Raw genomic sequence first — 72089 nt, forward strand, 5'->3', positions numbered from 1 at the left:
GTAAATACCCAGTAGTGCAATTGCTGGATCTTATGGTAGCTCTATTTTCAACTGTTTGAGGAACCTCCATACTGTTTTCCAGAGTGGCTGCACCGGATTGCATTCCAACCAACAGTGTAGGAGGGTTCCCATTTCTCCACATCCCCGCCAACATCTGTCATTTCCTGACTTGTTAATTATAGCCATTTTGACTGGTGTGAGGTGGTATCTCATTGAGGTTTTGATTTGGATTTCCCTGAGGCCGAGCGATGTTGAGCACTTTTTCATGTGTCTGTTGGCCATTTGGGTGTCTTCTTTGGAAAAATGTCTGTTCATGTCTTCTGCCCATTTCTTGATTGGATTATTTGTTCTTTGGGTATTGAATTTGATAGGTTTTTATAGATTTTTGGATACTAGCCCTTTATCTGATATGTCATTTGCAAATATTTTCTCCCATTCTGTTGGTTGTCTTTTGGTTTTGTGGACTGTTTCTTTGGCTGTGCAAAAGCTTTTTATCTTGATGAAATCCCAATAGTTCATTTTTGCCCTTCCTTCCCTTGCTTTTGGCGATGATTCTGGCAAGAATTTGCTGCAGCTGAGGTCGAAGAGGTTGTTCCCCTGTGTTCTCCTTTAGGATTTTGATGGACTCCTGTCTCACGTTTAGGCCTTTCAACCATTTGGAGTCTATTTTTGTGTGTGGTGTAAGGAAATGGTCCAGTTTCATTCTTCTGCATGTGGCTGTCCAATTATCCCAACACCATTTGTTGAAGATCCTGTCTTTTTCCCATTGGACATTCTTTCCCGCTTTGTCAAAGATACGTTGACCTTAGAGTTGAGGGTCCATTTCTGGGCTCTCGATTCTGTTCCATTGATCTATGTGTCTGTTTTTGTGCCAGTACCATACTGTCTTGATGATGACAGCTTGTAATAGAGCTTGAAGTCCGGAATTGTGATGCCGCCAGCTTTGCTTTTCTTTTTCAATATTCCTCTGGGTATTCGGGGTCTCTTCTGGATCCATACAAATTTTAGGATTATTTGTTCCATTTCTTTGAAAAAAGTGGATGGTATTTTGATGGGGATTGCATTGAATGTGTAGATTGCTCTCGGTAGCATTGACATCTTCACAATGCTGGTTTTCCCAAAACATGAGCATGGAATGTTTTTCCATTTCTTTGTGTCTTCTTTAATTACTTTCATGAGTATTTTATAGTCTTCTGAGTACAGCTCCTTTGCCTCTTTGGTTAAATTGATTCCTAGGTATCTTATCGTTTTGGGTGCAATTGTAAATGGGATCGGCTCCTTGATTTGTCTCTCTTCTGTCTTGTTGGTGTATAGGAATGCCACTGATTTCTTTGCATTGATTTTATATCCTGCTACTTGACTGAATTCCTGTATGAGTTCTAGCAGTTTTGGGGTGGAGTCTTTTGGGTTTTCCACATACAGTATCATATCATCTGCAAAGAGTGAGAGTTTGACTTCCTCTTTGCCGATTTGGATGCCTTTGATTACTTTTTGTTCTCTGATTGCTGTGGCTAGGACTTCTAATACTATGTTGAATAGCAGTGGTGATAGTGGACATCCCTGCCACGTTCCTGACCTTAGGGGAAAAGATCTCATCTTTTCCTCATTGAGAATGATATTCGCTCTAAGTTTTTCATAGATGGCTTTTATGATATTGAGGTATGTACCCTCTATCCCTATATTCTGAAGAGTTTTGATCAAGAAAGGATGCTGTACTTTGTCAAATGCTTTTTCAGCATTTATTGGGAGGATGATATGATTCTTGTTCTCTCTTTTGTTAATGTATTGTATCACATTGATTTATTTGCGGATGTTGAACCAGCCTTGCAGCCCAGGGATAAATCCCACTTGGTCGTGGTGAATAATCCTTTTAATGTACTGTTGGATCCTAATGGCTAGTATTTTGCTGAGAATTTTTGCGTTCCTGTTCATCAAGGATATTGGTCTCTAATTTTCCTTTTTGATGGGGTCTTTGTCTGGTTTTGGGATTAAGGTAATCCTGGCCTCATAAAAGGAGTTTCGAAGTTTTCCTTCCATTTCTATTTTTTGGAACAGTTTCAGGAGAATAGGTATTAATTCTTCTTTAAATGTCTGATAGAATTCCCCTGGGAAGCCATCTGGCCCTGGGCTTTTGTTTGTTGGGAGATTTTTGATGACTGCTTCAATTTCCTTAGTGTCTATAGGTCTGTTCAGGTTTTCTATTTCTTCCTGGTTCAATTTTGGTAGTTGATACATCTCTAGGAACGCACCCATTTCTTCCACGTTATCTAATTTGCTGGCATAGAGTTGCTCATAATATGTTCTTATAATCGTTTGTATTACTTTGGTGTTGGTTGTGATCTCTCCCCTTTCATTCATGATTTTGTTGATTCGGGTCATTTCTCTTTTCTTTTTGATAAGTCTGGCCAGGGGTTTATCAATCTTGTTAATTCTTTCAAAGAAAAACCTCATAGTTTCGTTGATCTGTTCTACTGTTCTTTTGGTTTCTACTTCATTGGTTTCTGCTCTGATCTTTATTATTTCTCTTCTCCTGCTGGGTTTAGGCTTTATTTGCTGTTCTTTCTCCAGCTCCTTTAGGTGTAGGGTTAGGTTGTGTATTTGAGACCTTTCTTGTTTCTTGACAAAGGCTTGTATTGCTATATACTTTCCTCTCAGGACTGCCTTTGCTCTATCCCAAACATTTTGAACAGTTGTGTTTTCATTTTCATTGGTTTCCATGAAGTTTTTAAATTCTTCTTTAATTTCCTGGTTGACCCATTCATTCTTTAGTAGGATGCTCTTTAGCCTCCACGTATTTGAGTTCTTTCCGACTTTCTTCTTGTGATTGAGTTCTAGTTTCAAAGCATTGTGGTCTGAAAATATGCAGGGAATAATCCCAATCTTTTGGTACCGGTTAAGACCTGTTTTGTGACCTAGGATTTGATCAATTCTGGAGATGTTCCACGGGCAGTAGAGAAGAATGTGTATTCCGTTTCTTTGGGATGGAATGTTCTGTATATATCTGTGAAGTCCTTTTGGTCCATTATGTCATTTAAAGTCTTTATTTCCTTGTTGATCTTTGCTTAGATGATCTGTCCATTTCAGTCAGGGGGGTGTTAAAGTCCCCCACTATTATTGTATTGTTGTCAATGTGTTTCTTCGCTTTTGTAATTAAATGCCTTATATAATTGGCTGCTCCCATGTTCGGGGCATAGATATTTACAATTGTTAGATCTTCTTGTTGGATAGACCCTTTAAGTAGGATATAGTGTCCTTCCTCATCTGTTATTACCGTCTTTGATTTAAAGACTAATGTTTCTGATAGAAGGATTGCCACCCCTGCTTTCTTTTGGTGTCCATTAGCATGGTAAATGGTTTTCCACCCCCTCACTTTCAATCTGTGGGTGTCTTTGGTTCTAAAATGAGTCTCTTGCAGACAGCATATCGATTGATCTTGTTTTTTAATCCAGTCTGATAGCCTGTTTCTTTTGATTGGGGCATTTAGCCCATTTACATTCAGGGTAAATAGTGAAAGGTATGAACTTAGTGCCATTGCATTGCCTGTAAAGTTACTGTTACTATATAATGTCTGTGTTCCTTTTTGATCTATGCTGCTTTTAGGCTCCCTCTTTGGTTAGAGGATCCCTTTCAATATTTCTTGGAGAGCTGGTTTCGTGTTTGCAAATTCCTTTAGTTTTTGTTTGTTCTGGAAGCTTTTTATCTCTCCTTCTATTTTCAATGATAGTCTGGCTGGATATAGTATTCTTGGCTGCATTTTTCTCATTTAGTGCTCTGAAGATATCTTGCCAGTCCTTTCTGGCCTGCCAGGTCTCTGTGGATAGGTCTGTTGCCAATCTAATGTTTCTACCATTGTAGGTTACATATCTCTTCTCCCGAGCTGCTTTCAGGATTTTCTGTTTGTCTCTGAGACTTGTAATTTTACTATTAGATGTCGGGCTGTTGACCTATTATTATTGATTTTGAGAGGGCTTTTCTGTGCCTCCTGTATTTTGTTCCCTGTTTCCTTCCTCACATTAGGGAAGTTCTCTGCTATGATTTGCTCCAATATACGTTCTGCCCCTCTCTCTCTTTCTTCTTCTTCTGGGATCCCAATTATTCTAATGTTGATTCCTCTTATCATATCCCTTAACTCTCGAATTCTGCCCTTGTAATCCTGTAGTTGTTCATCTCTCTTTTTCTCAGCCTCTTTATTTTCCATCATTTGGTCATCGATATCACTGATTCTGTCTTCTGCCTCATTTATCCTAGCAGTTAGTGCCCCCGTTTTTGATTGCACCTCATCAATAGCTTTTTTGATTTCTACTTGGTTAGATTTTAGTTCTTTTATTTCTCCATAAAGCGTTTCTCTAATAACTTCCACACTTTTTTCAAGCCCAGCTAGTATCTTTAAAGTCATGATTCTGAACTCTAGGTCCGATATCGTACTAATGTCCGTATTGAGGTCCAGGACCTCCCTGGCTGACGGTACTACCTCTTTTTCTTTTTGCTGAGGTGATTTTTTTCATCTCGTCATTTTGTCCAAAGGCAAGAGATGAATGAGATAACAAAATGCTAAGAGGTTAACAACGTCCCCAGCAAATATACTGTGTACAATTCAGAAAAGACCTGAAACCAGGGGAAAAGAAAGAGAAAGAAAGGAAAAAAGAAAGAGAAAAAAAAAGATAAAAACAAAAACAGAACAATACAAAAAAGAGCAGAATATGATCAAATATTATCAGGCTAGTGCATAGATCAGTGCCACACACTAGATTTTTGACGTATTTTGGTCTGTTAGTAAAAAGTGCCTCCTAAAATTTTAAGGAAGAAAGACATATATGTACAAATAAGGTCTGATACAATGAACGGATGGAAGATGACTGTAAAGATTAAAATTATAAAAGATTTTATAAAAGGAATTGATAAGTTGTTTGCAAAAAGAAAGAAGATTAAAAAAAGGGGGAGAATGTGATCAGGCAGGAGACTAGAACAAAGCAATACACTAGTGATTTAGGGTATATTTTGATCTGTGAAAAAAAACTGAATCTCAAAATTTTAAAGTGAGAACATATATATATATATATGCTAAAAATATGGGTAACTACTATGAAGGGATAAATATGACTCTAAAAATGAAAAATAAAAAATGTTTTTTTTAAAGGGATTGATAAGATATTCGTTGAAAAGGGGAAAAAGAAAAATTTAAAAAAAGCAGTTAGGGCGCCTGGGTGGCTCAGTTGGTTAAGCGACTGCCTTCGGCTCAGGTCATGATCCTGGGGTCCCGGGATCGAGTCCCGCATCAGGTTCCCTGCTCCGCGGGGGGTCTGCTTCTCCCTCTGACCCTCTTCCCTCTCGTGCTCTCTGTCTCTCTCTCTCTCTCAAATAAATAAATAAAATCTTTAAAAAAAAAGCAGTTAAAAAATTAACTTAGATGAACTAATGAATCATGGTTAAAAAAAAAAAAAGCCATGAATTTTATGTGCAGTATTCCCCTAGCTCTGGAGTTCTCTTGTTCTCCTTGATCGGTAAACTTGCTCTTGGCTTGCTGGCTGTTCGTGCTGATCTTCTGGGGGAGGTGCCTGTTGCTGTGGTTCCCAAATGTCTTTGCCGGAGGCTGAATTGCCCCGCCCTTGTGGGTCCGGGCTAAGCAAGCTGCTTGGGTTTGATCTCAGGAGATTTTGTTCCCTGCAAGCTCTCCGTACAGCTTTGGAGGACCAGGGTGAAAATGGTGGCCTCCCAATCTCCACCCAGAGGAGCTGAGAAGTCAGGGCTCCGCTCCTCAGTGCGCCCCCAGAGAAAAGCAGTCACTCCCGTCTCGCTGGTCTCCGGCCGCACTCCGTGCTCACCCGGCCTGTGACCGAGCTTTTGTATCTCTGGCACTCGACCCCCTGTGGAGTCTCCAAACCCAGCAGATCCCTGCAGTGCGTTCCCGCGCCGCTCCTCCTGGGGGAGAAAGGGGAGCCTCCCCAACTCTGCCGCTTGTGGGTCCCTGCTGGAGGAGCAGTGGCCTGACTGGGCCACGGATCACAGTTTATGGCAACCCCGAGCTGAGAGTCCATGCCTCGGCTCTGTCTCTGCAGCCGGCTTCCCTGCTCCGATACCTGGAAGCTCTGCCACACTCAGGCACCCTTGGTCCCTCTGTGACCCCGAGGGTCCTGAGACCACACTGTCCCACGAGGGTTCCACCCCCTGCTTAGACACTGGAGCAATGTCCCTCAGGGGAGCCGACTTCTAAAAGTTCTGATTTTGTGCTCTGAGGCTCTATCACTTGCCAGAAGCGGCCTACAGAGGCCCCCTCCACCACCGTCTATCTTCCTGAATATTGCCTCGGATTCACTTCTCCATACATCCTACCTTCCAGAAAGTGGTCGCTTTTCTTTTCAGAGAGTTGTTGCTATTCTTTTCTTCAGTCTCCTGTTGAGTTCATAGGTGTTCAGAATGGTTTGATCCCTATCTTGCAGAATTCCTGAAACCAGATGAAATCCAGGTCTCCTACTCCTCTGACATCTTGCTTTACTTCCATAACATGCATATTTTCAAAGCACAATGTTTAAAAACTTGAATTCACCAACAACAAAACATTTGTAATGACCACAAATTATAATATAATATAATATAATGTAATTAATATAAAATATATATAAATGTGTGTGTGTGTATATATATATTGCTCGGCATACTTCACTGATATTTTCTCAGAGCCACAGACATCCCTGCCCAGCATCAGGAAAATGTGATGACTCATAAGGGGCAGTAGTTACTGTGAGCCAGACTGTACATCACAATCACATGGGGATTGTTTCTCATAAATTACTCATTCAGAAATGATTATTTAAAATAGTCTATTTAATCTAATAATCAAATGCATACCATGCCCCCACTCCTGGAGATGACCACATTTTTCCAAGTTCCTCTTCTGTCATCTGGGGGTGGGTGCTCAGAACTCAACCTTGGGGCACCAAGTGGGAAGCAGAAACTTCCAGGAAGACCTTCATTTGAATGAAGAACCTCTTCACGTCATGGAGCTGAGCCTACCTCTCACTGCACTGCTTGGCCTCTTGTTTTAAGGTCTTCATCTCTCCCTCTAGGTTGGAGCACCTCTTGTGCAAGTGTGGGATGAATGACTCAGGGCTTAGGGCCTGGGCCTCCTTTACAATTTCCTCCCAGGCCCCTTCCTCATTTCATGCCTTGAGATTTAATACAAAGTCTTCAAACCACTAGTCTATTTTATTTTCTAGGGCATGGTGTCATTTTCTCCTGAGGAGGAAAACTCCTCACAAGATGAATAATTCACAAGGAGATGGCCACAAGGACCTCAGGCTGAAGTCAATCCCAGGTGAGAAGGGACTCAAATGCTCACTTCTCTGCAGATTTGGAAGGCAGCCATTCAGAGGGATTTAGATCAGGCTGTTGTCCCAGTGGCTTTTTAGGCCAATACTAAGCATGACTAGAAGGCTCTTGGTTTCAATGTTCCCAGGTGCCCAGGTGACCAGGGGACACATGGGTGTAGTGCTGAGCAGGTTTGGAGGTCTCATAGCCTGAGACCAACTGGCAATCCCAGTGTTTGAGTTCCCTGTGCTCTGGGGGGAAGGAACGATCCACATCCTAGAGCCTGTGGTGAGCCCGCTGTCCAGGTACCTGCTTGGCTTAGTGCAGAGCTGTGTTGTTGGTCTCCAGGTCCTAGAGCACATGGTGTGCCTGCTGTCGAGGTGCCCACAACATGCTGAGCTGGGTTGCTAGTCTCCAGATCGAAGGTCACATTGTAAGTCCTCTGTCCAGGTGTGTGCTTATCTTATCCCAGAGCTTACTTCTTGGTCTCTAAGTCGAAAGGCACATAGTGAGAATGCTGTCCAGTTGAGTCCTTTTCCCAATGCTTAGCTGGGATGCAAGACGTGTAGTTTCATGGCACTTGGCAAGCCTCGTGTTCTCTGGACGCACTTGCCTTGTGCCACACTGGCCTGACAAGTTTGTCGTGTGAGGGTCCTTGTCCACCCCATATCTATGTGTCTCACCTGCCCAGTGTCAAATGGGTTCTGACGGCTCCCAGGGTTGAGGTACCTGATGCTTTGTTTGGGGACTGAATTTCTTTAAGTTGCACTGTTTTTGAGGGTTTGTGGTCTACGGGATCCTGGTCAGCCAGGTGTCTTAGGGATTCGTTTGTCCCCTCGGAGCTCGGTCAGATAGCTCATTGTCTGAGGACCTGTGATACATGGACTCCAACTGTGTCCAATGATGTGGTGATTCCCTCAGGTTGTGGGCTCAGATTTGCTATGCAGAGCCCAGTTGTGACCCCAGAGGTGTGGGTCCCAGCTGGCTGAGAATCCACTGTACTCTGATTCCCAGTGTCCTTCTCCCACATGCCAATCCGAATGCATACGTGAGCAGTCAGGCCATCCTCATAGTGGGAAATGGGTCCAAGAGTCCCCAGGTATTGGTTCAAGGTTTCTCAGGACAACAAATGGGCACAAATATAAGGGCAAACATGAAGGTGGGGTGTAGAGTGCTGATGAGAGGCCCGGGGCAGGGGGACTGGGCAGGGCTTGCCATGGGTGGGAGCAGAGAACAGAGTAGAGACCTCAAGGAATAGCCGCAAGACCTGTAGCCGAAGTGCCATCTCTCTCCTCAGTTTAGCCTCGGGTGTTGCTATAGTTTTATAACAGCCCTGTGGCATCCCAAGTCCTTTTTGATATATCACCACCATGCCCTGGCCAATCACCATGATGCTATCAGGACGACCCCATTTTGTGGCCAATCACCATGCAGTTTGCCTGAGAAATGATGAATGGCTTTCTCAGTAACCCTTCTGACATCATTGCCTGGAAACCATCTTTTAAAGAAAACAGGTTATTTTTCCTTCAATATGAAAGAATATTATTTAGGATGTATTTATGGTGAAGTTCATGATGTCGCTGTAAAAACTCATTCAGTATAAAGATAAATGTGTCACACAGAGTCACCATTCACTGAAACAGTTACACCGATATTAATGAAGGCATGGACCATTAGACCCCATGAATGATCACACTTGAGGGGTAAGTTAGACAACATGGCACTAGAGCAAATGCTATTCTCAAGTCATCCATCAAAGCTTATATGTAAGTGTTGAAAATGGTAGATATATGTTTGGTACATCTTCCCACAATAAACATAAACCTGGAAAGGATGAAACTGTGTCACAAATCATTACCTACTTGACACAACGATATTCAGCTCTCATAGAAGTGGGGCAAGAAAATCCAGCCTGTCACCAGGTTCACAGTTTTCCTGTCAGGCATCCAATCAGAAAGTACTGAGGGGAAGAGTTAAGTTTGTCTCATCCCTAAAATACAACTACATACTTATCAAATCATTCTGAACACCCAAGAAATCAATCATAGATCTAAGAGTATAAATGCTGCAAGCCTACAAGTAGAAAAGGGACCACTGTTAGGAGGGGAGGAATTGTGGAGACTTGAATGTGCTGTGATATAGTTGAGAATACAGTGGAGATGAGGGAGTCTGCTTGAGGAAGCGACCGCAAAGTATTATCAGCAGCAGGGTGCAAATATAGATCTTTCACATGTCTGGATAAAGAAAATTTGTTACATATACACAATGGAATGATACTCAGCCACCAAGAAAAACAATACCTTGCGATTTGCAATGATGTGGATAGAACTAGAGGGTATTATGCTACTTGAAATTAGTCAGTCACTGATAGACACATACCATATGATTTCACTCATATTTGGAACTTAAGAAACAGAACCAATGAACATAGGGGAAGGGAAGACAAAATAAAATAAGATGTAAACAGAGAGGGAGCTAAACCATAAGAAACTCTTAACTATAGGGATGAAACACAGTTGATTGTGTGGACGTGGGTGTGGAGACGGTGTAATTAGGTGATGGGCATTATGAAGGGCACTGGGAATGAGTTTGGGTGTTACATGAATCTGATGCATCACTAAATTTTACCTCTGAAACTATGAAATATAAAAGGAATGTCTTCTGGAAGCTCCCATGTCTGTTCCCCACTGGCACACAGTAAGATCCCATTAATAACTTGTTGAAAAAGTGAGCTCAGATGGAGCTCTCTGGTCAGCAAGGAGATGCACAGCGTCTGGATCTGAGGGGAAAGAAGAGTAATAGGCAGGGAAGTGCTCTCTGAATCTGCGGGAACAGAAAGGCAGCTGGAACCAGATAGCATGGGTTCCTATCCTAAACCTTCTTGCCATACACTTGGCAAGCCCATGAAGACCCGTTCCTGTGTCAAGGAGAAGCTCAAGAAGAGACCTGTTTGATATGCTGGGGAGTAAACTTGAGTCCAAGGTGTAGATAGTTCTTGTCCATGAGATGGCCCTTCCCCTTGGGAGTTTGCAGACCCAAATCAGCTCTGCCTTCTCTGTCTCGTGTGCTGGTTCTGGAACCACACGTAATTGTCAAAATAAGATTCGATGGTCAGGCAACACTGGTGAACATGATTCATATTTTCTTTTTCCCTCACAGGTAAGGTCTCAGAGTGTTTTGAGTGGGCCATACCATAAATCTGGAAAAATGATCTCTACGGAAAGTCAGCCAAATATGTTGACCTGTTGGAATGTCCGAGGCCTTACCCTCCAATGGTACCAGTGTTCCACGAGTGAATAACTTGGAATGACGTCAAATGTCACGACATCCCAAGGAATGCACAAACAGGGACCAAACTTCTGAGCTCCCCAGCTGAGCATGGACATTGGCATACAGCGGCTTGAGCAGGATCGTATGCAAAACTTGACCCCAGGGAGAATGCAAAAGAAGCTCAAGCGTACCTGGTTCCTGGACTCTGGAATGTGTAACACTTGGTCCAGTCGTTCTCTGGTGGCGATGCCAGGGTACAGGTTCTACTGGAACAATGTTTGCAAAGCCACTTTCTGCATTGGCTTCAAAACAAGCTGCCTCCATCAGGATCCACATGGGAGTGGGCCTGTTGCAGGGAAAATGTTACCCTTATTAGGAAGGCTGTCATATGAATGCAAACTGGTGGTGTGGTCTCAAAACTTCACTTTATGCCTTGTTGACATCTTCTAAGCCTGGGGATTCCTGTGACTTGGCCACTCATGGATCCAAGTAAGTGGGTGCTCAATAGGACATAGGCAGTCCACGATCTGCCTATGGGAATGGATGTTAGGAAGGATCAAGCGAATACGAACGGCTATCAAGCCATGTGATGCCATGTCAACAAATTGTGGAGACACGGGGTGTGGGTTAGGGGGTGAAAGCACCTTAGAGGAAACAAAGAGATCTCAACTGCTCCTACGAAACTTCAAAGTAAACTCCATGAGGAGTTTTGTTGTTGTTCCATGTGGTGAAAGTTCTCTTTTTATAGATGACACCTGACATGGGTGCTGAATCTTGACCTGTTCTCTGCCACCTGAGATCTAGCATGCCTGTTTTCAAAAGAGGGACTCTTGGTGGGAATCCTGGCCACCCACTTCAGTTCTCATTCTGACGACATCCATATGGAAGCCTCTCTTTATCCCATTCTCCCAATCCTCCATAGATCACAGCTCTCCAGCAGTTGTGCAGGCAATTGGCATAGTCCGTTCTACGTTCCTGATCCCTGGGACGTTATTAGGGGTTTTGGGGAATGCAAGCAGGGAGCAGGAAATCTGTCGGAAATTAACTCCGTGATGTGGTGGTGGGAGCCACGCTGATGGTGTCCTTTGGGTTCCAGAATGCTGGCTGGTCGACTGGGCAGGACCTGGCACCACGGGATTATCAATGCCTGGGATGGCCCACCCTGGAGGGCCAAATCTCAATCATTCCATCAGCTTCCCATGGTAGCCGTGTCTTCAGTGGTTCAGACCTTTGGTGGAAGAGGTCTTCAGGAGGACATTGGGACCACTTGAGCCAAGTGCTTGCCCAGGGCCGGTGGACGTGCCCTACCGCCTCGCCTCTGGATGCAATGTGCCTTTACCTCTCCCACTAGCTTTTCTCCAGGATTACAGCCCTGACATCTAATCGTGCTGTTGAGACTCTGGGGATTCTTGGAAGACCGGACCCAGTAAAGGCCCCTCCACAATTGTTTCAGATCCCGGAATGTGGGTGTGGACCTCGAGTCACTTTTGGTGACCCAAGAAGGGCCTCCTAATGACGTTCTCTTGCATTGCAATACATTGTTTTCTATATTTCCTTTCTTTATTTATATTTAGTTTTTAATTATTGGAACTTTTGTCATTTTTCATTTGAGTGTTTTCATTTTTCCCGTTCATTTTTATATTTATTTTTTAGCGTTTTTTTTTTAATTTTGTTTTTGTAAGAGTCCTGGTATTTTCAATATTCCCCTCAACAAACGGGACAGGTTAGCCACTTAATTTGTTGTTTAAATGCCCTCCGCACGTGGGGAACCATTCTCCATTGACACCTGGGCAGCTCCAAGGCAGCTTGTGAAGCTACCCTTGTGGAGCCAGGCAGGAGACTGAAATTAGACAGCTTAGGTAGGAAGCATTTGAGAGGGAAATTGTGCATGGCCATTACCATGTATGTAGGGAGGGTTGGTGGACAATCTTATTTGCTTGTGGGCACATGGGAAGAAGAAACATGAAGGAAGAGAATGGGACCCGTGAACGTGCAGTGTTCCAGGAAAGTGGAGATGTTACCAGATCCTGGTGCAAAGGAAACAATGCTATCCACAGCCTGATACATATGCAGGCCTCCCTAGGTTTCCCAGTAATAGTCTGTGCTCTGTTGGAGTCCATCATTTTGGGTTTCCACTGGCTCCATCTGGTGTTCGTTGCTCTTGACTGCTCTGGGTAGAGTGTGTCAAGAGAACATTGAGCTCTCTATGGAGAGCACTACTTAATGACCTGGGAAAAGGAGATGACAGTTCCCGTAACATGAGAAGAAGATGAAGAAAATCATACAAATTCAAAACAAAATAGAAACCGGAGGGCCAAGTTGCATCTCATTCAAAGCTGGGGTTTCCTGTTATGATGGGAGGGTGGTAGTGGTGCTGTGTGTTTGCTTCCAAAGTCACAAAGCCCCCATCATTGTAAAAGTCCCTCGGGTGTTTGAAAGGAAGATCCATTGGAAAGGGCGATGAGTCAAGCGTTTCAGTGGACTCCCAGTGCAAGCCAGGTAGGAACCTGGGCAACCAAAACACAAGGCAAGCAAACAACCTACCAGTGAATCCAACAAAATGGCACACACAGACCCAAATTCCCTTCCTGTATCCTTTTGGCCACAGGTCTCTGAAAGGGCATCGGGTGTAATACAAGGGAGACAAGGGAACCCAGTAGAAATAGGTGGTGAAGGGACTCATTCTCCCAGGATTTGAAGGCAGTCCATTAGCAATCGCTAATTGCTGGGGTAATCGTGTGTGTGTCTGAGGGTTTGCTGGTGTGCACTTGTGTTTCAGTGACAGTGAAACCAGTGGCTTTAGGTCAAGGAAAGAGCGTCTACAGAAAGAGAGGGAACGCATCTACCGGAAGCCCCAGGGTTGCAGCCTTAACGGGGTGGTTGGTGGCTTTCCAATGTCCGATTCTGGCTGGCCTTGTCCAACGGGTGGCTTGTAGCATGAGAGTCGTTGGCAGAGGGCCTCCACAGAGGGTGCCATACAATGTGTGTCCTGTTCTTGATCCCTCGTTCCCAGGCCAGGTTGATCTGAGGGCGCGAGAATCATTTTGAGGGATCCCAGGGGAGGCACAGTTGTGTGAGGATGTCCTTGCAGATCAGAGCCCCTGGGGCCTTGGCCTCCAAGGCCATGAACAACAGCCTGCTAGCTGGTGGACTCCTGCCAGCTTCCACGTGGACACCTTCCCTGGCAGGCGATTTCCCAGAGTGGTGGCTCCGTGTTGCACACATGCCAGGTCCCTTAAAGCTCACCGATAAGAATGGAACAGGCCACCTGTTGACAGGGCAGGCTCCAGGGCTCAAGTACAGACTTGAGACTCCTCTGGACTGGCTGGCCTTGGACCCCAATGTGGCTGCAGCTCTGTTCTTCCCTCCATGTCCTATGTGCAGAAGTGGCAACCCCATGGCTCCAGAGACCTCCCAGACACTCTCAGATCAGGCCGCAGTCTTCTCACCACAGCAAGTGAGCCGTCCTTCCACGTGACATTTCTAGACAGAACAAAAGCCCAGTCTGTGGCAAGGCCAACCTGTCCAGCCACATTTCAGACAATCTAACCCTCTCTGTTCGGGGAGAGAGACAGACAATTCCACTCTCTCTACCGAAGCCACAAGTAGATGTGTCCATAGAACGAGCTGGAAGAATGACACACTAGGGCAAGAAACATGTGGAGGGCTTCTAGCACAAGCTATATGTATGGAGAGACAAACACGATCCACCCATGGGTCTGGACGCATGGAGACATGGAGATACAGATATATTTGTGCATATGTGAATGTGGATAGAGATAGAGATCTATTTGGATAGAAGGGACCACGATAGGAATTCTTTGGTTCCTTCCCCCTTGGAACACAGATGTGTCTTCTACATGGCGGGGGGTGGGGCACTCAAATGACCAAATCTACAATCTCTTCTCTCCCAGGGCATATGGCAAATAGGTAGGGGCAGATTAAAACCCCAAGGAAACAAACCCGCCAATGCCCACCTTATTCTTCCAAATGTTTTGACCCACAATCCTTTCTGGAGGTTCAGTGCCCATACTCTGAGTTGCATAAGCATGATGCTCTGACAGTGTGGACATCTGTGTGTGTCCACTTGTGAGAGAAAGTGTGATAAAGTGGGAGAAATAGACATGGAGAGACAGAGGTCTGAAGAAATAGAGAGAAGGAGAGGTGGGGGAGGCAAAGAGCAAGGGAGGGAGGGATATTCATTGCCAGCACAGTAGGATGAGCCTTAGGTATGAAGTTGGCCACTGCTGAGAACAGTGGGGACAAATTCAATGTGCATGGACTGTCTGCAACTTGGATTCAACTTACATCCCTTGATGAATGCTTGCTCATCAGACACAGTAAATCCAGGCGAAGCTTGATGACTGCCAGCCAGTGTTAGTGCTGCCCCATCAGGTTGTCTGTGCCCAAAGCTGTGAACTGGACTTGGGCATACCAATGGCTTCCACAGACTTTCCCAGGGCCAGGAATCTCTCACATCTCTGAAGACTGGCAGGCATGAGAGGACAGGAGGGAAATGGAACAAATCACAACCAAGAGATCACATTGCAGAGGCAAAAATGGGTTTATTGGACCAAAGGATTATCCCCTCAAGCTTGCGATTCCAGGATGGATTTCCTCCATGTTAGCCCTTGCAAGGGAAAGAGGTGACCCTGCCGTCAGAAGGCCACCGAGAGGCTGACTGGCAACATCTTCTTTCTTCCTGATAATTGAAGGAACTCTGTGGGTAGAGAGGCATGCTGATACATACCAACAAAAGAGAAAACAAATGATAAGTTTGAGGAATGAGCCACAGTGTTACCCTATCTACAATGCCTGCTGAGAGTGGCTGTGGCCGTTCCTGCTGCCATTTTGTGTTCTTTGAAAAGGCTTCCCCGGGACAACGATGCCAGGCAAAGGCCCCAGGGCATTCCAGACTTTGGCTGGGACAGGATCACTCAGAGATGGGAGACTGCAGTCGTCTCCTGTTTTGCTGGTACCCAGCCTATCCCAGCCAGGGTGGATTCGTGACCCTGGGCTCCCATGGTCAAGATGTGTAGTGTCCTGTCTTGGTCTACACGTTCAGCTCCTGGAGATGGGACTTTCTGACTGGGCAGGAGGAAAAGGCATGTGGAGGTGTCTTTCTTTGACCTCACCTCCTTGCTTGGATTTGCTACCAGGGCCAGATTTTCCCTGTCTACAGAGGAAAGGGTGATGGCAGGGAGGAGGCCACATTTGTGTCCTGACAGTGCTTTGTATCAATCAGATTTCGGGGATGGTGCCCATTGCCCGGCGCCCATGGTGCCTTTAGAGGCTTTGTGGAGCTTGGTGCTCATCGGGAAGGCAATGGAGTCCTGCCCACAGGGCAGAAAGGACATCTTTCTTCTGTCTTTCCAAGTGATGGATTCTGCTTTGGGCATCGGTCTTCCTCCAGTACATGCACAATGCTGTCTGTTTCGCCTCCTTGCTGACCCACTGGGACTGCATCTCAGGAAAGATCTGAATGAGTTTGGGGTGGGAAGGTGGAAGCCTCCCTGCTCCTAGGCCTGAGGCCATGTGGAGTCATGCAGCATGGCTAGTAGGGCATGAAACTCCTCCTCGCTGAGGGGTGCTTACAGGGGTCCCGGAGTGTCCACTTGCAGCAAACACCCACTGAGAAAAGATTGTGTGTCTTCTTCCATCTCTGCAGCTGAGAAAATTTCCTCTAAAAAATTTGAGGTTTCTACAGAGGGTTGGTGCTGTGGGTTGAGCGCAGCAGACAGCTCTGCAGTAGGATGTGCCTGCTGCTGCCAGCCAGGGGTCTCAGCATGTGCAGGCTGCAGAACTGCCCCATCCTGAGCCTGTCCTGTGCCCATGATAAGCTGGGACCCCTCTCCCAAGCACTGTGTAGTGCATTTGCTCCCAGGGTGCCCTGCCTCCTTCAAGCCTTGGCAAGGATTGTCAGCTAGATGCTGGGGTAGTCTTGGAAGGGCAGTTGTACCATACCAGGGTACTCGTGTTGCTGCTGGTATTCCCCATGGGATGAGGGGTAAAGAAGAGCATGTGGAATGGAGAGAAACCCTCCCAGAGTCAGTCCCATCAAGGAATGGCTCCTCAGGTCTTCAGCAGCAGGAAATTTGTCTCCTCCCTGCCCACCTTGGGTGGGCGGGACCATCATGGCCCCCAGGGCCTGGTTCACAAGGCCCCCACAGAAAACTGGAGGGGCAAAGCCCATGCAGTGAATGGGAGTTGTCCCTGCAGCAAGGGGCTGGGAGGAAGGAGGATATTCCCAAAGGAATGGACAGAGCCAGCGGAGGAGAGCTTACAGAGACACTGGCCAGGAGGCCTGGTTCCCCTGGGATTGTCACACAAGGACTGGGTTTGGGGTGTGCTTCCAGGTCCTTCACGGGGCCACTTCTGCTCTGCCCTGGGTGCCGAGCTCTTCTGTTCTGGAAACAGACCTGGGACAGAGAAGAGATGCCGTGGACAAGAGAAGAAGGGATAGATGTCAGCTCACTTTCCCCCTACCCCCATGTGGGATGTCTCACGGACAAGGCCAGGACTCTCGGTCTGAATCTCAAGGGAACTCTGTCCATAACTTTCACCTGGCCTTTGGACGCGAGGTGAACACCCAGGGAAATTGTGGACACCTGGCCTGGAGACCATCCCCCTTTGATAGGCTTAAATGACAGGCGCTCACCTCTGCTTGCTGTTCAGTCCCTACGTTGCCCAACTGGCCTCACATCCACATGATCGGTAAGTCTACAAGTACATCTCTTATGGGTCTAGAGGAAGGCATGGGCAGCCAGGAATCCACATCAACAACACTCACATTCAGATTTGGCTCTCCCTCTCCTCCATTTGCTACCTGGGAAGAAGAGTTTTCAGGAACAAGCCCGTTGAGCTTCCCCTGTGTCCAGAGACAAGACTTGTCAGAGTACAGGCCCATGAAGGCCTGCTAGAAGCAGGGTCACTGGCTGTTGTCCCAAAGGAGAGGCTTCCAGAGAGTTTGCCTCCATATACCATAAGGGCGTTTCACAACGCCTATACCAGGAACTACTCTCTGCGGAGCCTTCTCAACCAGAGCACATGGGACCTCTCACCCACCTGCCAATAATCCTTGGGACAATTATCCTGGATGATTAGGTTATCCAGAGATGGTGCGGTTTGAGGGTAGAATCCTTTCCTGACCTGGGGTCTCTACTCTGTTCTCTGCTCCTACGCATGGCAAGCCCCCTGCCCACTCCTCCCGCCCTGGACCTCTGACCAACCACTCTGCACACCACCTTCATGTTTGCCCTTATCTTTTTGTCCCTCTGTGGCCCTGAGATGCCCCAAACCTGCACCTGGATAATCCTGGATTCATTTCCCACTCTGAGGATGGCCTGGCTGCTCAGGTACACACTTTGATTTGGCATGTGGGAGTACGATACTGGGAATCAGTGTGCAGTGGATTCTCAGCAAGCTGGGCCCCACACTTCTGGGGTCCTCAAAGGTCTCAGCATAGGAAACCTGAGTCCACAAACTGACAGAATCACATTATTGGACCTCAGACAATGAGTTGTCTGACACACATCAGAGGGGAAAACCTAACCCCCAGAATCCTGGCTGATCAGGATCCCATAGACCACAAACCCTCAAAAACAGCAGAACATAAAGAAACTCTGCCCCCAAACAGAATACTAGGAACCTGAACCCTGGGACACCACTGAAACAATTTGTCACTGTGCAGGGGAGTCACATGGATATGGGGTGGAAAAGGAGCCCTCACACCACAAGCTGGCCAGGCCAGTGTGACACAAGGCAAGTGAGTCCAGAGAACACGAGGCTTGCCATGTGCCAAGAAACCACAAGTCTTTAATGCCAGCTGAGCATTGTGAAATTTACTCAACTGGACAGCAGGATCATCATGTGCCTTTTGACTTGCAGACCAAGAAAGGAGCTCTGGGATAGGCAAAGTAGACACCTGGACAGAGGGCTCGCTATGTGTCCTTGGACCTGGAGGCTAACAACCCAGGTTAGCACGTTGCTAACAATTCACTTAGACAATGTGATCACCATGTGCAGTTGGAACTGAGCCCTGTACCACTGCTCTGCATTCAGCCGAGAAGTTCCCTGGACAGTGGCCTCACCTCGTGTCCTTGGACCTGGAGACAAACATATCACTATGCTGGGAGAAGCAGATACCTGTACAGAAAACTCACCATGTGCCTTTGGACATGGAGAACAACAGTGCAGCTCTGTGTTATGCCAAGCAGACACCAGGTTAACAGGCCCCCAATGTGCCCTTGGACCTGGAGACAAACAACTCAGCTCTGGTCTAATCCAAGTAGGCAACTTGACAGCAGGCTCAAACTCTTCCCTTGGATCTGGAGACAAACAGTGCAGCATTGCTCTAGGCCAAGAAGTCACTTTCACAGTGGGCTCAATCTGTCCTTGGCCAACATGGAGAGGGGGCTCACCATGTGCTCTTAGACCTGGCGATCAACAACATATCTCTGTGCTATGGCAAGCAGGAATCTGAACAGAAGTCAGCTTCTCTGCTAGGCCAAACAAGCACCTGTTTTGAGGTCCCATAATGTGCCTTTGGACCTGAAGAGCAAGAACTCATATTTGTGCTGGGCCAAGCAACCAGGACTGAGGGATCATGATGTGTTCATGGACCTGCAGACCAACAATGGAGCTCTGTGCTAGGTGAAGCAGGCACCTTGACAGTGATATCACTATTTGCCCTTGTACCTGGAGACCAAAACTGAAGCTCTGTGCTAGGCCAAGCACACACCTGGACAGAGGGATCAATGTGTGCTCTTGGAACAGGAGACCACTAACTCATCTCTGTGCTAGGCCAAGCAGGCACCTGGACAGCGGGCTCACCATGTGCCCTAGAATGTGGATCCTTCCCCTCAGAGCACAGGGCACTCAAACCCTGGGATTTCCAGTTGGTCTCAGGCTATGAGACCTCCAAAGCTGCTCAGTACTACACCTGTGCCTCCACTGGTCCTTTGGCCACATAGGAGCTTTCAAACCAAGAGCCCTCCAGTCATGCTTAGTACTGCACTAAAAGACACTGGGACAATAGCCTGATCCAACATCCTCTGATTGGGTGCCTTCCAACTGTGCCAAAAAGTGAGCATTCAAGTCAATTCTCACCTGGGATTTGCTCCAGGGAAATGAGTTTTAAGCTCAGGTGATGTGCAAATCCCAGTGAGCTGGTGCCCACAGCTGATTACCTCTGTGCTGGAATGGGAAGGGCCTAGATCTGTGGCTCCTGGGCTGAGCTCAGTCAAGGCAGTGTGCTCATAACACCTGGGCATAAATGGATGGAATCAGGAGGAAGCTCCTTTGGGGGTGAGAAGTGAACTTCAGGGGCTTGAGAAATGGGCGGCTTGCATCCTTAAGATAGATGGTGCCTCAGGTGATTTGAGGGTGCTGTTTTCAGGAGCCAGTGTGGAGGCTGGTAGAGTGCAGTTCACTTAGATGTAAGGGGGCAGTGGGTCGCTTATGTGATCCCAACACTTAGAATCTCCTGTGCTTAGCTGCTCAGACCCTGCTCACAATACCTTGGTTACACAAACATGAGGCTCCTGGGAGGGCTGGCACCCAGAGCTGCTCACCCCTTGAATCCTTATTCCTTCATTTGTAAAATGGGGGTAACTTTTTTGGGAGGTGGTTGTGTGAGCAGGAGGCAGGAGATGGCAGATTTGGGGAGGGGATCTACAAGGGCAGGTGACAGATGCCGCCCAGAGGAGAGAGGGAAGAAGGGCGGGTGAGACTGTGAGCGTGGTCGTTGTCCTGGCCTTTCCCGCCCAAAGGCAAAACATCAGCTTTGGGAGGACCCCAGTGTGGGAGTTGCCTCTGTCCCATACCTGGCCTTCTCCGCCCCTAAGGATCACAGGGCATCATAGCCCAGCACCTGCCGAGTCACAGACCAGCACCAGATCCCTCCTGCCTCCTTCACTGCTGCTTGACACCCACAGGCAGGGTTCTGGGGTCTTTAGGGAAGCTTGGAACTCCAGCGACCAGGGTGGGACTGCTAGTTTGAGGGACTATTCCGAGATGTGCTGACAGGCAGAGAACAACTACAGGTAGGTATGGAGGTAGAGCGTTAGACTTATACAGATTCACAGGAAGCCATAAGGTAGTTCAGAAAGGTCCCTTCACAGAGCCACCATTCACTCCTTCTGATTGTTTCCAATCATTCAGCAATTACAAATAAACCCGCAGTGAAAATCGTGCTCTCATTACCTGGGACCCCAGTAACACAGATATGATTTCTCTTTATGGAATCATTCACTTCTCCAAGTATCCCTTTATGACCTAAAACATTTCTTTCTCTCTTCTTCTCAGCCCTCTATTTTCCATCATTTCTTCTTCTATAGCACTGATTTGTTCTTCTGCATCATTCTACACTTTGTGTAGCTTCCACTTGGACTGTACCTGAGTAATAGCATTTTTAATGTTGGCCTGAGTAGATTTTACTTCTTTTATGTCTACAGTAAGGGATTCTCTAGTGCCTTCTATGCTAGTTTCAAGCCCAGCTAGAATCTGTGTAATCATTGTTTTCAATTCTAGTTCAGACATCCTACTTATGCCCATATTAATTATATACCTGGTAGTGAATACTACATCCTGTTCTTTCTTTTGGAATGAATTTCTCCATCTCGTCATTTTCTCCAGGAAGAAAAGAAGTGAAAAAGACAGAAAAAATAACAATAACAATAATAGCAGAGAAAAACAACAACAACCAAAAAGAGAAACAATTAATCTAACAAAATAAAGTATGCCCTTGTTGTGTTTTGATCAGCTTTCCAAAGAATTTAGATGCCAAAATAAGAAAATGTATAAAAGTTTGAAAGGAAATATACATGATTTACATTAAAATAGACATTAAAAAGAATTAAAAAGAATTGAAAAATAGGAAAATAACTGAAAAATAATAAAATATATGAATAAAAATGCAAAGAATGCCATATACTGTTTTCCCCAAGAGCTGACGCTTTGCAGCCCTCTTTGATCAGTTAACTTGGTGTGAGCGAGTTGTTTGTGGGAAACTTCTGGGCGAGGAGCTCGTTGAATTGATTCTCAAGTGGACTTGTCCTAGGGGAATAGCTCTCCTAGAGTGCACATGGAGGCATGGCTGGGTGTATGCTCCCCCAGCCTCCAGTAGGTGGCACTGTTTTGCTCCCTGCAGGGTTTCAGAGCTGATGGGTAGGATGAATGTGGCAGTGCCCCCCTTTCTAGCCCTGGAGCTGAAAATTCCGTCCCCCCACTCTTCAGTGAACCCTCTCATGACAGCAATGAATCAGTCTTCCCTTCCTGGTTTCCATCAGAACTCTGTGTTCACCTGCCTGTGGCTGAGCATTTTAACTCAGGCATGTGACAGAGTTTCAAAACTCCAAATGTTCAACATGGACCCCAACAATTCTCCCTGTTCAGGATCTCCTGTGCTGCTGCTATTTGCCACCCTATCCCAGGAAAGTGACCACGTTACCATGCAGCGTTCGCAGTTTATGGCAACACAGAGCAGAAAACCGGCACCTAGTCTGACTGTTCTCAGCCTGCTTTCCCGTTCCTACAGTTGGGTCATTAGGTAGCTCTATTATTAAATTTTTGATGTCTGGGAACTCTGCCACAATCAGGCACCGCCCATTCTTCTCGGAACCGTGGGGATCCTGGGACCACTCTGTCACACCTGGGATCCTTCCTGGCCTCCACCTGAGCACATTGAAGCCAGGCACATCCCCCACTGTATCAGACTTCTAAAAGTTACGACTTTGTGCTCTGATGCATAAAATACTTCACAGAAGCCTCTTCAAGCAGGATCCCTCCCTTCCACCATGTCCTCGGCTATATCACACAGGATGCAAACTTTCCAGCTGCTACGTTCCAAAGCTTCGCATCTTTTCTACTTGTGGACTTGCACCATTTGTTTTCTCACATCTCTGATTTCTTAGGTGTTGAGAATGATTTGATAACATCATAGTTGTATCCGAGGGACAAGACAAATTTAGGCACCCCCTGTGTCCCCACCATCTTAACTTAGTCACATACACCTGAAGGACCAGATTTCTGATTCTGATTGGCTGGATAAGATTTAGGCCTGGTACAGAGGACTCCTTGTCCCCAAGGCATCCCTCCCTCACACATGCCCAGCAGATGAGCAGAAGTGCCCCACAAGCTCAGGATGCTCTCCTATCTTGAACCCACACATCACCTGCTCCAGTACCCTGCTGGGCCCACAGATACTGAGGTGCCTGAACTTGATGCCTGCCAGGGGCAAGGCTCAACAGCACCCCATTGTTTGCTCAGCATCCCTAACACTGACAGGCTCTCTCTAGTTGTGTGTTGGAATACAAGATTCAGGAACAGAGAGGGGCTGGATTTTTGCAACATACTGATTTCTAACTTACGTTTCCTATTGGTTTCTAATCTAATTGTTTTTTAGGTGTAATCGGACTAGATCTAAATATGGCCACATGAAAAGTTGGAATGTTTTAATTATACCTAGACCGAACTTTGAAAACCAAATGAAAGCAGTGTCACTGTCCTGTGTAATGGGCTCCATTTGTGACAGGTGTTTTCCTGCATTGAAAAGTCAGCTGTAACGCTTTCTTTCCTGTTCATTTGTTTAAGTAGATTTAACATACAGTGTCATATTAATTTCAGTGGTATAATACAGTGAATCGACAAATCTGTACTTTACTCAGTGCTCATCATGATAACCACGCTCTTCATCCCTTTTTCTCTTCCTCCCATCCCCCACCCACCTGCCCGCTGGGAACCATCTATTTGTTCTCTAGTTAAGTCTGTTCCTTCGTTCGTCTCTCTTTTTTCTTTGATTGCTTGTTTTGTTCCTTAATATTCCACATAAGAGTGAAATTATAGGGTATCTGTCTTTCTTAGACTTATTTGGCTTAGGGTTATACTCTCCAGCTCTATGCATATCATTGCAAATGGCAAGATTTTTTCCTCCTTGATCACTGAGTAATATTCCCTTGTGTGTATATACCACATCTGCTTTATCCATTCATCAGTCAATGGACACAGAACTGCTTCCATAATTTGCTGATTGTAGATAATGGTGCTAAAAACTAGGGGTGCATGTAATCCTTTGATTGAGTGTTTTTGTATTTTGGAGGTAAATACCCAGTAGTGCGATTGCTGGGTTATATGGTAGTTCTACTATTAACTTTTTGAGGAACCTCCTTAACGTTTTCCACATTGGCTTCACCAGCTTGCAATCCCACCAACAGTGTAAGAGTGTTCCCCTTTCCCTGCATCCTTGACAACATCTGTTGTTTCCCAAGTGGAAACACTCCTTCCAGACACCTGGTGTTACAGAGCAAAGAGTTGTGTAACACCTGGTGTTACAGAGGCCTTCTGCCTCACTTTTGATGAGATTATTTGATTTTGAGGTGTTGAATTGTATAAATTCTTTATATATTCTAGGTACTAACCCTTACAATAATTTAGAGATGGAAAGTGAATTAAATAAATTCTCAAAATGATTTATAAGCTTCTTTTGTTGTTGTTGACTGACATCTTTAGCAACTTATTCTGAGGAAAATTTGGAAAAATTTAATGGCCATGCAACTGGACATGTACATTCCTGAATGTGTTCCTTCACTTATGATATAACAGTGAGAATTTTCATCAATGCTGACATGTTCCTTCCAATTTAAAAAAAAAAAAAGGACTCTCTCTGTCTTCTTTCATGCCATTAGCCAAGATTGGTCACATAAACTACATGGAAATAACACAACCCTGAACACATCAGTCATCTCTACAAGGGGTTGATTAAAACCTGGCATTTCTTTGCTCTGTAACACCAGGTGTCTGGAAGGAGTGGTATATAATCTAGCTGACAATGACTAGAGCTTGTTATGGGTAAGTCAGCAGTAAGTCGGTCCTGAATTGTGTGTCCCTCCACAGTTGGCATCTCAGTACCATCCATGGAGCAGAACAATAATACTTCTCAGTTATGGGCTTACTAAAATATTTTCACTCCCCCTAATCATTAGAAGCATGGTCACTCCCTTGTCCACATAGGCACTGATTTTATTCAAGCCTCTCTTGCAGCACCTGAGGGCCCACTCAACAGCACACACTGTCCCCTCCCAGAATCATTGTGGCCATTTTCCCAGACTAAAAGGACAGAGAACCCAGTGCCAACACCTGGCATGCCACAGGTACTCAAAAATATTGTGACATGAAGCATACATGATAAATCAAGGCATCATCTCTACTTTGATATACACAGACCTCAGATTTGAATCTTTGTCCCTGGGTGTGAAGTTCCTGTGAGCAGAGCCAGCATATCATCCTCTGGAGCCTTGTCCTATCCCTTACCGTCAAAGCCACTACAACCTTGGCCAAAGTAGACACGATTAAATAAATGCATATGGAATGATGGAGCATAGTCTTACATTTCTGGCTTCATAATTCCCAACTGTGCAAGGATACCAAGGATTGACTATCAGTCAAATTTTATCAGAGATACCAGCCTCCTTCTGCTTCTGTGCTCAGATTTACAGCCTCTCCAGCAGTGGCTCTCAGGTCTCCCTCTTTTTCACAGTAATAACTGTAGAGCTTTCCACCTGCAAATTTCCTTCACAATCAGAGTGATCTTCCTGCCTGCGTTTTCATCACCCCATGCCTCTCTGCTCAGCAGCTGCCTGCTCCCACAGGGACTCAGCCCTGCCAGTATCTTCTGACCATTCTCTTAACCAACTGTCAAGAACCATGTCAGGCACCAAAGGTTTATTGTCATTGGGGGTGAAAAGCTACAACCACAGGGCAAAACTATTGTGAATGAAAAGGGAACCCCGGACCTGCTTCTGCCCTTAACATATGTGATTTAAAGAAGAAGCTAAGTTGTGAAAAAATGTGTAAAACTGGTTTCATGAGGACTGCAGTCAGTGGTCACTATGGTTAATCATATTTTATTGTATATTTGAAGGTTGCTAGGACAAAATTCTTAAATGTTCTTTTCACAAGAAAACATGAAACTGTGGGGAGAGATGCTAACCAGAATGAAGTGGTGATTATTTCACAATATATACAGATATCACTCTGTCATATACCCAAAAGGAATATAATAATACCTGTTAATTATACCTCAATTATTACAAATAAATGAATAAAACAGGAATTGGCAAGATGTAAAGTCAGTGAAACAAAAAATAACTGCTTTTACTCATGCAATTGTAGGTGAACCAGGAAAAGTGGAAGTCAATGAAAAGAACTCTGGATGTGAAAATCAGGGAAGACTTCACAGAGGAGGAATTCCACCAGATTAAGAACAGAGGCTATCCGGTTTGAGAAGGTAGGACCTGGTGGGAGTGTATGTACACCTACATGTCTCAATCTGGACACTGCAAATAATCTTCCTTCATTTTAAACAAAACATAATCATCCCTTGAGAGGGATGAAAGCCCCTTCTCCCTTCCTAGGCTTCCAGGCTCTTCTTTCTTCCAGTCAATTTCTGCAAAATCCCCTCCTCAATACAGCCCAGGACCCATCTCTCTGTGTGTTCTCTTCTGGTCAATCCACACCCCTGACTACTGACTGCGTCACACGGCTGGCATTTTAGTGTAGACTGTTGTAGTCTCCAACCCCATTTATTATTTCCTTGTCACATCATGTTCTTCGGATCGCTTTGCTCACTTTCTCTCCCTAATGAACTGAATCCTCAAGTTTTTAGTGGTTTGTCTAGGAAGGTATGAATATGCACGGTACATTTTTTATTAAACAAATGACAAATTTTTAACAATGTAAAGATGAATTACAAGTATAATTTAAACTACAAATCACACAGGTCTTACAATGAAATCCTTAGGGGGTAGGGCTCACCTAGGATTCTTACCATGAAGTACAAAATACACTTATTTATCCTTAAAGTGAAAATTAAGGCATTATTCAAATTTCCTTCATTGTGTCTTCACCAGATAATCTTCCCAACGATAACCTTTCTAAGAAAACTGATAGAGAGCTCATTGCCAATTTAGAGCAATATTGTCAAGCAACATGTTCGCATTTCCACCATTAAGGGCTGCATGCATTACAAGCTCTCGAATGTACCTCAAATCTGATAGAAAACTCAATAGCAGGGTTTTGTTAATTTTTTAATTAAATTCAATTTATTAAACACATATAGCATTTTTACTTTCAGAAGTATTCAGTGATTCATCAGTGGCATATAACACCTAGTGCTCATCCCATCAAGTGCCCTCATTAATGCACATCATGCAATTACCCCATCTCCCTACCAGCCCTCCAGGAACCATCAATCTGTTCCCTACAGTGAAGAATCTCTTGTGATTTCCCTCCCTCTCAAATTTTCTCTTATTTTACTTTTCCTTCCATTCCCATATGTACATCTGTTTGGTTTCTTAAATTCCACATATGAGTGAGATCATATGATATTTTTCTTCCTCTGACTGACTTATTTCACTTAGCGTAATACCCTCTAGTTCCATGCATGGCATTGCAAATGGCAAGATTCATTCTTTTTGATGGTGGAGTAATATTCCATTGAGTATATACAAATGGCCAAAGACACCTGAGAAGATGCTCTACATCAGTCAGCATTAAAGAAATACAAATAAAAACCACAATGAGAGACCACCTCACACTGGTAAGAATGGCTAAAATTAACAAGAAAGGAAACAACAAATGTTGGTGAGAATTGCAGAGAAACGAGAACCCCTAACAATGTTGGTGGGAATGCAAGCTGGTACAGCCACTCTGGAAACAGTTTTGGACGTTCCTCAAAAAGTTAAAAATAGAACTACCTGGGTCATCCGGGTGGCTCAGTCGATTAAGCATCTGCCTTTAGCTTAAGTCACGGTCCCAGGGTTGGGATCGAGCCCCACAATAGGAGCCCTGCTCAGCGGGGAATCTGCTTTCACTCTGCCCCCACCTGATGCTTGCTCTCTCAAATAAATCTTACCAATCTCAAAAAATATATATATATCTACATTATGACCCAGCAACTGCAATACTCGGTATTTATCCAAAGGATAGAAACATTATGATTCAAAGAGGCACTGGTATCCCCAAAGATTATAGCAGAAATGTCCACAATAGCCAATATATGGAAAGAGCCGAGGTGTCCATGGGCACATGAATGGAGAGAGAAGATGTGGTATATATCAATTTTATATATAGCAATTTTAAGCTCATCTCTTTTAATTAACAGTTGACTCCACCCAAGTACAACAGAATATCTACTCTTTCAACCCTTTCTTCTGATTCTAGGGTAACAGGAGAAACGATTGAAGTTGGCATTTTTAGCCTCTGGTGAAGGGGCTAAATGCATTCATAGTCTGTATTACCAAGACCCAAGGAAAAAAATCCACCCACCACCTGTTTCCCCCTTAACATATTTTAAGTTAAGGGAGAACTAGAAAACACTATCAGAGCCCCCTACCCCCCCTCCACCACGCCACTTATCTCAGCTAAAGATTCAAACTGGAGCCGGCCTCCAGTCCTTTCTTCAACAGCTCCAACCAGAAGAAAGTGGCAAACCTAGTGGAGAACAAACAACCCTGAAGTGTGAGTCCTGGGCATGGAAGTGGTCCTTTCTCCTGCACTGACCGGGTGACTGCATCTGGTTATGACAGCCAGTAGTCTCAGCAGTAACCTTTTATCAGATCTACCTTTTATCCAGTTTCCCCCTGAGGTCCTAAACAGTAAGAATGTCTGCAGTGGATAAAGGCATCGATAGGGGAAAGAACATTCCATGAACTTTAATCAATGACTAGGGCTGTAAAAGGAAGAGGATGACCCCAGGAGAGTTTTCCCACCTCTAGCAAAGGCTTTCACCAATCAGGCAGTTAACTGTGGTGCTAGCCTCCTTGTACCCAGGTCCTGTGCCCTCTTGTTTTGCCCATCTCTCCAGAGGACAGGAAGGGAGGCTTCAGTTAGTGCATGTCAAGTGCAGTTCCTGGTGGGGATGAGCTGGTGAACCCCCCACAGATCCTGGGAGGACCCCCAAACCTTGAGCACTTCCTCTGCTCAGGTCTGGGTACTGGTCAGAACATGGGAAGCTGGACCAGGGAGGAAGAGGGGGTGAGGTGAGGAAGTGCTCCTGAGGGTATTGGCAGGAGCCCTGTCCTGGCTCAAAGGCCAGCTGTCCCCATGGGGAGAGGCAGGCACACAGGAGACACCTGCCCTGACAGGAAACAAAAGCCAAGTGCCCACCATCAGCGCTGGTGCCCTGAGAGCCATTTGGGACCCCCAGGAATCCAGTGCCCGCTGCTCTCCCTCTGCCCAATAACTCATGCCCATTGGTGCCCTCTGTGCTGCTTCCCAGCAGGGCTGATGGACTTGAATGTGGGAGGGAGGTGGCTGTAGCTCTCCTATTTTTTTCATGGTCACAAGTATATTTATTTAGGAATGCATTGCTTTTATAGTCTAAAAGTTACAGTAAAATACTAAATCTCAATGTTTTGTTTGTGATTTGTGTGTGTGTGTGTTTAATTATGTTCAATTAGCCAACATGTGGCTCTTTTTTCAAGGGCATCTCTCTCTTTATTTGTTCCCTGGGTATGAATTCCAGGACTCTTGGCTACTTCCTGCCAGAACCCTCCCCACTCCCACAGTGCTGTCCAAGCTGAGGGATCGCCTTCCGTCTGCTCTTCTCTGCAATCCTCTCTGCCCTGATTCCTCTTCTGTTTCTGCAACTTCCCCTGTGGTGCCCTTTTCTGGTTCTTGAGTTTGCTACTTGCCCATCCTCAGGTACCATTTGAAAATAAAGAAAATATAGGGCACCTGGTTGGCTCAATCATTAAGTGTCTGCCTTCCGCTCAGGTCATGATTCCAGGGTCCTGGGATCGAGACCCACATTGGTCTCCCTACTCGGCAGGAAGTCTGCTTCTCCCGCTCCCTCTCCCCCTGCTTGTGTTCCTGCTCTCGCTATCTGTCTCTCTGTCAAATAAATAAATAAAATCTTTTAAAAAATAAAGAAAGAAAATATAAATAAAATACCTATATACAAATACATACTAAGTCTTTCCCAGCTGGGAGAACCAATGTCTGCTGACCTGCTCTAGCTGCTAGAGATTGAGTCGTAAGAAACACCTACTGAGCTCCTGCCCTCACGGAATTCCCAGTCTTCCTGTTTCATGTTAGGCTTTCACAAATCTTTGTCCCCATGTTGCAGATGCACTGATGAAGTCACTTAGTTTGATTTGCAATTAAAAGTAGCTGGTAGGGCGCCTGGGTGGCTCAGTCGATGGAGCGACTGCCTTCAGCTCGGGTCATGATCCTGGAGTCCCGAGTCGGGCTCCCTGCTCGGCGGGGAGTCTGCTTCTCCCTCTGACCATCCCCCGTCTCATGTGCTCTCTTTCTCTCTCATTCTCTCTCTCTTTCAAATAAATAAATAAATAAATCTTTCTTTAAAAAGTAGCTGGTAATTGAAGATTGTGAATTTTCAATTTTATTTACTTTTATGGAATTGTCTTATGTATAAATTCAAGTCTGCATTAACCAAGAAATGAATCGGTTTTATTTCTCAGGTTAGACCACTTCTTTAGTAGAAGCATACATTGGTGCTAATATCAGAGAGAAATAGAAAACACTTTGCTGAAGCCATGATCATAGAAACATATAAAACCAAACCACACAACCTGTGTCAGATGCTCTAATCAGTTAGGGACAGTGATGTGGGTCAAAGAGAAAAAGAAAGGGAAGCAGGAGGAATCCACAACAAGAGAACATTTAAACACATCAAAGGAAGTGGTGCATTTAGTTTCATCTCATTTATACATGTTTATGCTCAAGATGCTACAGCTTGTGGAGTGTTTCAACAGCACACCTCAGGGGATCCCTTGGCATGCCTGCCCCCAAAGGTATGAAATTCGATTGGGACCCGGTGGGTGCATGAGAACTCCCCTCCCTGTACTTCCCTGAGCAGAGATACAATTTCTGGTGAAGGACAAGTGCTTCAGTCACTGCCCTGTAACCCCAGTCCTGTCCAGTGCTGCTCATCATGAAAGACTCTCAGTCTCAGTGACTAAACTTCAACGTGTTCCCAACATGGAAAGAGTGAAGGACATTTCTAGTTTCATCAGGCCCCTTAAACAATCACTATTAAAAGGATTCAAAATCAAAGAGAGCTGGATTGAAAGCCAAATAGTGTGAATTTATATCACCTTCTTGGCACTTTTTTTTTGAAACAGTGTTATAATCATAACATTGTTATTGAATGTATCAGTACATGGTTATTGAATATGTGGAAACAGAAACACAGGTTTCCTGGACTAGGTTTAACTAAAGGAAGTGTTGTACAAATAGAACAGGAGACCAGACCATGGAACCTCATCCTGTATTACTTAAATGAAAATCTATAGGTGCATAATGCTGATAACAGCATATGATTTTATGCAAAAGAACTGGCATCTCTTTTAAATGAGAGGTTTTTTTTTTTGCATTACATATGGGAATATAAGCATTTGTACACTTCATTTTTTTTTTTGTTTTGTTTTTTAGAGTGTTAGGGGGAGGGGAAGAAGGAAAGGGAGAGAGAATTTTAAATAGATTCCACACTCAGCTTTGATCCCAATGTGGGGCTCCATGTTACAACACCTGAGCCAAAATCAAGAGTGAGACACTTAAACAACTGAGCTACCCAGGCTCCCAGAGCCTTGGTACACTTATAAAAAATGTTAGAAACTTTGTTGTACCAAATGTCTTTTACCCGAATGGGTATACATTAAATGAAGTACATTTCAAACAATGGGTTTTAGAACTCTGATGGTTACTAGGCATGTTCTATGTATAATTCAATTGAATCAGACAAGCTCTAAGCAGGAAAGTTGAAGATATCCAGGCAAAAAGAATGATTATTTTTTAGGATAGGAACCACTGGTGGCGTGGAGAACAGAGAAGAACCCCTTTCTGAAGTTCATCAAAACTTAACAGCCACGAAAGTTCTGTGACATGTCTGTCTACTGTGGGTGGAAATGAAATCTCACAAACCTTATCTAAGATAAAGATTGGAATTAATCCAGGAATTTTCTCCTTTCAAATGTGCTAAGTTTATGTTTCTTTATGCATCATTGTTTTGCATTTTATATTTGTATGTTATATATGTTTGTGTTATATGTATGGATATATATGATAATTTTTCCAAGGAGAATTCAGTTATATTGCTTTATTAATTAATCAACAGCAGGATTGCTCATTGATACAGATTAAAAAACAACAACAACTCATAATTGTTTCCAAACAGGTACACTGAGAACCATTTCCATAAATGCAAAGTGAAAAGAGATGTCCAGTTTTCCCAGCACCATTTATTGAAGAGACTGTCTTTTTTCCATTGCATATTTTTACCTACTTTATCAAAGATTATTTAACCATAGTGTTGAGGGTCCACATCTGGGCTCTCTATTCTGGTCCATTGGTCTATATATCTGTTTTTGTGCCAGTACCATGCTGTCTTGGTGATCACTGCTTTGTAATATAGTTTGAAATCAGGCAACGCGATGCCCCCAGCTTTACTTTCATTTTCAATATTTCCTTGCAGATTTGGGATCTTTTCTGATTCCATACAAATTGTAGGATTGTTTGTTCCAGCACTTTAAAAAATGTCATTGGAATTTTGATTGGGATGGTTAGAAAGTATAGATTGCTCTGGGCAGTGTAGATATTTTAACAATATTTATTCTTCTGATCCAAGAACATGGAATGTTTTTCCATCTTTTTGTGTCTTCTTCAATTTCTTTCATGAGTGTTCTGTAGTTACTAGAGTGTAGAACTTTTACCTCTTTGGTTAGGTTTATTCCGAGGTATCTTATGATTTTTGGTGCTATTGTAAATGGAATAGGTCCTCTAATTTCTCATTCTACAGTTACACTGCTAGTGTATAATAAAGCAACTGATTTCTGTGCATTGAGTTTGTATCCTGCCATATTACTGAATTGCTATATGGGTTCTAGTAATTTGGGGATGGAGTCCTTTGGTTTTCGCATATAAAGTATCATGTCATCTGCAAAAAGAGAGAGTTTGACTTATTTTCCCAATTTGAATACATTTTATTTCTTATTGTTGTCTGACTTCTGTTGCTAGGACTTCAAGTACTATGTTGAACAATAGTGGCGAGAGTGGGCATTCTTCACATGTTCCTGATCTTAAGGGAAATGTTCTCAGCTTTTCCCCATTGAGGATGATATTCAATGTGAGTTTTTCATAGACGGATTTTATGAACTTGAGGAATGTCCCCCTATCCTTATACTCTGAAGACTGTTAATCAGGAAAGGATGCTGTATTTTGTCAAATGCTTTTTCTGCATCAATTGAGAGGACCATATGGTTCTTCTCTCTCCTGTTTAATGTGTTCTATCACATTGATTGATTTGCGAATGTTGAACCACCCTTGCATCCGGGGACAAGTCCCACTTGTTCATGGTGGGTGATCCATTTAATGTATTGTTGGATCCTATTAGCTATGATTTTTCTTGAGAATTTTGGAACCCATATTCATCAGGGATATCCGTCTGAAATTCTCCTTTTTGATGGGGTCTTTCCCTGGTTTGCACATTAAGGTAATGCTGGCCTCATAGAATGAGTCTGGAAGCTTTCCTTCTGTTTCTATTTCCTAAAACAGCTTCAGGAGGACAGGTATTATTTCTTCCATGAATGTTTGGTAGAATTCCCCAGGGTATCCATCAGGACCTGGACTCTTGTTTTTTTGGGGAGGTTTTTAGTCACTGCTTACCTCAAAAAATTAAAAACAGAACTACCCTATGACCCAACAATTGCACAACTGGTTATTTACCCCAAAGACACAGATGTAGTGAAAAGAACAGCCATATGGACCCCAATGTTCATAGCAGCAATGTCTGCAATAGCCAAACTGTGGAAAGAGCTGAGATCCCCTTCAACAGATGAATGGATAAAGAAGATGTGGTCCCTATATACAATGGAATATTACTCAGCCATCAGAAAGCATGAATACCCAACTTTTACATCAGCATGGATGGGACTGGAGGACATTATGCTAAGTGAAATAAGTCAAGCAGAGAAATCCGATTATCATACGGTTTGACTTATTTATGGAACATAAGGAAGAGCATGGAGGATATTAGTGGGTGGAATGGAAAAATGAAGGGGAGGGAATTGGGGGAAGTGCCTGACCATGAGAGACTATGGACTCTGAGAAATAAACTGAGGGTTCTAGAGGGGAGGGTGTGGGGGGATGGGTTATCCCGGTGGTGGGTATTAAGGAGGGCACGTACTGCATGGAGCACTGGGTGTTATACGAAAACAATGGATCATGGATCACTACATCAAAAACTAATGATGTACTGTTTGGTGACTAACATAATATAATAACATAAATTAAATAACAAAAAATTAACACAAAGTGAATTCTCTTAGACAGTTCAGTATCCAATAAGGGAGATATATTAAAAATATTCTATGTTTGCTACACAAACAAATTGTCCTTTGCAGCTAAAATTAGATCCTTTGTCACCACTTAAGGTTTTCCTTTTTTAAGATTTTATTTTAATTCCAGTTAGTTAATGTACAGCGGAATATTAGTTTCAGGTATACAATATGGTGATTCAACACCACATACAGGGGCGCGTGGGTGGCTCAGTCTTAAGCGTCTCCCTTCGGTTCAAGTCATGGACCCAGAGTCGTGGAATCGGGCCCTGCATCGGGCTCCCTGCTCCGCGGGGAGCCTGCTTCTCCCTCTCCCACTCCCCCTGCTTTGTTCCGTCTCTCACTGTGTCTCTCTTTGTCAAATAAATAAATAAAATCTTAAAAAAAAAACACTTCAATACAACACCTGGTGCTCATCGCAAGTGCACTCCTTAATTCCTATCTCTATTTAAAAAATCCCCCACACCGTGCCCTCCTGACCATCAGCTTTTTCTCGAGACTTAAGGGTTTTTTATTGGTTTGCCTCTCTCATTTTTCCCCTTTGCTCTCAAGTGTCTTAAATTTACATGTGAGTTAAATCATTTGGTATTTATCTTTCTCTGACTGATTTATTTCACTTAGCTTAATACTTTTAGCTAAATTCATGTCATTACAAATGCTAAGAGATTATTCCGTTTTTATGGGCAAGTAATATTAATGTATTAGTACATATATTTTTTCATTAATATAAATGTGAATCTATTTCTGTGTTCTTTATTCTGTTCCATTAATCTATGTGTCCGTTTTTATGACTGTACCATATTACATTGATTATTACACATTTGTAATATAACCTGAAGACTGGAATCGTGATGCCTCCCATTTTGTTTTTAAAATTTATTTTTATTTTATTTTATTTATATATTATGTTCAATCAGCTAACATGTAGTACATCATTATTTTTTGATGTAGTATTCAATGAATCATTGGTTTCTTATAATGCCAAGGGCTCATCACAATACATGTCCTGGTTGTTTTTCTTTTTCAAGATTTCTTTGGCTATTAGGGATCTTTTGTGATTCCATACAAAATTTTGGATTCCTCGCTCTAGCTCTGAGAAAAGTGCTGTTGGTATTTTGATAGAGATTTCATTAAATGTGTGGATTGCTTTGAGTACTATAGACATTTTCACAATATTAATTCTTCCATCCATGAACATAGAATGTCTTTCCATTTATTCATGTCATCTTCAATTTCTTTCACTCCATGTTTCGTAGTTTTCATAGTACAGGTCTTTCACCTCTCTAGTTAGTTTTATTCTTGGGTATCTTATTATTTTATGTTCAATTGCAAATAACAGTGTTTCCTTACTTTTTCTTTCTGCTGCTTCATTTTCAGTATATAGAAGTGTAACAGAGATCTGCACATTCATTTTGTATCCTGTGATTTTACTAAACTAAATGATAGTTTTTGTGTGGGATCTTTAGGGTTTTCTGTATAGAGTATGATGTCATCTACAAATTGTGAAAATTTTACTTCCTTCTACCCAATTTTGACCTCTTTATTTGTTTTTTTGTGATCAACTGATTTTTTAATTTTTTATTGTTATGTTAATCACCATACATTACATCATTAGATTTTGATGTAGTTTTCCATGATTCATTGTTTGTGCATAACACCCAGTGGTTCACGCAGAAGGTGCCCTCTTTAATATCCATCACCAGGCTAAGGCATCCTCCCACCCCCTCCCTTCTAGAACCCTCCGTTTGTTTATCAGAGTCCACTGTGTGAGACCAGAGGAAATCCAGGTCTCCTACTCCTCCATCATCTTGCTCTGCCCCCTCTTTTATTTCTTTTTGTTGTTTAACTGTGGGAGAGCCATAAGGGAGTCCAGTCTCCCGGAGCCCTCTGAGCAACCACCTCCAACCGAGCTTGGCACTAGACAAACATGTCATCTGGACAGAGGGGTGACCAGGTGCCTTAGGACCACAAGCACTACATCTCAGCTTTGTACCAGGCAAAGGAATCACAAAGTCTTAAGAACACAAGCCCTCCATCTCAGCTTTGTACCAGGCCAAGGAATCACAAAGTCACTGGGCCAAGTGCAAGCCTTCCAATGCAACAGAGAAGAGTGCAATTGAGTCCCCAGAACCCCAGGCCTCCTGGGAACATTGAGAATATGAAACCTCCAACCGTGCTCTGCACTGTGCAACTAAGGACCATGGACAGAGGGCTGAGGGACAGTCCTCTGAACAGGAGCCCTCCCTTCTGCTGTTCTTGTGCAGGAGAACACAAATACAGTCAAATCCAAAGAACACCATGCTTGCGAGGAGCCTCCAGACCATGAACCCTCCAGCCCAGCTTGGCACTGGTAAAGGAGACCCCTGGACACCGGACTGAGTGGAAGTCTTCTAAATGGGAGCTCTCTAACCCAGAAGAACACAATAAAATTGAATCCTAACAACAGCAGACTAAGCAGGGGCTCCTCCAACACCCAGCTGGGCACATGGTAAAGGAGTCACCTGACTGACTGAGATTATGAGCCATTCATCCAAACAGAGCACAGGGCCATAGGGTCCCCAGAACAGGAGATCACTGGGAGTCCTCAAGCCACACCCTGTCCAATATTGCTCAGCATTAGCTACAAGAATCCTCTGAACACCAGGCTGACTGGGAGCCCTCAGACCACAAGTGTGGCACATGTCAATCAGGTCCCCAGAAAACCAGGCCATCTCAGGCTAGGAGCCCTTCAATCCAGGTTGCCACTGGGCAAAAAAAAATCACCTGGACCGTAGTCTGAGCAGGAACACTCCGATGATGAGCTATGTAACCCAGCAGAGCATAAAGCAATCAGGTTTTCAGGACACCAGGATTTCCAGGAGCCCTCTGACCAAAAACCCTCCAACCAGTCCTGGAAGTGGACAAATGCATTATCTGAACAGTTGGCCAAACAGGAGCCTTCATACAAGCACTCCAACCCAACCCTTCACCAAGAAAATGATTCACCTGGACACTGGGGCAAAGGGGGGAGTCTTCTAAGGTAGCAGAGAGCACAGCAAAAATTTCTCTGGTACACCAGGCCCACTGGATGCCCTGAGACCATGACGCCTCCAACACAACTGCACACGGTGGAAAGCAGTCCCCTGCACACTGGGTTGATTAAGAATACTCTAACTAGGAGCTCTTCATCACAACAAAGCATAGGGCAATTGAGTCTTCACAGTACTGGGCCACTCAGGAACCTTCAGACCCCAAGCCACCCAACTCAGCTTGACAGTAGACAAAGGACTCACTTGGACGCCAGGATGACTGAACGTCCTATGAATGGAGGCCCATCTACCGAGCAGAACACTCCAATTGAGTCCCTAGAGCACCAGGCCCACTGTGACCCTGGAACCCCAGGCTTCTGTTTGAACTTGGCGCTGAGCCCAGTCTCTCAGACACCAGGCTGACCAGGAGACCTCTGACTGAAAGTCCTCCAAACCAGTAGAGCACAGGAAAATGGGGTTCCCAGAACACAGGTTGACTGGGAGCCATCTGGTTATGACTCCTCCAACCCAGCTCTGCAATGGGCCAACAAGTCCCTTGAACACTGTGCTGACTGGAAGGCCTTTAACTAAGGTGACACTAGGGAAATTAAGTCTTCACTGGCCTGGGATGGATTTCAGACTAAGGTCCTTCTGTCTTGTGACCAGGTTAGCTTTCTATTTTGGGGAGTTCTCCTCAGGAGAAAAGGATATCATGCCCAAAAAGAGGAGCCAGAACAAAAGTTTGAAAAGTTTGAAATAGAATGCATGGCAGAAGATCATTTGGGGGTCTGGGACGAAGCTGTGGAAGAGACCCTAGGCCCTGAGTACAGAGGAGTCATTGACTAAGTAAGGACTTCCAGAAGAAGGAGAGGTGCTCCAGCCTGGAAGGAGAAGTGGAGACTTTAGGAAAACAACCTGAATAGTGGGGTGAGAGACAGGCTCAGATTCATAAGGTGGGGAGACACTTTGGGTACATGAAGGTCTTGCTGGAAGCTTTTGCCTTCCAGGCAATGTTGTCCAAAGGGTCTCTAGGAGTGGATTTGTGGCAAGTTTTAATATTTGTCAGGGGACTAAATAAATCATTTAAAACCATCAATTCAGATAGACTAATCCACAAGAAACGACTCCTGAGTGATTGTGATTTGCAGCCTGGCTTAAAGTCATTACCACACCGTATGAATCATCACCTTCTCCTAATGGTGGGCAGGGGTCTCCATGGCTCTGAGAAAGTGTCGGTGAAGCATGCAGAGATGACCTTGAGCACAACCTTCCTCACACCATCAACACTATCAGACATACTGATTTCTAGAACCCAAGATCAGCTGATGAGTTCAGCCCCATTTTAATAGGAAGAAAAGGATAAGCTTTTGTCCATACAGATCTATTTCTGTAAAATCGATTTTGCCCCTAGACTTACCATTCAGGCTGTGGCAAATTTGAGTCTGGACCCAGGTGTGAAGGTTCCAAACTCTGGCCTCCACAGCAAGCATTTCTTGACTACATGTTCCTATGTGATGCAGAAGTTTGAAGAGCAAATGTGACAAGAAGATGAGGGAACCAGGGAAGATGGAGGCCAGTTATCATATGGTTTCACGTATTTTTGAAACATAAGGAATAGTATGGATGATATTAGGAGAAGGAAGGGAAAAACGAAGCGGGGGAAATCAGAGGGGGAGACGAACCATGAGAGACTATGGACCAAGTAACAAAATGAGGGTTTCAGAGGGGAGCAGGGTGGGGAATGGGGTAGCCGAGGGATGGGCATTTAGGAGGGTATGTGTTGTAATGTGCACTGGGAGTTTTATGCAAATAATGAATCACTGAACACCATTACATCAAAAACTAATGATGATTTTATACACAAACAATGCAACATGGAACAGTACATTAAGTAATGATGTACTGTATGTTGACTAACATAACATACTAAAAAATAAATAAAAAAAACTAATGATGTTCTGTGTCGTGACTAACATATTAAAAGATAAAAAAATTAAAAATGAAGGTTTATATAAGGGGGAAAAAAGAATGTAAAAAATGCATGTTCAATAAGAAAAATGGACTTCTGAGGATTGTAAGGTTAAATAGGTTAGAGAAAGAAAGGAAAAACTGATTCATTATTCGATATTTCAGAAAATTAAATGAAGGCAGTAATCTGCATTAGAGAATAATTTTTCCTATAGTATTTCATTCACAAATATAGCAAGAGGACTTAAACATTATATACAAGAAGAATTTTATAATATATGGGATAACTATCAAAAAGCCTCTAAATTAGCGCAAGAAACTATAAACCAGTTTCACCTGACATGCATGGGTTGATAATCTGACAACTCTTATACACAGAAAGAGAAAAAGTGAAGGTACCAGTGAGAGTTTAAATTTTCATCCAGCCACAAGAGGAGAGAGTGACAAATCCAAATGCATGTGTTGTTGATTAGGAACATCTGGAAGCCCGAGGCTTCCCCTTGGCCCAAGAGAGATGTGCCAGTAGAGATACCAGGTGAATGTGAGGCTTGGAGGAAAAGGTCCAAAGGCTCTAAATCAGGGGAGCTGGTTTGCCACACACACACGTGTGCAAGCCCACAAGCAACTCAGATTCTCGACCAATCTTCCCCACATACATGGCGATGGTCAACTCCGCACTTTCCCTCTCACGTGCCTCCTATCTAAGCCAACTGATTTCAGTGTTCTGCCTGGCTCCACAAATATGACTTCACTAACTGCTTGGAAGCTGTCATGATGTCATCAGAATCGGGTTCCCCAGATGCGGAGAGCATCTAGACACCAAACTAAGTGTGTAACCAGTCACGATTTGTGGGGGGTTGGTTGAAAATGCCAGGGCATACACACACACATAAATAAATAAATGAATGAATGAATGAATGAATAAAGATTTTATTTATTTGACAGAGAGAGACACAGCAAGAGAGGGAACACAAGCAGGGGATTGGGAGAGAGAGAAGCAGGGTTCCCACTGAGAAGAGAGCCCGATGTGGGACTCGATTCTATGATCCTTTTGTCATACCTGAGCCAAAGGCAGATGCGTAATGACTGAGCCACCCAGGGCCCCACAAAATCAAAATTAAAAAATACATGTAGTACCAAAAAAATAAAAATATAAATGAACGGGAAAAATGAGAACAGTCAAATGAAAACTGACAAAAGTTCCAATAAACAAAATAAATATAAACAAAGAAAAGAAAGATAGAAAACAATGTAGTTAAATACAAAGGATCTTAATTAGGTGGCTCTTCTTTGGTGGCCAAAGTTGACTCGAGTTCCATATCCACATGACAGAATCTGAAGTGATTTGGAAGGGTCTTTACTGGATCCAGTCCTACAGAGGGTCCCCGGAGTCTCAACACCATGATTTGATGTCTGGGCTGTAATCCTGGAGAGAAGCTAGTGGGAGTAGGAAAGGCACATTCATCCAGAGGAGAGCGGGTGGGGCACGTCCACCTGCCCAGGGCAAGCACTTGGCTCAAGTGGTCCCGATGTCCTCCTGAGGACCTCTTCCAACAAAGGTCTGAACAAGTAAAGACAGGGTTACCACAGGAAACTGTCAAAATAATTGGGAGTGGGCAATCCAGGGGTGGGCCATATCAGGCACTGATAACGCACGGAATGCCGGGTACTGCCCAGTCGACCAGCCAGTGCTCTGGGACCCAAGTGACTCCATCAGCATGGCTCCCACCAGCACAACAAAGAGTTAGTTTCTGTCAGATGCCCTGCTCCCTGCTTGAATTCCCCAAAGACGCTGATAACGTTCCAGGGATTGTGAAAGTAGAAGGGACCACCCGGATTGCCGGCACACATGCTGTAGGGATGTGATCCATGGAGGATTGGGGGAAGGGGAAAGAGAGAGGCTTGCATATGGCTGCTGTCAGAATGAAAACCGAATTTGGTGGCCAGCATTCCCACCAAGAATCCCTCTTTTGAAATAAGCAAGCTAGATGTCAGGTGGCAGAGACCGAGTCAAGATTCATCACTTATTTCAGATGTCATTTGGAAAAATATAGCATATACCTTGTGGATCTGCACTTAGGATGCATTTTTGGAGTTTACCTTGAAGTTTCTTAGGAACAGTGGGATTCTCTTTCTTTCTCCTAAAGTGCTTTCACCCCCTCACTCCCACTGCGCGTCTCAACTCATTGGCATGCCATCACATGGCTTGACAGCGGTTGGAAATTCCCTAGATCCTTGTCTATCACCCGTTCCGAGAGGCAGGTGGAGGATTGCCTGTGTCCCATTGAGAAGCCCCTTAGGTGGATCCATGAGCGGCAATGGCACAGGAACCCCCAGACTGGGAAGGAGTCCACAGGGCAGAAAGTGAAGACCAGAGACCGCACCACCAGTTTGCATTCATGAGAAGCCTTCCTTATAGGGTTGCCATTTTCCCTGCAACAGGTCCACTCCCACCCAGATCCCAATGGAGATAGCTTGTTTTGAAGCCGATGCTGCAAGGTGCTCTGAAAGCATTGTTCCAGCAGAACCCATAAATTGGCATCAACACCAGAGAATGATTAACCCGAGAACTAGACATTCAAGAACAAGAATCCAAGTAGGCTTCAAATTCTCTTTCATTTTTTCCTGGGGGACAAGGTGTGGACACAATCCAGCCCAAGGCACTGCATGTCAATCACCATGCTCACCTTGGGAGCACAGAAGCTTTGGCCCCTCTATGTGTATCCCTGTTGAGCACGTGACCTTAATAGTCTTTCCAAGTCATTAACTCGTGGGACACAGGCACGCAAGGCCTGGGACATTCCAAAAGGTCAACATATCTTTGTTGTAAATCCCTAGAGGTCATTTGTCCAGAGTTATAGAATGGCCCACACAATACACTCTGAAACCTTAGGTATGAGAAAAAATATATATATACATAGTTCATGTCTACAGGTTTTGCCTGATCATCGGTTCTTCTTTTGCTACTTAGATGTGGCCCCAGAACTGGTGCACGAGACAGCTAAATCAGTGCCAATTGGCGTCTGCAAATTCCCACGTGGAAGGTCCATCGCGTGGACAGGACAGCCTCCGGCTTGGACTCAAGGTGACTCACAAGCATACCAAAGAGTTCAATTCTTGAAATTTGCCTTGACACAGGAAAGGGTCAGCATGCGGTTGCCAAGTGCATGTCAAGAAGGCTTGTTACGAACCCATGCTATCTGGTTCCAGCCACATTTCTGTTCCCTCAGATTCAGAGAGCACCTCTCTGCCTATTACTCTTCTCTTTCCCTGAGTTCCAGACCCTGTGCACCTGCTTGCTGACCAGACAGCTCCATCTGTGCTCACCTTTGAAATAAGGAATTAACGGGAGCTTCCTGTGTGCAAGTGGGGAACAAACATGGGAGCTTCCAGATCACATCCTTTTTTTTTTTTTTTGTAGTTTTAGAGGTAGAATTTAGTGATGCATCAGTTGCATATAACACCCAATGTTCATTCCTAGTGCCCTCCCTAATGCCCATTACCTAATTACCCCTTCTCCACACCCACCTCCACTCAAGGGACCCTCACTTTCATTCCTATAGTTAAGAGTTTCTTATGGTTTACCTCCGTATCTGTTTTCATCTTATTTTATTTTGTCTTCCCTTCCTCTATATTTATCGGTTTTGTTTCTTAAGTTCCAAATATGAGTGAAATCATATGGTACTTGTCTATCTGTGACTGACTAATTTCAAGTAGCATTATACCCTCTTTTTTCATCCACATCATTGCAAATGGCAAGGTTTCGTTTTTCTTGGTGGCTGAGTATCATTCCATTGTGTATATATAATAAATCTTCTTTATCCAGACTTCAAAAAGATCTGTATTTGCACCCTGCTGCTGATAATACTTTGCAGTCGCTTCCTCAAGTAGACTCCCTCATCTCCACTGCATCCTCAGCTATATCACAGCACATTCACGTCTCCACACTTGCTCCCTTCCAAAGGGTGGTCCCTTGTCTATATGTAGACTTGCAGCATTTGTATTCTTAGATCTCTGATTGATTTCTTGGGTTTTCAGAATGATTTGATAAGTATGTAGTTGTATTTGAGGGATGAGACAAACTTAACTCTTCCCGTCAGTTCTTTCTGATTGGATGCTGGACATGAAGACTGTGTACCTGGTGACAGACTGTCTTTTGTTGCCCCACTTCAATGAGAGCTGAATGTGCTTTTGGCAAGTAGGTAATGATTTGTGACACAGCTTCATCCTTTCCAGGTTTATGTTCAATGTGGGAAGATGTACCCAACATATATCTACCATTTTCAACACTTTTATACAAGCTTTGATGAATGACTTGAGAATAGCATTTGTTCTAGTGCCATATTATACAACTTACCCCAAGGAAGAGTGACCTTCCATGAGATCTATTGGCCCATGTCCTCATTAATAACGGTGTCAGTGTTTCAGTGAATCGTGACTCTGTGTGATACATTTAGCTTAGTACTGGTTGAGTCTTTCAGGCTCACCTTGACCTTCACTATATATATATCCTAAATAATATTTTTTCATCTTGAAGGAAACTTAACCCGTTTTCTATAAAAGATGGTTTCCAGGCAATGATGTCAAAAAGGTTACTGAGAAAGCCGTTGGTCAATGGCCAGCCAAACTGCATCATAATTGGCCATCCAAATGGGATCAACCTGATAGTGTCATGGTGATTGGCCAGGGTATGGTTATGACATCACAAGAGGCCTTGTGATGCCCCAGAGATGTTAAGAAAGCACAGCAACAGCCCAGGCTGCACTGAGGAGCATTGGCACTTCAGCCATAGCTCTTCCTGCACTTCCTTGAGTTCTCTAATCTATTCTCTGCCCCTGCCCATGGCAATACCCCTGCCCATTCCTCCTGCTGGGGGCCTCTCACCAACTTTCTGCAGACCACCTTTATGTGTGTTCCTGTCTTTGTGCACCTCTGTGGTCCTGAGAGTCCATGAACCCAGCTACTCCTCGACACATTTTCCTCTGTGAGGATGGACTGGCTGCTCAGGTATGCATTCTGATTTGGACCCTGGGAATCCGAGTAAAGTGGATTCTCAGCCAGCTAGAACCCATACCTCTGGGGTCACAACCGGGCTCAACAAAGGAAAGCTGAGTCCACAACATGAGGGAATCACCACATCATTGGACACAGAGGGAGTTCTTGGACCACAGGTCCTCAGACAATATGCTGTCTGAACCAGCTCAGAGGTGACAAACTAATCCACCATATACCTGGTTGACAATGATCCCATAAACCACAAACCATCCAAAACAGCAGAATATAAAGAATTTCAGTCCCTAAACAGAGCACCAGGAACCTGAAGCCTGGGAGCTCTCTGATCCTATTTGACACTGAGCAGGTGATTCACATAGATATGGGGTGGACAAGGAGCCCTCACACCACAAGCTGGCCAGGCCAGTGTGACACCAGGCAAGTGAGTCCAAAGAATACGAGGCTTGCCAAGTGCTAAGAAACCACAAGTCTTGCATCCCAGCTCAGCATTGAGAATAAACTCAACTGAACTGCAGGCTCACCATGTGGCTTTTCCCTTGGAGACCAAGAAAGGATCTCTGAGGTAGGCTAAGCAGAGCCCTGGACAGAGGGAGCGCTATGTACCCTTGGACCTGAGACTGTCAACCCAGCTCAGGATGTTGCCAAGAACTCACCTAGAAAATGTGATCACCATGTGCAGGTGGACCTAAGCCCTGTTCCACTGCTCTGCATTCAGCCAGAAGTTACCTGGACAGTGGCCTCTCCTCGTGCCCTTGGGCCTGGAGACCAACATCTCAACTCTATGCTGGGCTAAGCAGACACCTGCGCAGAGAACTCACCATGTGACAGTGGACCTCAAGTACAACAAAGCAGCTCTGTGCTACGCCAAGCAGGCACCTAAACAGCAGGCTCACCATGTGCTCTAGGACCTGCAGTCCAAAAATACATCTCTGTGTTATGCCAAGCAGGCACCTGGGCAGACGTCTCACAATGTGCCTTTGGACCTGGAGACCAAAACACAGCTCCGCATCTGGCCATGGAGACACCTAGACGAAGGGATCACCATGTGCCCTTAGCCATGGAGACCAACAACACATCTCTGCTAGGCCAAGCAGTCACCTGGACAGAGGTCTCATAATATATTTTGGACCTGGAGACCAGGAAGTTCAGACCTGTGCTAGGCCAAGCAACCTGGACAGAGGTATTACAATGTGTTCATGGACCTGTAGACCAACAACTCAGCTCTGTGCTAGGCGAAGCAGGCACCAACATATCACTCTTGTACCTAGAGACCAAAATCCAAGCTCTGTGCTAAGCCGAGGACACACCTAGACAAGGGATCAACGTGTGCTCTTGGAACAGGAGACCAACAACTCAGCTTTCTGCTAGGCCAAACAGGCACCTGGACAGTGGTCTCGCCACGTGCCCTAGGATGTAGATCCTTCCTTCCCCATGAATATTGGGGACCAGGTGCCCCTTCTTTTCACTACATCTGTATCTTTGGGGTAAATATCCAGAATTGCAATTGCTGGGTTTAAAGGTTAGATCTATATTTTTTATTATGTTCATTCAGCCAAATATAGTACATCATTTGTTTTTGATGTAGTGTTTAAGGGTTCATAAGTTGCATATAATACCCAGTGTTCAAAATAACACATGCCCTCCTTAAAACCTATCACCTGGCTACAACATCCCCCACCCTCTTCCTCTGTGTAACCCTCAGTTTGTTTCCCAGAGTCCAGAATATCATGGTTCATCTCCCTCCCTGATTTCTTCCCCTTCAGGTTTCCTTCTCTTCCCCTATGTTCCTCTGTGCTATTCCTTAGGTTGCACCTATGAGTGAAAACATATAATAATTGTCTTACTCTGTTGTCTTATTTCATTTAGCCTAACCTCCTCCAGTTACATCCTTGTAGATGCAAATGGTCGGTAATCATCCATTCTGATACCTGAATAATATCCTGTTGTATATATGGCCCACATCTTCTATATCCATTCATCGGTTGAAGGGCATCTTGGCTCCTTTTACATTTTGGCTCCTGGGGACATTGCTGTTATGAATATTGAGATGCATATGCCTCTTCTTTTCACTACCTATGTATCTTTGGGGTAAATACCTAATATTACAAATGCTAGGTCATAGGTTAGGTCTCTTTTTTTTAAGATTTCTTATTCATTTGAGACATAGAGATACAGAGAGAGAGCATGAACAGGAGGAGAGGCAGAGGGAGAAGGAGAAGCAGGCTCCCCGCTGAGCCAGGAGCCTGATGCGTGGCTCGATCCCAGGACCCTGGGATCACAACCCAACCGAAAGCAGATGCTTAACCATCTGAGCCACCCACGTGCCCCAGTTAGCTCTATTGTTAATGCCTTTAGGAATCTCCATATAGTTTTCCAGAGTTGCTGTTCCAGCTTGCGTTCCCACCAACAATGTAAGCGGGGTTCCCCTTTTCCACATCCTCACCAACATTGTTTGTTTCCTATGTTGCCAGTTTTTGCCGTCCTAACTGGTGTAAGGTGGTATCTCATTGTTGGATTTGATATGAATTTCTCCCATGGCTAGGGATTTTGAACATTTTTTTCATGTGTCTGTTAGCCATTTGTACATCTTCTTTGGAGAAGTGTCTGTTCATGTCTTCTGGCCATTTGTTGACTGGATTATTTGTTTTTTGGGTGTTGAGTTTGAGAAGTTCTTTATAGATCTTAGATACTCGCCCTTTATCCATAATGTCATTTGTAAATATCTGTCCCATTCTGTTGGTTGCCTCTCAATTTTGTTGATTGTTTCCTTTGCTGTGCAGAAGCTTTTTATCTTAATCAAGTCCCAAAAGTTCAATTTTTGCTTTTGTTCTCCTTGCCTTTAGAGAAGTGTCTTGAAATTAGTTGCTGTGGCTGTTATTGAAGAAGTTACTACCTACGTTCTCCTCAAGAATTTTGATGGAATCCTGTCTCAAATTGAGGTCTTTCATCCATTTTGATTTATCTTTGTGTATGATATAAGAAAATGGTCCAGTTTCAGTCTTCTGCACGTGACTGCACAATTTTTCCAGTGCCAATTATTGAGGAGACTGTCTTTTTTTTTTTTTCCACTGGCTATTTTCTGTTTTTTTGAAGATTAGTTGACCTTAGAGTTGAGGGTTCATTTTCGGGCTCTGTTCTGTTCCATTGATCTATGTGTCTATTTTTGTGCTAGTACCATGCTGTCTTGGTATCACAGGCTTTCAGTGTAGCCTGAAGTCAGGGAACATGATACCCCAAGCTTTGATTTTCATTTTCAAAAATCCCCTGGTGAATTGAAATCTTTTCCGGTTCTATACAAATTTTAGGATATTTGTTTGAGCTCTGTGAAAAATGCCAATTATATTTCCATAGGGATTATTTGAATGTGTAGACTTCTCTGGGCAACACAGATATTTTAATCATGTTTATTTTTCCAATCCATAATCATGGAATATTTTTCCATTTATTTGTGTCTTCCATTATTTCTTTCATAAGTGTCCCATATTTTCTAGAGTATAGATCCTTTAACACTTTGCTTAGGTTTATTCCTAAGGGTCTAATGTTTTTTTGTGCTATTGTAAATGGACTTGATTCCTTAATTCCTATTTCTTCAGTCACATCGTTTGTGTCTAGAAATCCAACTGATCTCTATGCAATGACTTTGAATCTTGCCAGATTTCTGAATTGCTGGTTGAGTTCTAGCCATGTTGGGGTTGAGTCTTTTGGATTTTCCACACAAATGATCATGTCATATGCAAAGAGAAAGCATTTGACTTAATTTTTGCCAATTTGAATGTCTTTCATTTCTTCTTCTCTGATGGCTGAATTTAGGATTTCTAGTAGTATGTTGAACAATAGCGGTGAGAGTAGACATTTTTCTCACATTCCTCACCTTTAGGAAAATCTCTCAGTTTTCCTCGTTGACAATGATATGTGCTTGGGGATTTCATAGATGGCTTTTATAATGTTTAGTTATGTTCCCACTATGCTTATAATTTGAAGAATTTTAATCAGGAAAGGATGCTGTATTTTGTCAAATGCTTTTTCTGCATCAATACACAGGTTCATAGGGTTCTTGTCATTTCGTTTTTCATGGGCTCCATCACTTGGATTGCTTTCTGAATGTTTAACCGCCCTTGCATTCCAGGAATAAATCCCACATGGTCGTGGTAAATAATCCTTTTAGTGTACTGTTGGATTATATTGGCTAGGATCTTGTTGAGAACTTTGGCATCCTTGTTCATCAAGGATAATGGTCTGTAAGTCTCGTTTTGATGAGGCCTTTGGATTTGTGATCAAGGTAATGCTGTCATCATGGAACCAGTTTTGAAGTTTTAATTCCATTTCTATTTCTTGAGAAAACTCCAGAAGAAGAGGTATTATTTCATCTTTGAATGTTTGGCAGAATATGCCTTGGATGTTATCTGGCCCTGGACTGTTTTTTTTGTGGGGTGGAGGTTTTCAATTACTGCTTCAATTTCCTTGCTGTTAAGTGGTCTGTACAGATTGTCTATTTTTCCTGTTTCAGTCTTGGAAGTTTATAAGATCCTAGAAAGGTATCCATTTCTTCTGGATTGCTTAATTTGTTGGCATGCCTTTGGTGATAAAAAACTTCTCATAATTTTTCCTTTGACCTTGGTATTAGTTGTGATCTCTCCCCTTTCATTATGATTTTATTAATTTGTGTCCTGTATTTTCCTTTGGAAAAGGCTGGCAAGAAGCTTATCGATCTAATTAATTTTTTCAAGGACCCATCATCTAAATTCATTGATCTGTTCTACTGTTTTTCTCATTTCTATTTGTTTAATATCTGTTCTAGTCTTTATTATTTCCATCCTGCTGCATGGTTTACGCATTATTTGCGGTTTTTTCCAAAGGCTTTTTAGGTGTAAGTTTACCTTGTGCAATTTGGATTTTTCTAATTTTTTAAGATACGTGTGAATGGCTATGCACTTTCCTCTTAAGACCACCTTTGCTGTATCCCACGGTTTTTTTTTTAAAGATTTTATTTATTTGACAGAGGGAGACACAGTGAGAGAGGGAACACAAGCAGGGGGAGTGGGAGAGGGAGAAGCTGGTTTCCCGCAGAGAAGGGAGCCTGACACGGGGCTCGATTCCAGGACCTTGGGATCATGACTTCAGCCGAAGGCAGACGTTTAATGACTGAGCCACACGGGCACCCCTCCCATGGGTTTTTAAACAATGCGTTTTCATTCTCATCATTTTCAATGAATTATTTATGTTTTTCTTTACTTTCCTGGTTGACCCAATCATTCTTTAGCCGGATGCTTTTTAGCTCCCAAGTGTCTGAGATTCTTCCACATTTCTTCTTTTAGTTGAGTTCCGTTTCAAAGCATTGTGGTCTCAAATATGTCGGGGATAACCTCAATCTTTTGGTCCCACCTGAGACCTGATTTGTTACACAGTATGTGGTCTATTCTGGAGAATGTTCCGTGTGCTCTCGCAAAGAATGAGTATCCTGTTGTTTTAGGATGGAATGATCTGTATATGTCAGGGAAGTCCATGTGGTGCGACGTGTCCTTCCAACTCTTGTTTCTTTGCTGATCTTCTGCTTAGATGATCTGTCCGTTGCTGTAAGTAGAGTGTTAAAATCTCCTACTATTAATATATAATTACCAATGTGTTTCTATATTTGGGTTATTAGTTGGTTTATATAATTTTTTGTTTCCTTGTTCGGGCATAGATATTTACAATTGTTAAATTTTGTTAGGTACACCCTCTAAGTAAGATGTACTGTCCCTCTACATATCTTACTACGGTCTTGGGTTTAATGGGGGTGTCTTTGGATGTAAAATGAGTCTCTTGCAGACAGCATATCGATGGGTCTTCTTTCTTAATCCAATCTGATAGCCTGTGTCTTTTGATTGGGGCATTTAGCCCATTTACATTCAGAGTAACTATTGGAAGATATGAATTTAGTGCCATTGTATTGCCTTTAAGGTGACTATTGCTGGGTATTGTTAGTGTTCCTTTCTTGTCTATGCTGCTTTTAGGCTCTCTCTTTGCTTAGAGGACCCATTTCAATATTTCCTGTAGGGCTGGTTTCATGCTTGCAATTTCCTTTAGTTTTTGTTTGTCCTGGAAGCTTTTTATCTGTCCTTCAATTTTCAATAATAGCCTACCTGGATATAGTATTCTTGGCTGCATATTTTTCTCGTTTAGTGCTCTGAATATATCTTGCCAGTCCTTTTTGGGCTGCCATGTCTCTGTGGATAGGTCTGTTGCCAATCTAATGTTTCTACCATTATAGGTTACGTATCTCTTCTTCCGAGCTGCTTTCATGATTTTCTCTTTGTCTCTGAGACTCATAGTTTTACCGTTAGATGTCTAGGTGTTGACATATTTTTATTGATTTTGAGAGGGGTTCTCTGTGCCTCCTGGATTTTGATGCCTGTTTCCTTCCCCAAATTAGCGAAGTTCTCTGCTATTATTTGCTCCCATATACCTTCTGCCCCCTTCTCTCTTTCTTCTTCTTCTGGGATCCCAATTACTCTAATGTTGTTTCGTCTTATGGTATCGCTTATCTCTCGAATTCTGCCCTGGTGATCCTGTAGTATTTTCACTCTCTTTTTCTCAGCTTCTTTATTTTACATCATTTTGTCTTCTAGATCACTAATTCTGTCTTCTGCCTCATTCATAATAGCACGTTGCACCCTCATTTTTTATTGCATCTCATTAATAGTTTTTTGACTTTGACTTGGTAAATTTTAGTTCTTTTATTTCTCCAGAAAGAGTTCCCCTAATTATGTCCACGCTTTTTTCACACCCAGCTAGTATCTTTAAAATCATCATTCTGAAATCTAGGTCTGACATCATACAATTGTCCATATGGAGTAGGTTCCTGGCAGTTTGTACTGCGTCTTGTTCTTTTTCTTGAGGTCATTTTTTCTGTCTTGTCATTTGGTCCAGAGGAGAATAGATGAATGAGAGAACAAAACGCTAAAAGGTTACAACATCCCCAGAAAATATTCTCTATACAAATCAGAAAAGACCTGAAACCAGGGGAACATAAAGGGAAAGAAAGAAAAAAGAAAGAGGAGAAAAAAAATGAAAACGATAAAAACAAACAAAAACAGAATAAAACAACAACAACAAAATACATAACATGATCAAAGATGATAGGCTGGTGCATAGGTCAGTGCCACACAATACATTTTGGGTGTATTTGGGTCTGTTAGAAGAAAGTGCCTCACAAATTGTGAAGAAAGAAAGACTAATAGATGTACAAAATAAGGGTTGATACAATGAAGGGATGGTATATGACAGTAAAAATGAAAAGTATAAAAATATATAAAAGGAATTGATATATGAAGTTGTTTGAAAAGAGAAAGAAGAGGATTTAAATAAAAAAGAAAAAAGAAAAAATGCGGAGAGAATGTGATCAAGCAGGAGACTCGAAGAAAGCCATACACTAGAGATTTAGGGTATATTTTGATCTGTTAGGAGAAAGTGGATCCCAAAATTTTAAAGTGAGAACAACTTTTATATATATATATATATATATATATATATATATATATGCCAAAAATAAGGGTAACCACTATGGAGGGACAGAATATAAATCGAAAAATTAAAAAATACAATTTTTTTTTTATAAAGGGGACTGATAAAATGTTGGTTGAAAAAGGGAAAAAGAAAATTAAAAAAAAGACAGTAAAAAAAAATGAACTTTGAAAGACTAAAGAATCTTGGTAAAAAACACATGAATTCTGTGTGCAGTATTACCCCAGCCCTGGATTTCTGCCGATCTCATTGATCAGTAAACTTGGTCCTGGCTGGCTGTTCGTGCTGATATACTGGAGGAGGGGCTTGTTGCTGTGGTTTCCAAATGTCTTTGCCCCAGGAGGAATTGCCCCACCACTGCCATGTCCAGGCTAAGTAATCTCCTCGGGTTTGCTCTTGGGAGTTTTTTTTTTCCTGCAAGGTTTTGGTACAGCTTTGGAAGATAAGAGTGAAAATGACGGCCTCCCTATCTCCCCCCAGAGGAGCTGAGAACTCAGGGCCCCGCTCCTCAGTGCGCCACCAGAGAAAAGAAGTCAATCACTCCCGTCTCCCCAGTCTCCAGCCGCAATCCATGCTCACACAGCCTGTGACCAAGCGCCTCCATCTCTGGCACCCTACCCAGTGTGGAGTCTCCAAACCCAGCAGATCCCTGTGGTGCCATCCCGTGCTGCTCCTCTCAGGGCAGGAAGGGGAGTCGGCCTGTATCTGCCGCTTGTTGGGTCACTGCTGGAGTAGCAGTGGCCCGACTATGTTGACAATCACAGTTTATGACAACCCCGAGCTGAGAGCCCATGCCTCGGCTCTGTCTCTGCAGCCAGCTTGCCTGCTCTGATATCTGGGAGCTCTGCCGCACTCAGGCACCGCTGGTCCCTCTGTGACCCCTGTCCCGTGAGGGTTCCACCCACCTCTTAGCCACTGGAGCGACGTCCCTTAGGGGAGCTGACTTCTAAAAGTTCCAATTTTGTGCTCTAAGGCTCTATCACTTGCCAGAAGCGGCCGACGGAGGCCCCCTCCAACACCGTCTATCCTCCCGAATATCGCCTCGGATTCACTTCTCCACATGTCCTGCCTTCCAGAAAGTGGTCGCTATTCTGTTCAGAGAGTTGTTGCTATTCTATTCTTCAATCTCCTTTTGAGTTCATAGGTGTTCAGAATGGTTTGATCCCTATCTAGCTGAATTGCTGAGACCAGATGAAATCCAGGTCGCCTAATCCTCTGCCATCTGGCTCTGCCTCCATACCATGGATACTTTCAAACCACAATGTTTAAAAACTTGAAGTCACCACCAACAAAACATTTGGAATGACCACAAATAATATAATATAATATAATAATATAATTTAATATAATATAATATAAACATAAATGTGTATATATATATATACATATATATATACATTGCATATATATATATTGCTCGGCATACTTTGCTGATATTTTCTCAGAGCCATAGACATCCCTGACCAGCATCAGGAAAATGCGATGACTAATAAGGGGCAGTAGGTACTGTGAGCCAGGCTGCACATCACAATGACAAGGGGATGGTTTCTCATAAATTCCTCATTCAGAAATGATAATTTTAAATAGTCTATTTAATCTAATACCCAAAGTCATACCACGCCCCCACTCCTGGAGATGACCACAATTTTCCAAGCTCCTCTTCTGTCATCGGGGGGTGGGTGCTCAGAATTCAACCCTGGGGCAATAAGTGGGAAACAGAAACTTCCAGGAAGACCTTCATTTGAATGAAGACCCTCCTCAGGTCATGGAGCTGAGTCTACCTCTCACTGCACTGCTTGGCCTCTTGTTTTAAGGTCTTCATCTCTCCCTCCAGGATGGTGCACCTCTTGTTAATGTGGGATGAATGTTTCAGTGCTTAGGGCCTGGCTCTCATTAACAATTTCCTCCCAGCCCCCATCTTCATTTCATGCCTTGAGACTTAATACAAAGTCTTCAAATCACTAGTCTATTTTATTTTCTAGGGCATGGTGTCATTTTCTCCTGAGGAGGAGAACTCCTCAGAAGATGAATAATGCACAAGCAGACGGCCACAAGGACCTCAGTCTGAAGTCAATCCCAGGTGAGTAGGGACTCAAATGTTCACGTCTCTGCAGAGTTGGAAGGCAGCCATTCAGAGGTTTTGGATCAGGCTGTGGTCCCAGTGGCTTTTTAGGCTAATACTAAGCATTACTAGAGGGCTCTTGGTATCAATGCTCCCAGGTGGCCAAGAGACCAGGGGACACATGGGTGTAGTGATGAGCAGGTTCGGAGGTCTCATAGCCTGAGATCAACTGGCAATCCCAGTGTTTGAGTTCCCTGTGCTCTGGGGGGAAGGAACGCTCCAAATCCTAGAGCCCGTGGTGAGCCCGCTGTCCAGGTGCCTGCTTGGCTTAGTGCAGAGCTGTGTTGTTTGTCTCCAGGTCCAAGAGCACATGATAAGACTTCTGTCCATGTGCCTGCTTGCCCTAGCACAGAGCTGAGTTGGTGGTCTCCTTTTCCAAGAGCACTTGTTGATCCCTCTGTCTAGGTGTGTGCTTGGCCTAGCTCAGAGCTTTGATTTTGGGCTCCATTGTACAAGGGCAGATAGTGAGCCTACTGTCAAGGGGCCTGCTTCACCTAACACAGAGCTCCATTGTTGGTCAGCAGTTCCATGAGCACCTCTTGATCCTTCTGTCCAGGTTGCTTGGCTTAGCACAGATCTGGGTTCTTGGTCTCTAGGGCCCAAGGCACATTGTGAGACCTCAATCTAAGTGGTTGTTGCTAGCTCCTTGGTTGGAGCTGTATTTTACTCTCCAGGTCCAAAGGCATATTGGGAGATCTCTGTCCAGGTGCCTGCTTGGCATAGCAAAGAGATGTGTTGTTGGTCTCCAGGTCCTAGAGCACATGGTAAGCCTGCTGTCGAGGTGCCTGCAACATGCTGAGCTGGGTTGCTAGTCTCCAGGTCCAAGGGCACATTGTAAGGCCTCTGTCAAGGTGTGTGCTTATCTGATCCCAGAGCTCACTTCTTGGTCTCAAAGTAAGAAGGCACATAGTGAGAATGCTGTCTAGTTGAGTACTTTTCCCAATGCTTAGCTGGGATGCAAGCCTCGTGGTTTCTTGGCACTTGGCAAGCCTCGTGTTCTCTGGCCTCACTTGCCTTGTGCAACACTGGCCTGACCAGTTTGTGGTGTGAGGGCTCCTTGTCCACCCCATATCTATGTGTCTCACCTGCCCAGTGTCAAATGGGTTCTGAGGGCTCCCAGGGTTGAGGTACCTGATGCTTTGTTTGGGGACTGAATTTCCTTAAGTTGTGTGGTTTTTGAGGGGTTGTGGTCTACAGGATCCTGGTCAGCCAGGTGTCTTGGGGATTCATTTGTCCCTTCTGAGCTGGGTCAGATAGCTCATTGTCTGAGGACCTTTGATCCATGGACTCCAACCTTGTCCAATGATGTGGTGATTCCCTCAGGTTGTGGACTCAGCTTTGCTCTGCTGAGCCCAGTTGTGACCCCAGAGGTGTGGGTCCCAGCTGGCTGAGAATCCACTGTACTCTGATTCCCAGTGTCCTTCTCCCACATGCCAAATCAGAATGCATACCTGAGCAGTCAGGCCAACCTCACAGTGGGAAATGGGTCCAGGAGTCACCGGGTATGGGTTCAAGGATGCTCAGGACAACAGAGGGGCACAAATATAAGTGCAAACATGAAGGTGAGGTGCAGAGTGCTGATCATAGGCCTGGGTCAGGAGGAGCGGGCAGGGCTTGCTATGGGCGGGAACAGAGAACAGAGTAGAGAACTCACGGAACAGCAGGAAGAGCTGTGGCCGAAGTGCCATCTCTCTTCTCAGTTTAGCCTCGGCTGTTGCCATACTTTTATAACAGGCCTGTGGCATCCCATGTCCTTCTCCATATGTCACCACCGTGCCCTGGCCAATCACCATGATGCTATCTGGACGACCCCATTTTGTGGCCAATCAACATGCAGTTTGGCTGACAAATGATGAATGGCATTCTCAGTAACCCTTCTGACATCATTGCCTGGAAACCATCTTTTAAAAAAACAGGTTAAGTTTCCTTCAAGATGAAAAAATATTATTTAGGATGTATTTATGGTGAACTTCATGATGACGCTGAAAATAGTCAGTACAAAGCTAAATGTCACACACAGAGTCAACATTTACTGAAACACTGTCACCGATATTAATGAAGGCGTGGGCCATGAGACCCAATGAAAGGTCCCACTTGAAGGGTAAGTTGGACAACATGGCACTCTAGCAAATGCTATTTTCAAGTCATCCATCAAAGCTTATATATAATTGTTGAAATTGGTAGATATAGGTTAGGTACATCTTCTTAAAATGAACATAAATTGGGAAAGGATGAAACTGTGTCCGAAATCATTACCTACTTCACAAAAAGACATTCAGCTCTCATAGAATTTGGGCAACAAAATTCAGCCTGTCACCGGGTTCATGGTCTTCATGCCCAGCATCCAATCGGAAAGTACAGAGGGGAAGAGATAAGTTTGTCTCATCCCTCAAATACAACTACATACTTATCAAATCATTCTGAGCACCCAAGAAATCAATCAGAGATCTAAGAATATAAATGCTGCAAGTCAACAAGGAGATAAGGGAGCACAGTTTGGAAGGGAGGAAGTGTGGAGACTTGAATCTGCTGTCAGATAGTTGAAGATACAGTGGAGACAAGGGAGTCTGCTTGAGGAAGCTACCACAAAGTATTATAAGCAGCAGGGTGTAAAAACAGATCTTTTTGAGGTCTCAGTAAAGAAGATTTGTTGTATATACCCAATGAAATGATACACAGGCACCAAGAATAAAGGATATCTAGCCATTTGCAATGATGTGGATGGAACTAGAGGGTGTTATGCTAATTGAACTTAGTCAGAGAAAGAGAAATACCATATGATTTCACTCATATTGGGAACATAAGAAACAAAACTGATGAAAATACGGGACGGGAAGACAAAATAAAATAAGGTGAAAACAGAGAGGAAGCTAAACTATAAGAAACTCTTAAATATAGGGATGGACCTGAGGGTTGCTTCAGTGGAGGTGGGTGGGGAGAAGGGGTAATTAGGGGATGGGCATTAGGGAGGGCACTAGGAATGAGCATTAGGTGTTATATGCAACTGATGAATATAACACCCAATGCAACTAAATTCTACCTCTGAAACTATAAAACACACAAACAAACAAAAAAAAGGAATGTCTTCTAGAGCCTCCCATGTTTGTTCCCCATAGGCACACTGTAAGTTCCCTTTAATTACTTGTTGAAAATGTGAGCTCAGAATGGAGCTGTCTGGTCTGCAAGCAGATACACAGGGTCTGAAGCTAAAGGGAGAGAAGAGGAATAGGCAGAGAGGTACTCTCTGAAGCCGGGGGGACAGAAAGGCAGCTGGAACCAGAGCATGGGTTCCTATCCTAAGCCTTCTTGCCATACACTTGGCAAGCCCATGATGACCCGTTCCTGTGTTAAGGAGAAGCTCAAGAAGAGAACCATTTGGTATGCTAGGGAGTCAGCTTGAGTCCAAGCAGGAGGCTGTTCCTGTCCATGCAATGGCCCTTCTCCTGGGGGTTTGTGAACCACAAACAACTCTGCCTTAGCTGTCTCATGCACTGGTTCTGGAACCACACTTAATGGCAAAAGAAGAACCGAAGGTCAGGCAACACTGTTGGACATGATATATATGTAGTGTATATTTATATATTATATATATATGTATACAATATGAATATAAATATGTATTTATATATATTATTTTACTCATATCTAAGATATCAAGAGTGTTTTGTGTGGGCCATGCAATAACTCTGGAGAAATGATCTCTCAGGAAGGTAAGCCAAAATGTGTTGACTTGTTAGAATGTCCCAAGCCTTGCAGACCAATGCTACCCATGTTCCAGGACTGAATGATTTGGAATAACTTCAAAGGGCACAGGTTCAACAGCGATGCACAAACGGGGGCCAAACTCCTGAGTTCCCCAGCTGAGCATGGGCATTGGCATGCAGTGGCTTGGGCTGGATTGTGTCCAATCTTGACCCCAGGAAAAATGCAATGGAAGCTGAAGCCTACCTGGATTCTGGATTATGTAATGTCTAGCTCTTGGGCCGGTCGTTCTCTGGTGGCGATGTCAGGGTTCAGATTCTGCTAGAACAATGTTCACAGAGCACCTTGCTGCGTCAGCTTCAAAACAAGTTGCGTCCATCAAGATGTGCATGTGAGTGGGCCTGTTGCAAGGGAAATGGCAACCATATGTGGAAAGCTGTAATAGGAATGCAAACTGGTGGCGCAGTCTCAACTCTTCACTTTCTGCTGGGTCGACATATTCTCAGTTCGGGGTTCCTGTGACTTTGCCACTCATGGATCCGAATAAGGGGCTGCTCAACAGGACACAGGCAGTCTGCAATCTGCCTGTGGGGACAGGTGATAAGCAAGGATCTAGGAAAACCAGCCACTATCAAACCATGTGTTGGCATGCCAACGAATTGAGGAGACCCACGGTGGGAGTGAAGGAGTGAAAGCACCTTAGGAGAAACAAAGAGGAACTGACTGCTCCAAAGAAACATGAAGGGAAACTCCGACAACACTTCCTAAGTGCTGGTCCATGAGGTGAATGTTTCCTTTTTGTAAATGACACCTGAAATAGTTGCTGAATTTTGATCGGTTCTCTGCCACCTGAGATCTAACTTGCTTATTTGCAAAGAGGGACTCAAATTCAGTTTTCATTCTGACAGCAGCCATACAATCCTCTCTCTCTATCCCCTTCCCCCAATCTTCCATGGATGACGTCCATGTGTGCCAGCAATCAGGGTGGTCCCTTCTAATTTCTCGAACCCTGGAACATTATCAAGCTTTTGGGGAATGCATGCAGATAGCAGGGTATCTGATGAAAATTTACTCCTTGATGTGCTGGTGGGAGCAATGCCGGTGGAGTCACTTGGGTTCCAGAGTGCTGGCTGGTTCAATGGGCAGGACATGGAGCATGGGACTTATCAATGACCAGATGGCACACCACTTGATGGCCCACCCCCAATTATTTTGACAGCTTCCTGTGGACGCCCTGCCTTCAATGGTTCAGACCTGTGGCACAAGAGTTCTTCAGGAGGACATTGGGACCACTTGAGCCAATTGCTTACCCTGGGCAGGTGCACGTGCCCTGCCCCTTCTCCTCTGGATGCAAAGTCACTTTCCCACTCCCACTAGTTTTTTCTCAAGGATTACAGCCCTGACATCAAATCATGGTGTTGAGACTCTGGGGACTCTGTGTAGGACTGGACCCAGTGAAGACCCTTCAACAATCGCTTCAGATTTCGATGTCCTCCATGTCCTATATTTGGAACTCGAGTCACCTTTGGCCACCCAAGGTGAGCCTCCTAATTAAATTCCTTTGCCTTGCATTACATTATTTTCTAACTTCTTTTGTTTGTTTACATTTATTTTTTATGTATTGGACTTTCAACATTTTTCATTTGAGTGTTTTCATTTTTCCCTTTCATTTTTATTTTAAATTTATTTAAATTTTGATTTTGTAAGTGTCCTGGTATTTTCAAACTTCCCCCTGACATTTGGGATTATTTAGCCTCTTAGTTTGGTGTCTCAAATCCCTTTGCATCTGTGGAGCACATTTCCACTGACACCCTGGCAGCTCCCAGGCTGCTTGTGAAACAACACTTGTGGAGCCGGGCAGGGGCCTGAAATCACACAGCTTCGAGAGGAGGCACGTGAGTGGAAATTGCTCGTTGGCCATCTCCATGTATGTGGCAATGGTTGGTCGACAATCTTAGTTGCTTGTGGGCACAAGGGATAAACACCCTTAAAGGAAACGCATGGAGCCTCTGAACGTGCAGTGTTCGGGGCAAGTGGAGATGCTACCAGATCCTGGTGCAACGGAAGCAATGCTATCTGCAGTCTGATATGGATTCAAGCCTCCCTATGTTTCCCAGAGAGAAATAGTCTGTGCTCTGCTGGAGTCCATCATTTTGGGTTTCCACTGGCTCCAGCTGGTGTTCTTTGCTCTTGACTACTCATGACAGGGCCTGCCAAGAGAGATGAGAGCTCTCTAAGGAGAGCACTATTTAAAGACCTGGGAGAAGGAGAAGTCATTTCCAGTAATGTGGGAAGAAGATGAAGAAAATCATATCAGTTCAAAACAAAATAGAAACCGGAAGGGCCATGTTGCATCTCATTCAAAGCTGGGGTGTTTCTGGTGTGTTGGGTAGGTGATCCTGGTGGTGCTGTGTGTGTGTTTCCAAAATGACCAACCCCCTTCTATGAGAAAAGTCCCTTCACTGATTTAAAGGAAGATCTGGTGGAAAAGGCGATGAGTCAAGCATTTCACTGGAGTCCCAGGGCAGGCATTTAGGAACCCGGCCAGTCAAAGGACCAAGAAAGCAAACAACCTACCAATGGTCCAACAGAAAATGGTACACACTGACCCAAATTCTCCTCCTGTATCCTTTTGACCACAGGTCTCTGAAAGTCCATCAGGTGTACTAGAGGGAGACAAGTGGAACCCAGTAGAAATAAGTGGTGAAGGGACCCATTCTCCCAGGACTTGAAGGCAGTCCATTAGCAATCGCTAATGGTGGGGGTGGGGGTGTCTGTATGTCTGAGTGTTTGCTGGTGTGCGCTTGTGTTTCGGTGCCAGAGAAATCAGTGGCTTTAGGTCACGGAAACAGCATCTGCAGAAAGAGAGGGAATGCCTAACCTGGAAGCCCTTGGGTTTCAGCCTTGGCCAGATGGTTGGTGTCTCTCCAATGTCCATTTCTGGCTTGGCTTGTCCAAATGGTGGTTTGTAGCACAAGGAGAGGCATGGGTAGAGGGCTGCAGAGAGGGTGCCCTACAACTTTTCTGGGGGCAGCATCCTCAAAACAGTGTCTTTCAGGAAAGCGTAATCCCCCGAGGTTATCCAAATCCTGAGTCCTGATTGGAGCTGCTCAGGGCAAATTACCATTGGCATGGCTCTGTGTTGCTTTTATAGACTTCTCTGTCCCTACAGTGCAGGTGGTTAACAGGCAGTGCCTGAGGTTGACTCTCACCAAGACTGGGAGCAGCCTTCATGCCCCAAGAGGATGTTTTGCAGACACTGAGTCCTGTTCTTGATCACTCATTCCCAGGCCAGGGTGCCCCGAGAGCAAGAGGATCAGTTTGAGGGATCCCAAGGGAGGCACAGTTGTGGAGGGTATCCTTGCAGATGAGAGTCCCTGGGGCCAAGGCCTCCAAGGCCATAAGTAACAGCCTGCTAGCTGGTGGACTCCTGCCAGCTTCCACGTGGACACCTTCTCTGGCAGGTGATTTCCCAGAGTAGTGGCTCCGTTTTGCACACATACCAAGGCCCTGAAAGCTCACCGTTATGGACGGAACGGGCCACCTGTTGACAGGACAGGCTCCAGGGCTTAAGTCCAGACTTGAGACTCCTCTGGCCTGGCTGGCCTTGGACCCCAGTGTGGCTACAGGTCTTTTCTTCCCTCCATTTCCTATGTGCAGCAGTGCCATCCCCCTCCAGGGACCTCCCACACACTCTCAGATCAGACCGCAGTATTCCCACCACTGCAAGTGAGCCGTCCTTCCACGTGTCTTCTCTAGACAGAATGAAAGCCCAGTCTGTCCCAAGGAGAGCTCCGCCAAGCACCTTTCAGACATTCTATCCCTCTCTGTTCAGGGAGAGAGACAGACACTTCCAGTCTGTCTACCGAAGCTGCAGGTTGATGTGTCCATAGATCGAACTGGAACAATGATACACTAGGGCAAGAGAGATGTGGAGGCCTTCTAGCACAACCTATATCTATGGAGAGATAAACACGATACACCATGGGTCTGGATGCATGGAGACATGGAGATACAGATATATTAGTGCATATGTGAATGTGGATAGAGATGGAGATCTATTTGGATAGAAGCGACCAAGATAGGAATTCTCTGGTTCCTTCCCCATTGAAACACAAATGTGTTGGACATGGAGGGGGTAGGGCCTCAAATGACCAAATTAACAATCTCTGCTTTCCAAGGGCATGTGGCAAATAGGTAGGGGCAGAATAAAACCCCAAGGGAAAAAAACGTGCCAATTCCCACCTTATTCTTCCAAATGTTTTGACCCACGATCCTTTCTGGATGGTCAGTGCCCGTACTCTGAGTTGCATAAGCATGATGCTCTGAGAGTGTGGATATCTGTGTGTGTCCAGTAGTGACAGAAAGTGAGATAAAATGGGAGAGATAGACACAGAGAGACAGAGGTCTGAAGAAATAGAGACAAGGAGAGGTGGCGGAGGCAAAGAGCAGGAAAGGAAGGAAGATTCATTGCCAGCACAGTAGGATGAGCCTTAGGTATGAAGTTGGCCACTGCTGAGAACAGTGGGGTCAAATACAATGTGCATGGACTGTGTGCCACTTGGGTTCAACCTACATCCCTTGGAGGAATGCTTGACTATCAGGCACGGTCAACCAGGCAAAGCTTGATGACCGCCAGGTAGTGTAAGTGCTGCCCCATGAGGTTGTCTGGGCCCAAAGCTGTGAACTGGACTTGGGCACACCAATGGCTTCTACAGCCGGTCCCAGGGCCAGGAAGCATCTCACATCTCTGAAGATTGGCAGGCATGAATGGAGAGGAGGGAAATGGAACAAATCACAACCAAGAGATCACATTGCAGAGGCAAAAATAGATTTATTTGACCAATGGATTGTCCCCTCGAGCTTGCGATTCCAGTATGGATTTCCTCCAAGTTAGCCCTTGCAGTGGAGAGAGGTGACCCTGCTGACAGAAGGCCACCAAGAGGCTGACTGGGAACATCTTTCCTCCTGAGAAGGGAAGGCACACTGTGGGTAGAGAGGCATGCCGATACATACCAACAAAAGAGAAAACAAATGCTAAGGTTGAAGAATGAGACACAGTCGTACCCTTCCTGGAATGCCTGCTGAGAGTGGCTGTGGCCCTTCGTGCTGCCATTTTGTGTTCTTTGGAAAGGCTTCCCCGGGGCAAAGATGCCAGTCAAAGCCCCCACGGCATCCCAGACATTGGCTGGGACAGAATCACTCAGAGATGGGAGACTACAGTCATTTCCTGTTTTGCTGGTTCCCAACCTATCCCAGCCAGGATGGATTTATGACCCTGGGCTCTCACGGTCAAGATGTGTAGCGTCCTGTCTTGGTCTACACGTTCATCTCCTGGAGATGGGATGATCTGACTGGGCAGAAGGAAAAGGCATGTGGAGGTGTCCTTCTTCAAACTCTCCCCCTTTCTTGGTTTGGCTGCCAGGCCCAGGGTTTCCCAGGCCACAGAGGAACGGGTGATGGCAGGGAAGAGGTCACCTGCGTGTCCTGACAGTGATTTTGATCAGTTAGGTGTCTGGGAGGGTGCCCATAGCCCAGTGCCCATGGTGCATTCAGAGGCTTTGTGGAGCGTGGTGCTCATTGGGAAGGCAATGGAGGCCTGCGCACAGGGCAGAAAGGATAGCCTTCCTCTGTCTTTCCAAGCCATGGATGCTGCTTTGTGCATTGGTCTTCCTCTGGAACATGAACAATGCTGCCTGTTTCTCGTCCTTGCTGACCCGCTAGGACTGCATCTCAGGAAAGGACATCTGAATGAGTGTTGGGTGGGGAGGAAGAGACCTCCCTGTGCCTAGGCCTGAGGCCATGTGGAGTCATGCAGCATAGCCAGTAGGGTGTGAAACTCCTCCTCACTGAGGGGTGTTTCCAGGGGTCCCAGAGGGTCCTCTTGTGGCAAACACCCACTCAGAAAAGGGTGTGTGTCTTCTTCCATCTCTGTGGCTGTGAAAAGTTCCTCTAAAAACCTTGAGGCTTCTGCAGAGGTTTGGTGCTCTGGGTTGAGAGTAGCAGACAGCCCTGCGGTAGGAAGTGCCTGCTGCTGCCAGCCAGGCATCTCAGCATGTGCAGGCTGCAGAACTGCCCCATCCTGAGCCTGTCCTGTGCCGATGACAAGCTGGGACCCCTCGCCCGAGCACTGAGTAGTGGAGTTTCTCCCGGCGTGCCCTGCCTCCTTCAAACCTTGGCAAGGATTGTCAGCTAGAGGCTGAGGGTAGTCTTGGAAAGGCAGGGGTGTCATGCCAGTGCGCTCATGTTGCTGCTGGTGTTCCCCTTGGGATGGGGGACAAAGAAGTGCGTGTCGAATGAAGAGACTCCCTACCAGAGTCGGTCCGGTCAAGGAACAGATCCTCAGGCCTTCAGCAGCAGGAAAGTTGTCTCCTCCTTGCCCACCTTGGGTGGGCGGGACCATCATGGCCCCCAGGGCCTGGCTCCCAGGGCCCCCACAGAAAACTGGAGGGGCAAAGCCCATGCAGGGAACGGGAGTTGTCCCTGCAGGAAAGCCCTGCATGCTTCCCAGAGTATTGGACAGAGCCAGTTGGGGAGAGCTTACAGGGACCCTGGCCAGGAGGCCTGGTTCCACTGGGACTGTCACATAAGGACTGGGTTTGGGGTGTGCTTCCATGTCCTTCACGGGGCCACTTCTGCTCTGCCCTGGGTGCCGAGCTCTTCTGTTCTGGAACCAGACCTGGGACAGAGAAGACATGTCGTGGACATGAGAAGAAGGGATAGATGTCAGCACTCTTTCCCCCCTATGTCCACGTGGGATCTCTCGTGGAGAAGGCCAGGACTCTTGTTCTGAATCTCAGGGTAGCTCTGTCCATACCTTTCACCTGGCCCTTGGAAACTAGGTGAACACCCAGGGAAACTGGACACCTGGCCTGGAGTCCATCCCCCCTTGATAGGCTTGAATGGCAGGCGATCAGCTCTGCTCTGCCTGCTGTTCAGTCCCTACTTGCCGTCTCTTTGATTGCCAATTGCAGCTTTCTGCCCAGCCATTTCAGGAGCCCTGGGACAAAGACATAGCTGACCACCTGCCCCTCCTTCCCCAGGCTACTCCAAGTCCTCCGGAATGCCTCAGGACGTCTCTTAACACCTTTCCCTTCTCTGGTGTCTGATTGGGTGTAACCCGAATGGCAAACCACCAACTCTGACTTGAAGGCCTTCAACTCATGCCTACTGGCCTCGGATCCACATGATAGGTAAGTTTACAAGCACATCTCTTATGGGTCTAGAGGAAGGTATGGGTAGCCAGGAATCCACATCAACAACACTCGCATTCAGATTTGGTTCTCCCTCTCCTCCTTTTGCTACATGGAAAGAAGAGTTTTCAGGATTGAGCATGTTGAGCTTCCCCTGTGTCCAGGGACACGAATTCTCAGAGTACGAGCCCATGAATGCCCGCTTGAAGCAGGGTCACTGGCTCTTGTCCCAAAGGAGAGGCTTCCAGAGAGTCAGCCTCCATATACCATAAGGACATTTCACAACTCCTATACCAGGAACCACTCTCTGCAGAGCTTTCTCAACCAGGGCACATGGGACCTCTCACCCACCTGCCAATAATCCTTGGGACAATTATCCTGGATGATTAGGTTATCCAGAGAAGGTGTGGTTTGCGGGTAGAATCCATTCCTGCCCTGGGGTCCTGAGGACCAGGACCCTGACAAACAGGTTGCCACACACAGGACAGCAACCCCACTCACACTCAGGAAATTCTGAGGGCCACATGGAGAGTGCTACTAGCTGCTCAAGAGCTGACAGTTTGTGTGATCTCTAGATAGGTGCCAATATTTCTATTTCCCCTCTTCTGTCTGCTCACCATTTCTATACGCATGTACGCTGCCAACTCCCCCCCCCCACACACACACGCACCATTTGGTTTGGAAATTCTTCCTTGGGCGGTGTCTCACTTGCAAGTTCAAGGCTATCCCCCCATTGCCCGGGCATTGGATCCTGTGGATAGGTCCACGGAGCCCACGATTCCCCACCACTATCCCTTCCACGTTGAAAAACTCATGTGCCACACTCTGAATATGTACCTGAATGCGGGATTCCGGAAGACCTGTGAGGCTGGCCAGGTGTTCCCTGGTAGCAATGCTTGGAAAGCGGTTCTTCTCAAAGGCTTGAAGGAGGATACTGGTTTGGGATGGAGAAATGGATGTCCGTTTTCTCCTGCCATCCTTTGTGAAATGTTCTAAAAAGAGAATAGAGTTAGAAAGGAGGGCTTTGAAACCACTGGCACATCCAGTGTAGAAAGAGATATTGGTGTCCGTCTACATACGTGTGTGTGTGTGTGTGTGTCTGTGTGTGTGTGTGTGTGTCTGTTCTCACATGCTTCTCCATTTTCTCAATGTCCTCTCCATCCCTGAGTCTTGAGTTCACCATGGACCCATGCACACAAGCCAGTGCTTGAATCTAAGTCTGAGGTGACCCCAGAAGAGGACTCTGTCCTTCCTACATTTTCAGGACAAGAAGATTCAAAGCCTTTCTTGCCCAGAAACAATGCACCCGCCCAATAGGTGGTGCATGCACAGTGTCCACCTCTGAGAACAGAAAGGGGGCTGGAACAAGTGGTCATGGATTCCTCTGCTAAGCCGTCTTGGCAAACACATGGAAGCCCATGCATACCCATTCCTGTGTCAAGGAGAAGCTCAAGAAGAGACCCATTTGGTATGATGGGGAGTCACCTTGAGTCCAAGATGGAGGCTGTCCCTGTCCATGTGTTGGCCCTTGCCCTTGGGATTTGGCAGACCCCAATCTGCTCTGCCTTAGCTGTCTCGTGCGCTGGTTCTGGAACCACACCTAAATTGCAAAAGAAGAACCGATGGTCAGGCAACACTGGTGGACATGATCTATCTATCTATCTATCTATCTATCTATCTATCTATATGCTTTTTTTTCCTCATACATAAGGTCTCATAGTGTTTTGTGTGGACCATGAGATAACTCAGGAAAAATGATCTCTAGGGAAAGTCAGCGAAGATGTGTTGACCTGTTGGAATATCCCAGGCCTGGCCCTCCAATAGTACCTGGGTTCCACGAGTGAATGATTTAGAATGACTTCAAAGGACAGGGGCTTAAAAGAGATGCACATACAGGAGCCAAAGCTTCTGAGCTTCCCAGCTGAGCATGTAGATTGACATGCAGTGGCTTGGACTGATTTTGTCCATGACTTGTCCCCCAGGGAAAATGCAAGTGAAGTTCAAACCTACCTGGATCCTGGATTCTGGAATGTCTAGCTCTCGGGCCAGTCGTTCTCTGGTGGCGATGCCTGGGTACGGGTTCTGTTGGAACAATGCGTGCAGAGCCCCTTGCTGCGTCGGCTTCAAAACAAGCCTCCTCCTTCGGCATCTGCATGGGAGGGAGACTGTTGGTGGAAAATGACAACCATATTAGGAAGGCTTTCATAGGAATGCAAAGTGGTGGTTCGGTCTCAGCTCTTCACTTTCTGCCCTGTGTACACCTTCCAAGGCTGGGGCTTCCTGTGCCTTTGCCATTCATGGATCCAACTAAGGGGCTGCTTGATAGGACAGGCAGTCCACCATCTGCCTATGTGAATGAGTGATAGACACGCATCTAGGGAAATACCAAATGCTATCAAACCATGTGATGGCATGGCAATGAACTGAGGAACCCTGTCGTTGGGATGAAGAGGTGAAAGGACCTTAGGAGAAACAAAGAGGAACCCACTGCTCCTAAAAACCACCAAGGTGAACTCCAACAAAATATCCTAAGTGCTACTCAGTGAGGTGAAACTTCTCTTTTTGTAAATGACTCCTGAAATAGGTGCTGAATATTTTCCTGTTCTCTGCCACCTGAGATCTAGCTTGCCTATTTGCAAAAGAGGGAGTCTTGTTGGGAATCCCGGACACCAACTGCAGTTTTCATTCTGACGGCAGCCATATGCAAGCCTCACTCTATCCATTCCCCCAATCCTCCCTGGATCACAATCCCTCCAGCATGTATGCCAGCAATCGATGTGGTCTCTTTTACTTTCCCGAACCCTGTAAAATTATCAGGGCCTTTGGAAAATGCAAGCAGGGAGCAGGAAATTGGATGGAAACTTACTCTTTGATGTGCTGGTGGGAGCCATGCTGATGGAGTCACTTGGGTTCCAGAGCACTGGCCGGCCGACTGGGTAGGACCCAGATCATGGGACTTATCAATGCCTGGGATGGCCCACCCCTTGAAGTCCCACCCCCATCATTTTGACAGCTTCCTGTGGTAGCTCTGCCTTTAGTGGTTCAGACCTTTGGCGGAAGAGGTCTTCAGGAGGACATCGGGACCACCTGAGCCAAGTATTTGCCCTGGGCAGGTGGACATGCCCCCCCTCACCTCTGGTTGCAATGTGCCTTTCCTAATCCCACTGGCTTTTCTCCGAGATTACAGCTTTGACATCGAATCGTGGTGTTGAGATTCTGGGACTCTGTGTAGGACCGGACCACGTAAAGGCACTTCGATAATCGCTTCAGATTCTGGTATGTATGTGTGCAACTCCAACCACCTTTGGCCACCCACGGCGAGCCTCCTAATTAAGTTCCCTTGTCTTGCATTACGTTGTTTTCTATCTTTCTTTTCTTTGTTTACATTTATTTTTTATGTATTGGAACTTTCATCATTTTTCATTTGAATGTTTTTGTTTTTCCCCTTCATTTTTATATTTTTTTGGTATTACTCTTTTTTATATTGATTTCGTACGTGCCCTGGTATTTTCAACCTTCGCCCCACAAATCAGGACTGTTTAGCTACATATTTTTGTGTCTAGATGCCCTCTACATCTGGGGAACCCAATTCTGATGACATCAAGGCAGCTCCCAGGCATCTTGTGAAGCTATGGGTGTGGAGCCAGGCAGGACACTGAAATCAGTCAGCTTAGATGGGCGGCACGTGAGAGGGAAATTGTGGACTTGGCCATCGCCATGTATGTGGGGTGGTTTGGTCGACACTATTAGTTGCTTGTGGGTTTCCACATGATTGTGTTTGGCAAACCACCTCCTCTGACTCAGAGGCTTTGAACTCTTTCCTCCCAGGCTCACACCCGGCTGGTTCCTCTACTGGCACATCTTTTATGGGCCATGGCGACAGCTTTGCATCTAGAAGTTCCTAATCAACAACACCAGCATTTGGATTTGACTCTCTCTCCTTTGTGGCCGGAAGAAAAGTTTAACTCTCATTGGTAACTTCAATTTCCTCTCTTTCTGAGTGTAAGAGTTGACAGTGGGGATGGGGAGGTGGAGAGCAAGATGGCGGAGGAGTAGGAGACCTGGATTTCGTCTGATCCCAGGAATTCAGCTGGCGAGGGATCAGACCATTCTGAACATCTACAAACTCAACAGGAGATCGAAAAAAAAAAATAGCAACAACTCTTTGATCAGAAAAGCGACCACTTTCTGGAAGGTAGGACATTGTGGAGATTCCACACCGAGGTGGGTGGCAGAGAAAGAAATGCTCGGTCACAGGTCGGGTGAGCACAGGGTGCAGCCAGAGACCAGGGAGGCAGGAGTGAATACTGCTTTCCTCTGGGGGCGCACTGAGGAGTGGGGCCCCCGAGTTCTCGGCTCCTCCGTGGCAGAGATTAGGCGGCTGCCATTTTCACTCTCATCCTCCAAAGCTTTATGGAGAGGCTGCAGGGAACAAAAGCTCCTGAGAGCAAAGCGGAGCAGATTATTAGGCTTGGACCAGTAAAGGCAGGGCAATTCTGCCTCCGGCAAAGACATTTGGGAACCAGGGCAACAGGCCTCTCCCCCAGCAGATCAGCAAGAACAGCCAGCCAAGACCAAGTTTACTGATCAATGAGAACAGCAGAACTCCAGCTCTAGGGGAATACTGCACATAGAATTCATGGATTTTTTACCATGATTCTTTAGTCTTTCAAAGTTAATTCTTTTTAACTGTCTTTTTTTTCCGTTTTTTCATCCAATATCTTATCAATCCCTTTTTTAAGAAACATTATTATTTTTAATTTTTAGAGTCATATTCTGTCCCTTCATACTAGTTACCTTTATTTTTGGCTTGTTCTCTCTTGAAAATTTTGAGATACAGTTTCTTCTAATGTCAAATTATACCTTAAATATCTAGTGTATGGCTTTGTTTTAGTCTCCTGCCTGATCACATTCTCTCCCTTTTATTTTCCTTTCTTTTTTTTTTAAATCCTCTACTTTCTTTTCTCAAACAACTTCTTATCTCATCAATTCGTTTTATAAAATTTTTTATAATTATCATCTTTATATATTCCATCCCTTCATCATACCAAACCTCATTTTTACATATATAAGTTTTTCTTTCTTTAAAATTTTGGGGGGACTTTCTTCTAAGAGACCAAAATACAGCTAAAATCTAGTGTGTGGTAATGGTCTTTACAGCAGCTTGACCATATTTGATCATATTCTGTTTTTATCTTTTTCTTTTTTTGTTTCTTTTTCTTTTTTTTTTATTTCCCTTTCTTTCCCCCTGGTTTCAGGTCTTTTCTAATTTTTTAGAGTATATTTTCTGAGGACGTTGTTACCCTGTTAGTATTTTGTTCTCTCATTCATCTATTCTCCTAGGACAAAATGACAAGACAGAAAAAAACACCTAAACAAAAAGAAGCAGAGGTAGTACCAACTCCCAGGGACCTACTCAATATGAACATTAGTACGGTATTGGACCTAGAGTTCAGAAACAGGAATTTAAGAATACTATCTGGATCTGAAAAAAGCATGGAATTTATCCTTTCTGGAGAAATAAAAGAACTAAAATTTAACCAAGTCAAACAAAAAGGCTATGAATGAGGTGCAATAAAAAATGGGGGCACTAACTGCTAGGATAAATGAGGCAAAAGAGAGAATCAGTGATATAGAAGACCAAATGTTGTAATATAAAATCTCTGAGAAAAAGACAGATAAACAACTACTGGATCACGAGGGCAGAATTCGAGAGAAAAGCGATACCCTAAGACAAAACAACATTAGAATAATTGGAATCCCAGAAGAAGAAGAAAGAGAGAGAGGTGCAGAAGATATAGTGGAGCAAATTATAGCAGAGAACTTCCTTAATTTGCAGAAGCAAACAGGCACCAATTCCAGGAGGCACAGAGAACCCCCCTCAAAATCAATAAAAATAGGTCACCACCCCGACATCTAATAGTAAAACTTATGAGTCTCAGACAAAGAGATATTCCTCAAAGCAGCTCAGGAGAAGAGATCTGTATAATACAATGGTAGAAACATTAGATTGGCAACAGACCTATCTATAGAGACCTGGCAGTCCAGAAAAGATGGGAATGATATATTCAGGGCACTAAACAAGAAAAATATGCAATGAAGAATACTATATCCAGCTAGGCTGTCATTGAATGTAGAAGGAGAGATAAAAAGCTTGCAGGACAACAAGAGCCAAACTGTGGAAAGAGCCAAGATGTCCATCAACAGATGAATGGATAAAGAAGATGTGTATAAATAAAATCTTTAAAAAAAAAACACAAATAATAAATAAAATCTTTAAAAAAATAAGGGGCGCCTGGGTGGCTCAGTTCTTAAGCGTCTGCCTTCAGCTCAGGTCATGATCCCAGGGTCCTGGGATAGAGCCCTGCATCGGGCTCCCTGCTCCGTGGGAAGCCTGCTTCTCGCTCTCCCACTCCCCCTGCTCGTGTTTCCTCTCTCATTGTCTTTCTCTGTCAAATAAATAAATAAAATCTTAAAAAAAAGAAGTGGTATATATACACAATGGAATATTATGCAGCTATCAACAGGAATGAGATCTTGCCATTTACAATGATGTGGATGGAACTGGAGTGTGTTATGCTGAGTGAAATATGTCAATCAGAGAAAGACGTGTATCATATGACCTCACTGATATGAGGAATTCTTAATATAAGGAAACAAACTAAGGGTTGCTTGAGTGGTGGGGGGTGGGAGGGATGTGGTGGCTGGGTGATAGACATTGGGGAGGGTATGTGCTATGGGTAATGCTGTGAATTGTGCAAGACTGTTGAATCACAGATCTGTACTTTTGAAACAAATAATGCAATATATGGTAAGAAAAAAAAGAAGAAGAAGATAGCAGGAGGGGAAGAATGAAAGGGGGGAAATCGGAGGGGGAGACCAAGCATGAGAGACGATGGACTCTGAAAAACAAACTGAGGGTTCTGGAGGGGAGGGGGGGTCGGGGGATGGGTAGCCTGGTGATGGGTATTAAGGAGGGCACGTTCTGCATGGAGCACTGGGTGTTATGCACAAACAATGAATCATGGAACACTACATCCAAAACTATTGATGTAATGTATGGTTATTAAAATAACAATAAAAAAAAGCTTCCACGACAAACCAAAACTAAAGGAATTGGTAACACAACACCAGCCCTACAAGAAATATTGAAAGGGGTCCTCTAAGCAAAGAGAGACATAAAAGCAGCATTGGCCAGAAAGGAACACAGACAACATACAGTAACAGTCACCTTAGAAGCAATACAATGGCGCTAAATTCATATCTTTCAATAGTTACCCTGAATGTAAATGGGCTAAATGCCCTAATCAAAAGACACAGGGTAACAGATTGGATTAAAAAAACAAGACCCATGCATATGCTGTCTGCAAGTGACTCATTTTAGACCCAAAAACACCACCTGATTGAATGTGAGGGGGTAGAAAATCATTTACCGTGCTAACTGACACCAAAAAAAGCTGGGGTGGCAATCATTATATAAGACAATTTAGATTTTCACCAAAGACTGCAGTAAGTGATGAGGAAGGACACTATATCATTCTTAAAGTGTCTCTCCAACAAGAAGATCTTACAATTGTCAATAGCTATACCCCTAACATGGGAGCAGCCAATTACATAAGGCAGTTAATAATGAAAGCAAAGAAACACATTGACA

Source organism: Eumetopias jubatus, unplaced genomic scaffold (assembly GCF_037043125.1).
Source record: "Eumetopias jubatus isolate StellerSeaLion01/CBP00866 unplaced genomic scaffold, mEumJub1_p1.0 scaffold_145, whole genome shotgun sequence".
Classification (NCBI taxonomy): domain Eukaryota; kingdom Metazoa; phylum Chordata; class Mammalia; order Carnivora; family Otariidae; genus Eumetopias; species Eumetopias jubatus.